A 72,089-nucleotide genomic window follows, 5' to 3' on the forward strand; every position below is an offset into this window, starting at 1 on the left:
GAGTCATCCTGAAATACTACAGTTTCTTTCCACCAACCCAGGAGGATGTTAGCATATGAAGGAGTGCAGGGGCTCTCCATTGCGGTCCCCCTCAGTTCGTGGTAGAACCTGCCATTAAACCAAAAATAATTGTGCAAAAGTTTGAATTCCACTTATTTTAGCAAAAAACGATTATGTTCATATCATTGTGTGGCCCTGGATTTGAGAAAGTAACCCACCTCTAGAACATTTGAGTCATGTGGAATGCTACAGTACAGAGCTTCTAAATCTATAGATGCCAGCATGATATTGCTATCTACAGTTATTTCGTCAGCTTAACCAAATTATCTGATGTTTCTCTTGTTTAAGATGATAGTGATTCCACAAATGGATGTAAGATTTATCCAGGTATATTCCAGCATTTTGACTGATGGAATCTACACCTAATATTATGGGTCTTCCCTTTATTGAGTCAAAACCTTTATAAACTTTTAGTAATGAATAAAAAGTAAGGATAGCGGGTCATTTTTGGACCATAAATTCAAACTCATTTTTAGATTCTAACCGTAAATTCAAGCCCTCCACCAAAAAATCTACCAGAATGTCACTATATCTAGATGTAGGGTCATAGTCTAAAATTTTGTAGATCGCTTTGTCCAGGAGAATGGATTGACACATCGAAATATAGCTTTTCGGTTCAAGATGGACCAAGGTTCCGCCTTTATTTGAAGGCTTAATTATGATGTTGATTCTTTTCTAGTCCAACTAAGGCCTCTTTTTCAGAGTCAGTCAAATTAAAATCATGGTTCAAGTTTCCCACCTGAATCTTTTGAATGTCTTCTTCAACCAGATGAAGAAAAATATCAAAACTACTCAAGTCCCCAACTGGAGGCATTTTAGTTTTCTTTCTTTTTAGGTCAGTAAAAGGTCCATGTCATATATCTCTCACATTATCATCCAAAAGTCCTGCTAATGTCTGGAACCCCACAAGGTCCTCTTCTTCAATATCTAGTTTAACACATTATGATCTTTTGTGATTCATGAAAAATGTGCCATTTTAGTTTACGGCCAAAGAGATTGATGTCCTTGACCCACGGAAATGCATTATATTTTATTGTTGGCACAAAGTTAAGACCCTTCTGTAGAACCTTCACCTCATCCCATAGAATGTAAGTCCGCAAGGATAGGGTCCTCTCCCCTCTGTACCAGTCTGTCACTGTAAACCTGTTTACTGTAAACGATATCTATAACCCTGTATGTAACCCCTTTCTCATGTACAGCACCATGGAATTAATGGTGCAATATAAATAAATAATAATAATCCCTAGTAGGTAAGTATGAGGATAAATAATCTGATTAGATATTGTTCTATTCATGTTTTTTTTCACAGATTGTATCCTGCAGATCTCTTCTGTTATAAAAAAGATATAGATGATGGATAACCAGAAGAAGAGGTTGGTCTTGATGAAGCTGAGGTATCTCCTAGGTTTTCCTTGTTTGAAATTTGCTGCGTATGTCTAGAATCTTGCTCCGAACATCTTGGCCGAAAGAGTATCCCTCTGTGTCTCGATCGTCCCTTAGTATCTATCCTTTCTGTGTCAGAAGTTTCGATATCGGAAGATTAAATAAAAACTGTAAAACTGTTTCTATTGGTAGACAATTGTAGGCTGTATTCATCCTAAATTCCCCAAGGTCTTTTAAAAATTGGGTATGTTTACTTTCCTTAAGTGTGGTTTGATATCTTACCACTGACGTTTGGAGAATAGTTTCTCTCCTTGTTGAAGTCTGAATGATTTAAATTTCAAAGTGTTGTCAATTAATTAATTGAGACTCTTCGAGGAACAATCAAATTATTTTTTTCTTTTCATCAAGGAGAATTTTCATGAATCTTATAGATGAGGCAATTGATTCAGTCTGCTGGATTGCTAATAATTGTGGATTCCTGACTTTACGTGAAGGAGAGATATTAATCGGAAGGCCTTTTGGCACAATATTATTTTTAATGTAATTCTCCAAGACCCTAATTTCCCATTTTTATATTCAATATAGAGGTTTCTAAAAAGAGGTTCTAATGAAGTGATGGTATTCACAATTAACGGATTTTCTTCAGTGAAGAAGACTTGATTTGCATCCTCAAACCAAGATATAGTATTAATTGCACCCTGGAGAAAACTTGCCATACGATTTAAAAAATTAAAACTATTCTTAGAGCGTAAGATAAATGCATCAGAGGATCAAAACCACGGCTAACAAAAATATCCCCTAAAAAATGAATGTTATTAAATATATTAAAATACCCCTGTATAAAAAGCAACGGACATAACAGAACACAGGTAATACCCATCAAACTAAAATAGGTGACTAAAAATACATAGTAGTGTGATAACTTTCTCATAATCAGAATCGTATCTTCCAGTGAGGTTATATTGACTGAATAATCCCTCTGATAAAAAGGTCATGTGTCAGTTCATAGGATATATACCGTATATACTCGAGTATAAGCCGAGATTTTCAGCCCAAATTTTTGGGCTGAAAGTGCCCCTCTCGGCTTATACTCGAGTCATGGTAGCGGTGGGGTCGGCGGGTGAGGGGGTGAGGGCGCTGAGCTATACTTACCTAGTCCCAGCGATCCTCGCGCTGTCCCTGCCGTCCCACGGTCTTCTGTGCTGCAGCTTCTTCCCCTCTTCAGCGGTCACGTGGGACCGCTCATTAGAGAAATGAATAGGCGGCTCCACCTCCCATAGGGGTGGAGCCGCCTATTCATTTCTCTAATCAGCGGTAACGGTGACCGCTGATAGAGAAAGAAGCTGCGGCACCGAAGACAGCTGTGACAGGCGGGGAGCGCCAGGATCGCTGGGACTAGGTAAGTATGTCATATTCACCTGTCCGCGTTCCAGCCGCGGGGCGCCGCTCCATCTTCCCGGCGCCTCCATCTTCCCGGCGTCTCCGCTCTGACTGTTCAGGTCAGAGGGCGCGATGACGCATATAGTGTGCGCGGCGCCCTCTGCCTGATCAGTCAGTGCAGAGACGCCAGGACGAGACGCCGGGACCGGACGCTGGGAGCTGCAAGCAAGAGAGGTGAGTATGGCTTTTTTTTTTTTTTTATTGCAGCAGCAGCGGCCATGGCACAGATTTATGTGGAGCATCTATGGGGATATATGAACGCTGCAGAGCACTATATGGGGCACAGCTATGGGGAGATATGAACGCTGCAGAGCACTATATGGGGCACAGCTATGGGGAGATATGAACGCTGCAGAGCACTATATGGGGCACAGCTATGGGGAGATATGAACGCTGCAGAGCACTATATGGCACAGCCAAGGGGGAATATGAACAGTGCAGAGCACTATATGGGGCACAGCTATGGGGAGATATGAACGGCGCAGAGCACTATATGGCACAGCTATGGGGAAATAATGATCTATTTTTATTTTTGAAATTCACCGGTAGCTGCTGCATTTCCACCTTAGGCTTATACTCGAGTCAATAGGTTTTCCCAGTTTTTTGTGGCAAAATTAGGGGGGTCGGCTTATACTCGGGTCGGCTTATACTCGAGTATATGCGGTAGATAAATGATGTAGATACAAAGTCAAAGAGAGCTATACAGGTACCTATAGCCAGGGGCGGATTATCAGAGGATCAATATGGGCGGTAGCCCAGGGCCCAGTGGTCTGGGGGGGCTCTGGGCTACCACACAGATTGACCCTCCGCTAATCGTCTGTGAATGCCCGCCGGCATTTATGTGCCCCCGGACCCGGTGGGCAGAGAGAGGGGGCCCACATCGGGCCCCTTCTCATCTGCTCACGGGGCCCCTTCCGGTGCTGCGGCGGTATCCTATTGACGTGCGGGCGCGCGCCCGCACGTCAATAGTTAACAACAGCCGCCAGCCAATTGGAGGCTGGCAGCTGAAGTCGGCCGCAGCGCACACGTCGCCGGCGTCTGACGTCATTGTCAGTCGCCGGCGAGTGTGCACTGCTGGAGGGAGCTCGCCGCTTGGAGCGCGGACAGGTGAAGAGACTGTTTGTTTTTTGGTTTTTTTTATAAGCTAACGGTGGACACACTGGGGGCAATGCTGGAGGACACACTGGGGGCAATGCTGGAGACACTGGGGGCAATGCTGGAGACACTTGGGCAGATTGCTGGAGGACACACTGGGGGCAATGCTGGAGACACTGGGGCAGATTGCTGGAGACACTGGGGCAATGCTGGAGACACTGGGGCAATGCTGGAGACACTGGGGCAGGTTGCTGGAGACACTGGGGCAATGCTGGAGACACTGGGGCAATGCTGGAGACACTGGGGCAGATTGCTGGAGACACTGGGGCAATGCTGGAGACACTGGGGCAGATTGCTGGACACACTGGGGCAATGCTGGAGGACACACTAGGGCAGATTGCTGAACACACTAGGACAGATTGCTGGAGACACTGGGGCAATGCTGGAGACACTGGGGCAGGTTGCTGGACACACTGGGGCAATGCTGGACACACTGGGGCAGATGATTGCTGGACACACTGGGGCAGATTGCTGGAGGACACACTGGGGCAGATTGCTGGAGGACACACTGGGGCAGATTGCTGGAGGACACATTGGGGCAGATTGCTGGAGGACACACTGGGGCAATGCTGGAGGACACACTGGGGCAGATTGCTGGAGGACACACTGGGGCAATGCTGGAGACACTGGGGCAGATTGCTGGACACACTGGGGCAGATGATTGCTGGAGACACTGGGGCAGATGATTGCTGAAGACACTGGGGCAGATTGCTGGAGGACACACTGGGGCAGATTGCTGGAGGACACACTGGGGCAATGCTAGAGACACTGGGGCAATGCTGGAGACACTAGTGCAATGTTGGAGAAACTGGGGCAATGCTGGAGACACTGGGGCAGATTGCTGGACACACTGGGGCAATGCTGGAGGACACACTGGGGCAGATTGCTGGAGACACTGGGGTAATGCTGGAGACACTGGGGCAATGCTGGAGACACTGGGGCAGATTGCTGGACACTGGGGCAATGCTGGAGGACACACTGGGGCAGATTACTGGAGACACTGGGGCAATGCTGGAGACACTGGGGCAGACTGCTGGACACACTGGGGCAATGCTGGAGGACACACTGGGGCAGATGATTGCTGGAGACACTGGGACAATGCTGGAGACACTAGGGCAATGCTGGAGACACTGGGGCAAATTGCTGTACACACTGGTGGTAATATGATGGACACACTGGGGCAGATTGCTGGACACACTGGGGGCAATGCTGGACACACTGGGGCAGATTGCTGGACACACTGGGGGCAATATGCTGGAGTCAGACACTGGGGCAGATTGCTGGACACACTGGGGGCAATATGCTGGAGTCAGACACTGGGACAGATTGCTGGAGACACTGTCTGGGGGCAATGCTGGACACACTGGGACAATATGCTGGACATACTGGGGCAGATTGCTGGACACACTGGGGGCAATATGCTGGACACACTGGGGGTAATATGCTGGACACACTGGGGCAGATTGCTGGACACACTGGGGGCAGGACTGGAGGCATGGGCAGAATGTAGACACGGGGCATGATTGGAGACACAGGGCAGAATGAAAGACATGGGGCAGGATTGGATACGATGGAGACAGATGGGGCAGGATGGGGAGATCATATGGTGTAGAATGGATACTCATGAGTGCAGGATGGGAGAACATATGGCTGGAGCCAGGAATGAGACACACGGGGCCAGGGTGGGGAATATTATTACCATAGGGGCTAATTAAGGGATATTATTACTGCAGTGATGTATTTATTTTATTTTTTGAGTATACTGTTTTAAATGGGGGGGGCGGTCCTGTTATTGTGCAGAGTAACACTATATCGCCTTTTTTTCTTCATGTGGTGTAATGTAGAAGTTGTGAAAAATTAAGTAATGTGTTCTGCAAGCGGAGCTTGAGATAACTGTGTTATTTCCTGCAGAAACGAGTCCTGGCTGGAAGAAATGATGGCGGTCTGTGCTGGATGAAAGATGAAGGACTTCACCTAGAGACGTCACTGGTGAGTCAGTGTTACCTATACACTGACACTATACTATATACAGTATACTGTATACTATATACAGAGGTCCTGTGTACAATGTCACCAGTGATCACTGTATAACCTCTACACAGACACTGCATACTAAGTACAGATCTCCTGTGAATACTGGCACTTATGGTGATAGTATTGTTTTTTGTTTTATTACTGATCAGTATTGTAGTATTCAGTCACCAAGTGGTGGTAATATGTAGTCTGGAAATGGTGTTGTGGTATTTGTCCCTTGTATGTGCTATTTGGTCACCAAGTGGTGGTAATATGTGGACTTGACATGGTGCGGTGGTATTTGTTCCTTGTATGTGATATTATTCGATCACTGTGGTTGTAATTTGTGGTCTGGTCATGGTGTGGTGGTATTTGTTCCTTGTATGTGATATTATTGGTCAAAATATACCTAAATTGTATTGCAGATTTTAACAAATATTTAATAGGGTACAGTAGAGTAGGGCCCGGCCATTTTTCTGGAATAATCTGGTTCGTGTACATCATGACCCCCGTCACATGACCCCCGTCACATGACCCGCGTCACATGACCGGGGGGGCCCACAGTGTCTGAACAGCCCGGGGCCCTGGCTACCCTTAATCCACCCCTGCCTATAGCCCTAATATATCTTTGAGCTTTTTACCTGCAACTCCGCTCCCTCCGATCGTTGGGGGCAATTACGCAATTGACCGACGAGTGATTGAGGAGACCATGGCTGCTTCCACTACTAGGCCAGTTATTAAGGAACAGTGAGCGTATAGTATGCATGGAATATATATATATATATATATATATATATATACTAGATTGTGGCCCGATTCTAACGCATCGGGTATTCTAGAATATGCATGTCCCCGTAGTATGTGGACAATGATGATTCCAGAATTCGCGGCAGACTGTGCCCGTCGCTGATTGGTCGAGGCAACCTTTATGACATCATCGTCGCCATGGCAACCATTATGACATCTAGGTCGATACTGTGCCCGTCGCTGAATCAGAGACGCGGGATGTCTACGTCCTTTATGACATCATCGTCGCTGTGCCCGTTGCTGATTGGTCGAGGCCTGGTGGCCTCGACCAATCAGAGACGCGGGATTTCCAGGACAGACAGACAGACAGAAAGACAGACAGACAGAAAGACAGACAGGGTATTCTTGAATATGCATGTCCCCGTAGTATATGGACAATGATGATTCCAGAATTCGCTGCAGACTGTGCCCGTCGCTGATTGGTCGAGGCAACCTTTATGACATCATCGTCGCCATGGCAACCATTATGACATCTACGTCGATACTGTGCCCGTTGCTGATTGGTCGAGGCCTGGGGGCCTCGACCAATCAGACGCGGGATGTCTACGTCCTTTGTGACATCATCGTCGCTGTGCCCGTTGCTGATTGGTCGAGGCCCCCAGGCCTCGACCAATCAGAGAGCCGGGATTTCCAGGACAGACAGACAGAAAGACAGACAGACAGACAGACGGAAAAACCCTTAGACAATTATATATATATAGACTAGATTGTGGCCCGATTCTAACGCATCGGGTATTCTAGAATATGCATGTCCCTGTAATATATGGACAATGATGATTCCAGAATTCGCGGCAGACTGTGCCCGTCGCTGATTGGTCGAGGCAACCTTTATGACATCATCGTCGCCATGGCAACCATTATGACATCATCGTCGCTGTGCCCGTTGCTGATTGGTTGAGGCCTGGCGGCCTCGACCAATCAGAGACGCAGGATGTCTACGTCCTTTATGACATCATCGTCGCTGTGCCCGTTGCTGATTCGACCAATCAGAGCCTGGCGGCCTCGACCAATCAGAGACGCGGGAATTCTACGTCGATGCTGTGCCGGTCTCTGATTGGTCGAGGCCTGGCGGCCTCGACCAATCAGAGAGCAGGGATTTCCAGGACAGACAGACAGACAGACGGAAAAACCCTTAGGCAATTATATATATAGAAGATATATATATATATAGCCCAGTACGGTCACTGCCAACTCCACAAGAACCAGAGAACCACACGCTGTCACCACCAATCGTTTATACAGGCCGATTGGAAACCCATTACAGGAAACATATGGGTTCGGTTTACAGAACAAGAGGAACAGAGCTATTCAATTTTATATTTAATCCAGAAAGGTAGGCCGTGTTTATAAAAAATATACAAGGTGATTCAAAATGAGAACAGAACAATGTGATATATACATATTGATATATGATAATACGATATATACAATTACAAAATATAAAAAGGAATAACGAAAGAAACGTACTAGCCCTGATATCACGAATATGGCTCTGAGCTTGGCAGAGGGAGGTGCTCTGATTGGAAAACAGGCAAGACCTACAGTGAACTGTGCCTTCCAAGTTTTGACAATTGACCCAGATCCAGTTTCTTCTTTTTATTAGCTCCTAATTTACGTCCACATACCTCCCCTTGATAACCTCATGTGGGGCGAATTATGGGACGTGCTGGGTCTGTTAGAATTTTATGAGATCCCAAACTTACAAGATATCTTCGTCTCTGAAGATCCCAGGCATTAGATATTATTGACATAACATTTCTTATTGTGATTTTACCTTTACATAGAGATCAAACATAAACTGGTTAGCCTCTTCCATGGGAACATTATTCAGTTGTAAGTTTAGCCTGGTTGCCATTTTTCCCAAAGAAGACCTTTCCTGTTTAATTACCTGTACACTGCATGGAGTCCTGGCTTCAAAGAGGTTAAAGCATTATCTCTCTCCCTATTTCCCTTGTTTTAATTACTTTCTCTCACTAGCTATAACTAGTTTCCTTTCTTCCCTATATGTTTCATTGTAAGGTCTACTTCCAAGAGTTTAGAGTGTATGCTCTTCTCCCAGATGTTCTATGTAAGATTAACATCCAGAGATGTCTTATGAATTTTACATTTTTCTATGACAATTACTGACATTTTGCTTGTCATAAATCTGCCGCTCAATCTGCCCAGTGGTCCAATCAGAGTCTGGGCCTGCTGGGTTTTCTCCAGGTGTCTCGCTTTCAGGGCGATCGTTTGGCTATTTAGCTGGCTGGCAATGTTCAGATCATTTTCAGTCGAAGCCTTGCTCTGTGAAGTGTCTGTCGTGTGCTTTAACGGTTTGTCTTAATCCGCACTGTTTTGGACTGTTGACTTTGGACTGTGACCTGTTTATTCTTTTGTCTTGCCCTCTGCCTTTGGCATACACTCTTGGTATTTGATCCCAGACTTTTTGACCCCTAGTCCGTGAGAAGTGACGATAGCCAGCGTCACATTAAAACTGACAATATACATGTTTTCGCCAAAATTAATTCCATCCATATGCTTTTTGATCAGGTGGTGAATCTGACTCAAATGATTCAGTATCTTTCCAACGAGCACTGGAACCTTGGATTGTCACAGTCCCATTTGCAGGGTCAGTTGTCTACCGTGATGAATGCTTCCCATAGCTCTTCACTGCGATGTCTGTACCTTCAGACGTGCAGTCTCTTCCGAACTCATAGTTGCCCTTCCTGATAAATTTTCGGGAGACAAAAGCAGTTTACAGTGTTCAGGGAGACCTGTAAGCTATTTTTAAGTCAGCTACCCCATTATTCAGAGGAGCAGCTCCAGCAGGAGGGAATAATCATGTCCCTACTGCGAGGGGCCCTCAGACTTGGGCACATTCTTTGCCGCAACAAGCCCCAGAATGAGTTTCTGTTGACACTTTCTTTGACACCAAATAGTTTTAATTTGTGACAAACCAGACAGTACCCAGGTTGCTGAGGCAAAGATTATGAACCGGACACCGGAGAGCCACAGCTTTGACTTTAATACCGAGTTTCAGCATTGGTCTACTAAAGTTCAATGGAAAGATGTGGCTTTCAGGGGCCAATTCCGTAGAGGCCTTTCCAAAGCTCTTAAGGACACTCTGGCTCTTCATGCTCCGGCTCGCGTGGTGAACAGTCGCATCACTGATGTCACCGCTCACCATCCCATCTGGATGAGGTGGAGTTGGGGATCATCGTGGGACCTCAGCATTATGGACTAACGATGGATTTTGTTATGATTAGGCAACTCAGTACCACAGTGAACATAGAGGTCAGAGCACATACAGTGATCTGACAATAATCCAAAAACATAGAACGAGCTCTGAGACGTGGGAACTCTGTTGACCGCAATCCCTAATCCTATCCAACAACACTAGAGGCAGCCGTGGATTGCGCCTAACGCTACCTATGCAACTCGGCACAGCCTGAGAAACTAGCTAGCCTGAAGATAGAAAATAAGCCTACCTTGCCTCAGAGAAATACCCCAAAGGAAAAGGCAGCCCCCCACATATAATGACTGTGAGTAAGATGAAAAGACAAACGTAGAGATGAAATAGATTTAGCAAAGTGAGGCCCGACTTTCTGAACAGAGCGAGGATAGGAAAGGTAACTTTGCGGTCAACACAAAACCCTAAAAACCACGCAAAGGGGGCAAAAAGACCCTCCGTACCGAACTAACGGCACGGAGGTACACCCTCTGCGTCCCAGAGCTTCCAGCAAACAAATAGATAAGCTGGACAGAAGAAAAGCAAACAAAATAGCAAAGGAAAACTTAGCTATGCAGAGCAGCAGGCCACAGGAACGATCCAGGAGGAAAACAAGTCCAATACTGGAACATTGACAGGAAGCCAGGATCAAAGCACTAGGTGGAGTTAAGTAGAGCAGCACCTAACGACCTCACCACATCACCTGAGGGAGGAAACTCAGAAGCCGCAGTACCACTTCCCTCCACCAACGGAAGCTTACAGAGAGAATCAGCCGAAGTACCACTTGTGACCACAGGATGGAGCTCTGCCACAGAATTCACAACAGTACCCCCCCCTTGAGGAGGGGTCACCGAACCCTCACCAGAGCCCCCAGGCCGACCAGGATGAGCCACATGAAAGGCACGAACAAGATCGGGAGCATGGACATCAGAGGCAAAGACCCAGGAATTATCTTCCTGAGCATAACCCTTCCAATAACCAGATACTGGAGTTTCCGTCTTGAAACACGAGAATCCAAAATCTTCTCCACAATATACTCCAACTCCCCCTCCACCAAAACCGGGGCAGGAGGGTCAACAGAAGGAACCATAGGTGCCACGTATCTCCGCAACAATGACCTATGGAATACGTTATGTATGGAAAAAGAATCTGGAAGGGTCAGACGAAAAGACACAGGAATAAGAACCTCAGAAATCCTATATGGACCAATGAAACGAGGTTTAAACTTAGGAGAAGAAACCTTCATAGGAATATGACGAGAAGATAACCAAACCAGATCCCCAACACGAAGTCGGGGACCCACACAGCGTCTGCGATTAGCAAAACGTTGAGCCTTCTCCTGGGACAAGGTCAAATTGTCCACTACCTGAGTCCAAATCTGCTGCAACCTGTCCACCACAGTATCCACACCAGGACAGTCCGAAGACTCAACCTGTCCTGACGAGAAACGAGGATGGAACCCAGAGTTGCAGAAAAATGGCGAAACCAAGGTAGCCGAGCTAGCCCGATTATTAAGGGCGAACTCAGCCAAAGGCAAAAAGGACACCCAGTCATCCTGATCAGCAGAAACAAAACATCTCAGATATGTTTCCAAGGTCTGATTGGTTCGTTCGGTCTGGCCATTAGTCTGAGGATGGAAAGCCGAGGAAAAAGACAAGTCAATGCCCATCCTACCACAAAAGGCTCGCCAAAACCTCAAAACAAACTGGGAACCTCTGTCAGAAACGATATTCTCTGGAATGCCATGTAAACGAACCACATGCTGGAAGAACAATGGCACCAAATCAGAGGAGGAAGGCAGTTTAGACAAGGGTACCAAATGGACCATCTTAGAAAAGCGATCACAGACCACCCAAATGACTGACATCTTTTGAGAAACGGGAAGATCTGAAATAAAATCCATAGAGATATGTGTCCAAGGCCTCTTCGGGACTGGCAAGGGCAAAAGCAACCCACTGGCACGAGAACAGCAGGGCTTAGCCCGAGCACAAATCCCACAGGACTGCACAAAAGTACGCACATCCCGCGACAGAGACAGCCACCAAAAGGATCTAGCCACTAACTCTCTGGTACCAAAGATTCCAGGATGACCAGCCAAGACCGAACAATGAACCTCAGAGATAACTTTATTCGTCCACCTATCAGGGACAAACAGTTTCTCCGCTGGACAACGATCAGGTTTATTAGCCTGAAATTTTTGCAGCACTCGCCGCAAATCAGGGGAGATGGCAGACACAATTGCTCCCTCTTTGAGGATACCCGCCGGCTCAGATACACCCAGAGAGTCGGGCACAAAACTCCTAGACAGAGCATCCGCCTTCACATTTTTAGAGCCCGGAAGGTATGAAATCACAAAGTCAAAACGGGCAAAAAACAACGACCAACGAGCTTGTCTAGGATTCAACCGCTTGGCGGACTCGAGATAAGTCAAGTGCTTATGATCAGTCAAGACCACCACGCGATGCTTAGCTCCTTCAAGCCAATGACGCCACTCCTCGAATGCCCACTTCATGGCCAGCAACTCTCGGTTGCCCACATCATAATTTCGCTCAGCAGGCGAAAACTTCCTGGAAAAGAAGGCGCACGGTTTCATCACTGAGCAATCAGAACCTCTCTGCGACAAAACAGCCCCTGCTCCAATCTCAGAAGCATCAACCTCGACCTGGAATGGAAGCGAAACATCTGGTTGACACAACACAGGGGCAGAAGAAAAACGACGCTTCAACTCTTGAAAAGCTTCCACAGCAGCAGAAGACCAATTGACCACATCAGCACCCTTCTTGGTCAAATCGGTCAATGGTTTAGCAATACTAGAAAAATTGCAGATGAAGCGACGACAAAAATTAGCAAAGCCCAGGAACTTTTGCAGACTTTTCAGAGATGTCGCTGAGTCCAATCATGGATGGCTTGGACCTTAACAGGATCCATCTCGATAGTAGAAGGGGAAAAGATGAACCCCAAAAATGAAACCTTCTGCACACCAAAGAGACACTTTGATCCCTTCACAAACAAAGAATTAGCACGCAGGACCTGAAAAACCGTTCTGACCTGCTTCACATGAGACTCCCAATCATCCGAGAAGATCAAAATGTCATCCAAGTACACAATCAGGAATTTATCCAGGTACTCTCGGAAGATGTCATGCATAAAGGACTGAAACACTGATGGAGCATTGGCAAGTCCGAATGGCATTACTAGATACTCAAAATGACCCTCGGGCGTATTAAATGCAGTTTTCCATTCATCGCCTCGCTTAATTCGCACAAGATTATACGCACCACGAAGATCTATCTTGGTGAACCAACTAGCCCCCTTAATCCGAGCAAACAAATCAGATAACAACGGCAAGGGGTACTGAAATTTAACCGTGATCTTATTTAGAAGGCGGTAATCTATACAAGGTCTCAGCGAACCATCCTTCTTGGCTACAAAAAAGAACCCTGCTCCCAATGGCGACGATGACGGGCGAATATGCTCCTTCTCCAGGGACTCCTTCACATAACTGCGCATAGCGGCGTGCTCAGGCACAGATAAATTAAACAATCGGCCTTTTGGGAACTTACTACCAGGAATCAAATTGATAGCACAATCACAATCCCTATGCGGAGGTAGGGCATCGGACTTGGGCTCATCAAATACATCCCGGTAATCAGACAAGAACTCTGGAACCTCAGAAGGGGTGGATGACGAAATTGACAGAAATGGAACATCACCATGTACCCCCTGACAACCCCAGCTGGACACCGACATTGATTTCCAATCTAATACTGGATTATGGACTTGTAGCCATCGCAACCCCAACACGACCACATCATGCAGATTATGCAACACCAGAAAGCGAATAACCTCCTGATGTGCAGGAGCCATGCACATGGTCAGCTGGGTCCAGTACTGAGGCTTATTCTTGGCCAAAGGCGTAGCATCAATTCCTCTCAATGGAATAGGACACTGCAAGGGCTCCAAGAAAAACCCACAATGATTAGCATACTCCAAGTCCATCAAATTCAGGGCAGCACCTGAATCCACAAATGCCATGACAGAATACGATGACAAAGAGCAGATCAAGGTAACGGACAGAAGAAATTTTGACTGTACTGTACCAATGGTGGCAGACCTAGCGAACCGCTTAGTGCGCTTAGGACAATCAGAGACAGCATGAGTGGAATCACCACAGTAGAAACACAGCCCATTCAGACGTCTGTGTTCTTGCCGTTCAACTCTGGTCAAAGTCCTATCGCACTGCATAGGCTCAGGTTTAAGCTCAGGTCATACCGCCAAATGGTGCACAGATTTACGCTCACGCAAGCGTCGACCAATCTGAATGGCCAAAGACATAGACTCATTCAAACCAGCAGGCATAGGAAATCCCACCATGACATCCTTAAGGACTTCAGAGAGACCCTTTCTGAACATAGCTGCCAGTGCAGATTCATTCCATTGAGTGAGCACGGACCACTTTCTAAATTTCTGACAATATAACTCTATCTCATCCTGACCCTGAGAAAGAGCCAGCAAATTTTTTTCTGCCTGATCCACAGAATTAGACTCATCGTACAGCAATCCGAGCGCCAGGAAAAACGCATCGATATTACTTAATGCAGGATCTCCTGGCGCAAGAGAAAATGCCCAGTCCTGAGGGTCGCCACGCAAAAAAGAAATAATGATCAAAACCTGTTGAACTGGATCACCAGAGAAGCGAGGTTTCAAGGCCAGAAATAGTTTACAATTATTTTTGAAACTCAGAAACTTAGTTCTATCACCAAAAAACAAATCAGGAATAGGATTTCTTGGTTCTAACATAGATTTCTGATCAATAGTGTCTTGACTCTTTTGTACTCTTGCCGAGAGCTGATCCACACATGAAGACAGACTTCTAATGTCCATTGCTACACCTGTGTCCTGAACCACCCAAATGTCTAGGGGAAAAAAAAGGCAAAACACAGTGCAGAGAAAAAAAAATGGTCTCACAACTTCTTTTTTCCCTCTATTGAGAATCATTAGTACTTTGGCTTCCTGTACTGTTATGATTAGGCAACTCAGTACCACAGTGAACATAGAGGTCAGAGCACATACAGTGATCTGACAATAACCCAAAAACATAGAACGAGCTCTGAGACGTGGGAACTCTGTTGACCGCAATCCCTAATCCTATCCAACAACACTAGAGGCAGCCGTGGATTGCGCCTAACGCTACCTATGCAACTCGGCACAGCCTGAGAAACTAGCTAGCCTGAAGATAGAAAATAAGCCTACCTTGCCTCAGAGAAATACCCCAAAGGAAAAGGCAGCCCCCCACATATAAAGTAGAGTAAAACTAATCCCAAACTGTTCTTCAACTATATCAATAGTAAAAGAATAAAAACTGAAAATGTAGGCCCCTTAAAAAATAGTGAGGAAAGAATGGTTGTAGATGACGAGGAAAAAGCTAACATATTAAACACCTTCTTCTCCACGGTATTCACGGTGGAAAATGAAATGCTAGGTGAAATCCCAAGAAACAATGAAAACCCTATATTAAGGGTCACCAATCTAACCCAAGAAGAGGTGCGAAACCAGCTAAATAAGATTAAAATAGATAAATCTCCGGGTCCGGATGGCATACACCCACGAGTACTAAGAGAACTAAGTAATGTAATAGATAAACCATTATTTCTTATTTTTAGTGACTCTATAGCGACAGGGTCTGTTCCGCAGGACTGGCGCATAGCAAATGTGGTGCCAATATTCAAAAAGGGCTCTAAAAGTGAACCTGGAAATTATAGGCCAGTAAGTCTAACCTCTATTGTTGGTAAAATATTTGAAGGGTTTCTGAGGGATGTTATTCTGGATTATCTCAATGAGAATAACTGTTTAACTCCATATCAGCATGGGTTTATGAGAAATCGCTCCTGTCAAACCAATCTAATCAGTTTTTATGAAGAGGTAAGCTATAGGCTGGACCACGGTGAGTCATTGGACGTGGTATATCTCGATTTTTCCAAAGCGTTTGATACCGTGCCGCACAAGAGGTTGGTACACAAAATGAGAATGCTTGGTCTGGGGGAAAATGTGTGTAAATGGGTTAGTAACTGGCTTAGTGATAGAAAGCAGAGGGTGGTTATAAATGGTATAGTCTCTAACTGGGTCGCTGTGACCAGTGGGGTACCGCAGGGGTCAGTATTGGGACCTGTTCTCTTCAACATATTCATTAATGATCTGGTAGAAGGTTTACACAGTAAAATATCGATATTTGCAGATGATACAAAACTATGTAAAGCAGTTAATACAAGAGAAGATAGTATTCTGCTACAGATGGATCTGGATAAGTTGGAAACTTGGGCTGAAAGGTGGCAGATGAGGTTTAACAATGATAAATGTAAGGTTATACACATGGGAAGAGGGAATCAATATCACCATTACACACTGAACGGGAAACCACTGGGTAAATCTGACAGGGAGAAGGACTTGGGGATCCTAGTTAATGATAAACTTACCTGGAGCAGCCAGTGCCAGGCAGCAGCTGCCAAGGCAAACAGGATCATGGGGTGCATTAAAAGAGGTCTGGATACACATGATGAGAGCATTATACTGCCTCTGTACAAATCCCTAGTTAGACCGCACATGGAGTACTGTGTCCAGTTTTGGGCACCGGTGCTCAGGAAGGATATAATGGAACTAGATAGAGTACAAAGGAGGGCAACAAAATTAATAAAGGGGATGAGAGAACTACAATACCCAGATAGATTAGCGAAATTAGGATTATTTAGTCTAGAAAAAAGACGACTGAGGGGCGATCTAATAACCATGTATAAGTATATAAGGGGACAATACAAATATCTCGCTGAGGATCTGTTTATACCAAGGAAGGTGACGGGCACAAGGGGGCATTCTTTGCGTCTGGAGGAGAGAAGGTTTTTCCACCAACATAGAAGAGGATTCTTTACTGTTAGGGCAGTGAGAATCTGGAATTGCTTGCCTGAGGAGGTGGTGATGGCGAACTCAGTCGAGGGGTTCAAGAGAGGCCTGGATGTCTTCCTGGAGCAGAACAATATTGTATCATACAATTATTAGGTTCTGTAGAAGGACGTAGATCTGGGGATTTATTATGATGGAATATAGGCTGAACTGGATGGACAAATGTCTTTTTTCGGCCTTACTAACTATGTTACTATGTATGTTACTATAATGACTGTGAGTAAGATGAAAAGACAAACGTAGAGATGAAATAGATTTAGCAAAGTGAGGCCCGACTTTCTGAACAGAGCGAGGATAGGAAAGGTAACTTTGCGGTCAACACAAAACCCTAAAAACCACGCAAAGGGGGCAAAAAGACCCTCCGTACTAAACTAACGGCACGGAGGTACACCCTCTGCGTCCCAGAGCTTCCAGCAAACAAATAGATAAGCTGGACAGAAGAAAAGCAAACAAAATAGCAAAGGAAAACTTAGCTATGCAGAGCAGCAGGCCACAGGAACGATCCAGGAAGGAAAACAAGTCCAATACTGGAACATTGACAGGAAGCCAGGATCAAAGCACTAGGTGGAGTTAAGTAGAGCAGCACCTAACGACCTCACCACATCACCTGATGGAGGAAACTCAGAAGCCGCAGTACCACTTCCCTCCACCAACGGAAGCTTACAGAGAGAATCAGCCGAAGTACCACTTGTGACCACAGGAGGGAGCTCTGCCACAGAATTCACAACAGGATTTATGAGGATTACTTTAATTTTTTATTTTTATTTTGATGTTAATAAATGGGTAAAAGAGGCTCAGAGAGTGTTTATTTCAATTAAAGGACTTTTCTGTGTGCCTTTATTAATTTTGACTATGGGGTTAGTCATGGGGGGTGTCTGATAGACGCCTTTCCATTACTAACCCTTGGGCTTGATGTCAGCGGACATAAAACAACTGTAATCAACCCCAAAAATATTACCCCACTTTCCAACGCACCAGGGCAAGTGGGAGAGTCGAGGCTAAGCGCCAGAATGGGCACATCAAATAGATGCGCCATTTCTGCGGTGGATGAGGGCTGATGTTCTTAGTTTGGGAGGGGGCCAATATCCATGACCCCTTCCCAGACTATTAATATCAGCCTGCAGCTGTCTGTTTATCCTTTACTGGTTAGTAAAATTAGGAGGGACCTCACTACATTTTTTTTTTGGTCCACTCTTTTGACTAACCAGTAAAGGCTAACAAACAGCTGTGAGCTGTTATTAATAGGATGGGAACCTTTATGTGTAATTGTGTAATGACCCCATGCCGGTTTATTTAATATGCGCTATACACAGACGGTATCTTTAATCAGAGGGAGACCAGGCGATAATGATGAGAGTTATATTCATCCCCTGGCACCTGGGTACCCCACTAACTGTACTGCTTTTTCTCAGACGCCAGTACAAGTCACACTGATGCTGCACATGGACGTGACACACAGACATGGGTAGCATCGGTAATGGTTTGAAAGTGGCCTAAAAGTGACTTTGCTGGACATTGTTTTGCCTGCTCTGAAACAAAGTTTACTTTCCTTTGCTTCTGGCATGGTTTATGAAGCACCAATAAACCAGCATGGACATTTAAATTGAAACGGTTCCTGCGTAACCTCACCATGCACCCAAATGAGTAGCATTCCCACATATTTTATACGTCTCCGAGCCTGGCTAATAATATTTGAAATGGGACGACCCAGAGTAGGTCTCGACTGCACATAGAGCAACTAAGGACTCTGAGACGGTGTTCATAGGAGATACTGTATTGATTTCTGCTACACATAGGAGGGCTGAAGCCATGCTATGTGCAGTACAGGCGATCGGATGATCGCAGCTTCAAGTCTCCTAATATTGATGCAAGTTAAAAGTAAAAAAAAAAATTCAAATATTGAAAAAATGAATTTATATAGCACCATTTATTGTATTTATTAGTTATATAGCACCATTTATTTTATTACATTTATCGTTATTATTTATATAGCTCGATTTATTTTATTATATTTATTATTTATTTATATAGCACCATTTATTTTATTATTTTATTATATTTATTTATTAATTATTATTAGTATTTATATAGCACTATTTATTTTATTATATTTATTTATTATTTATTCATATAGCTACCCATAGTAGGGAAACAAAAAAATGTGTTGATATTAGTTGCTGACTTTCAGGAGGAGTTGTAATCTCAGGACAGAGGTAGCCCGCAATCCACAGAGACGGCAGCCTCAGCGATTCCCCCTCTTATCTCGGCACCAGCTTCTTCAGCCTCCACCTTATCTGGATACATTTGATAACTAGTTTTTAGATAGTTGTGGAATATCAGGAGAAGTTCTGATAAGGGTAATAAATCATCTGCAAATTTGTGCCTTGTAGATTTTTTTCTTCTCTCGGCGCCATGTAAATCCTTGTTCATGTGCATTGTATTGTAATAAGTAAGTCATCTCCATTGTCAACTGATACTGACCAGTCTGGAGTGGGCACAGAAAGCGCAGACAGTGCTGTCAATCACCTAGTGAGAGAGGCGGGGCATACAAAGCCAATGGAGCCTCTTGGCCACACCCAGGGTGCACCAATCTCTTATTTAGCATATCTGATTAAACTTCAGTTTCTGCAGAACGGAGGCAGTGATCAAATCATTAAAGATACAATATTTATAGGGGATAAATCTCCAACAGGGCACTGTGCTTAGTTTATACTGTAAGTGTGGGCTAAGAATCTCCCTTTAAATGGTGTCTACAAACTTTATATAATTCAGTATGACAAGAAAAAATAATTATATATATATGTATGTAATATACTTTATGAGAGAAAACTGCTTCTTTCTCCATTAATGAGCCACTTCTCTTATCCTCACACACTGAACTTTCATTCATGTTAATCACTTTTAGAAACGACTGCAACAGAGCGATTAGATTACAGCTGCCTATTGAAGTCAATGGAAAGAGGAAGAGGAGCAGGACAAGGCAGACACAGACGGACGGTGCTGCAGCTTTCTAGTAGGTGTCTTATCTCAGCCCTGAAGAAGGATTCACAGCTGCTGTGTAATATTCCCCCAGCTGCGGCTTCTCTGCGCACAAGTAAAAGCCTTTATATCTTGTGCTTACATTTAATAAAAGAATTGTTGTTTATCAATGTGATCCCATCTCTTGTGTACTGTAGGGGTTAGTAATCGGGATTCTGAACATGTTCTTCCTAGAGACAGGAGAGCAGGAATTCATCTTTCCTGTGTACGGGAGACATCCTAGCAGCTGGTCTCCACTCACTAACTCATAGGCAAGTGAAAAAATTGTGAAAAATATAGGATTAAAGTCTTACAGTGACCAGAAATAGTGGTAGCACTCATGTACAAACAAAACCCAACTGCTTCCTAGTAAGCATTTTTTTCCCCTACTTTCAGAGCTGGATTCACAGCTACACTTCTCAGAACTACTGCTGCACATGTTCTATATGGTGTCAGGATAGCAGGAATCCCTCATCGCTGTGTGTGCTGTGTATGGGAGACATCATAGCAGCTGGTGTCCACTCACTGGAAATTAAAAACAGCGCCTGCACAGTAATGGTCATGTAATGGCCAGGAATAGTCTTATTTAGGGAATGAAAGGGCAATAGCTCAGCAGACAAGAGAACCAACCACGGAGCAAGAGGTAACCGGATCCGAATTCCAAAAACCGAGCCCTGACAGTCGATCAGCCAGATCCCTGGACTTTGCCCGCACCCTATGCATTGTTTATCTGGATTTTAGGTCACAAACTACGAAGTATCAGCGCCACACGATGCGGATTTGTTATATGGGCTTATCTTAGATTCCTGCCTGAACTCCGATGTTTGCAGATATAATAGGTACAAAAAGAAAAACATTTAACTGCACAGAATCCTTATCACCATGTAACGATCAGTCCATAGAAAGAGTAAAAAGTATCGGCCAACAGGTTCCCTTTACGTGCGTGTTCACACCCGTGGGTCAGGGATACAGCTATGGGTACAATAAGTAATTGAGTAGGAGGAACGCTCCTCTGCTGGCTCCAAAGATTTTTGACAAGTTTTCCTGTTACTCGTCCAGTATGGAGATATATACAATTTACATACATTTATTTTGCTCCAGTTTCCATTTAATTCTCCATGAGCTCAATGATTAATGTGAGCACTCGCAGGATTTTACATTCAGATTTTTGTGGGTTTGAACGTTTTATTGCATCGAGCAAAGTTCATCTACAAGAGTCTCCAATAGTGAAGGGTCCAAAGTACATGAGAGGGTGTCCTGGAGCGTCCCTAGCTGACCCCCACCTGACTGATATGTGGAAAACTACGATGTCTAGGCCACGGCTTCTTAGTCTTTTTCTTATAGGTCTCGTCTGGTAACCCAAGGTTATCCCAGGACCTCACCATTAGTAGTTAAAGACAAGTCCATGCCAATATGAAAAAATCATCCTCAATTTACCTTCTGTTTGTCTCCTGGACTCTGCACAGCAGCAAGAAAAGGACAAAGTGAGTCAATTATTTGGTGAAAGTCATATAAAGAACTGTGAACACCTCTGTGGACTCAGAGACACCTAGGGGGCACCTCATAGATGGAGAAGCACGGGTCCAGAAGATCTTGGGTGTTCCAGAGGAACTCGTTATGGGGTCATGGATGACAAATGACCTCTGTCAGTAGGATAATGGAAAAATCGTCCAGGAAAGTCTGAGAAATACGATAAAAAGATCTGAAAAATTCCATCTCTCAATCAGATCTATAATCTGCAGGATCCTCCGACCTATGGAGGCCCCACTGAGAAGCGTCCAACACACAGAGGACGTGCTGCTGCCAATGTTCACACTGAGGTTTTCTTTATTGGCCCCTCTCCAAGTCGCTTTGACATTTCTGTACTTAGGTTCATTTCATTGGCGATTTTTTTTTCCAGGTGGAATCTGCCAGAAAGAGATGTGTGTGCACTTACCCTCATAACTGCTTAAAAAAAAACTCCTGGTAAAATCCTTAATTTCTGTGGGCAATCCACGTTGCTGTTTAACTTTTTTTTTCTCAAGAGCTTTTAAAAACTCTTTAGGGGGAAAATAAAGTAACACGTCTTTAAATTGGTTTCTGAAGTAAACCTCTCCAATCTTTACATTGTCCAATGAAAAGGCTGCAAAAATCTACTTAGGAAAAATACTCTTCCAAAACTTCTTAAAAAAAAAAAGCTTCAGGAAAAGAAAAACTCCTCCAAAAACTCCTTAGGCTACGTTCCCACGCTCAATAATCGGCAGCGCTTTGGACATAGCACATGTCCACTGCGTCCAAAACGCTGCCGACTTTTGAACGTAGGTGATTCCGTATGGGATCACTGAACCGTGCAGAATCACCTCATCCCAATACATTGTACGGGTGACATTTATCTTGTGGAGGCTCGCGTCTCCGCAAGATAAATTGACATGCTGCGGTCTGGAAAGACGCGCCGTATGTCTGTCTCCACGGGTGACCTGCGGGTGTCTGTGCACGCATAGTGGGCATTGGATTTCTTGAAATCCCATCCACTATGCTGTACCATCTGGATGCTGCGGGTTGGAAGCTGTGAATGTATGCAGCATCCTACCTGCAGCGTTTATTGACCGTTTGAACATACCCGTACAAATACTGATGTAAAATACTGAATGTAGCCTTAAGCTTTGTGCACAAAGAGACAAAAAACGTTACAGTAGACGTTTTTACCAGACGCCGGAATTGAGTGTACGCTGAATCCGGCATCAAACGGGAAGGAACGCTGGGCCATCCGGCGCAATCCGGCACTAATACAAGTCAATGGGGGAAAAACCGGATCCAGTTTTTATTTTTTCCGGTTCCGGTTTTTTTCCCGAGAGCCGGATTTAGCCTGAAACAAAAAAACCTGATGTGTGAAAGCAGCCTTAGGTGTTAATGGTGACACTAACTCGTGCCCCAGTGATGGCTCCTGATCTCTGCTCCCGGCTGTACCCCATGGACCAGTAAGTCCAAAACTACAATAAAAATTCTTCCAAACCCTTAGGGTATGTGCACATGATGCGGATTTTGCTGCAGGTCCGCAGCGTTTCCGCAGCTGTGGGTCTGCAGCAGTTTCCCACGAGTTTACAGTTCAATGTAGACCTATGGGAAACCAAAAACGCTGTGCACATGCTGCAGAAAAAACTGTGCGGAAACGCAGCGGTTTACATTCCGCAGCATGTCACTTCTTTCTGCAGATTCTGCAGCGGTTTTACAGCTGTCCCTATGGAAAACCGCAGTGAAAACCGCAGAAAATCCGCAGTAAATCCGCGATAAATCTGCAGCAAAAACGCAGCATTTTTGCCCTGCAGATTTATCAAATCTGCTGCGGAAAAATCCGCAGTGGCCAAGAATACATGTGCACATACCCTTAGGCTATGTGCACACGTTGCAGATTGGGGTGCAGAATTTTCCTCACAAAATCTGCTTCTCCTGGCAGAAAACTCAGGTGCAGATTTGCCGCGAATTTAATGCGGATTTTGTGTGGTTTTGTTGCGGAATTGATGTGGATTTTGTGCGGATTTTCTGCGTTTTTTACCCCTGCGGATTTCTATAATGGAAGGGGTCAGAAACGCTGCAGTTCCGCACAAAAGAAGTGACATGCTACTTCTTTTGATCCGCAGCGGTTTTCATGCGGATTTTTCTGCACCATTAGCACAGTATTTTTTTTTCTATTGATTTACATTGTACTGTAAATCACTTTGCGGAACTGCAGCGTTTCTGCGCGGAAAAATCCGCTGCGGATCCGCACTAATTCCGCATTGTCTTTTCTGAACATAGTGACCCCGTTGCACATGGCGATGATACAGTCATCTCTGCTCTCTGTTCTGTCCAGCCTCTTGTATAGGAGCAGGAGAACTCCAGGCGGCTTCATATAAGGGAAGCGGCTCTACCGGTCAGACTGCATACTGATACGCGGATGAGACGTCGCATCTCCTGTCATCATTGCTGTTTGCTAACGCTATTTATGGATCTGTAAACCGTTTTCTGGCCAGCGCTTTGGATCACAAAGATGGGAACCAGTCCTTCCAGTTTATTCCAAAGCCTCCACCGATCCCTGGGTAAGACTTGTGTGACATGCCATTGCCACAACTCACCGGCATTTCTGCTAATTCCCAACAGGTCAGACAAGGATATAATAGCGGATAATTACAGCCCGAACACTGTAACCCCGCGCGTGGCCTCATTACTCCAGGAGCACATTTATGTAATCAACGGATGTGCACAAGCAAAAAAACTGCAGCATTTCAGACAATTTTTCGTCTAATTTTTCCAGTTTTAAAGCTGTTTTTATTTTTTAAAGTTTCAAGTAAAATTTTTATTTTAAGTTGAACCTATTTTGTGACGTATATTTTCTACTTCTTGCTTCCTGTTTTCTCTTTTCGCCATCGTGGGCACATTTTTGGTAATCCAGATATTTACAGCAGATTCATTCATTGTAATTTAAAAAAAAATCAAGAAAAAAAAAAAAAACAACAACAAAAAAAAACAGATACTGTTTTTTTCAATTTTTGATTTTTTTGTTCACAATTTTTCTACAAGAAAAAAATAGAAAAAGCAACTTGTCAATTGTTAAGGCATTACTTACAGAAAATAAAATAACACACTTTACATTTAGCTGTTGAATCATCTAAAGCAGAGAAAGCGCCTCATTCACAAAAAACAGCATGAAAGAATGCGCCAACCAAAAACCAAAAAAAAAAAACTCCCCTATGTCCGTGCTGATTTTAGGCAGGAAAACCTGATGAGAAATCTAACTCGGGAATCCAGTAATTTTTTAATGAGATTTTCAGATCGGACGCCCAACGTATAAGAAAAATGCATTAAAAAAAACTCTCCAAGGAATGATGTGCACTCTCCATTTTTCCACCAAGCAATTTTCAAAACCTGGAAAAATGAAGGGAGAGGACAATCCTTGTAGGATTACAAACTGATGTCGGCTATCTTCTACAAGTCGTCTGGTATTGCAGCTCTGCGCCATTGAAGATAAAATGAATGTGCTGCTGTCAGCAGGTTGCGGGATGCAGCAAAGGGCAGGAGACCGAGCAATAATATGCAAAGTCAATGAAGAACAACAAAGGATATTGTGATAGTAGTTCTAGCTGAATCCACTTAGCCTGTCAGATGCCCCGCAGGCTGCGGAAGTTCCAGGGCAGGCAATGGCGCCAACAACGGCTGGCACGGTACTTGTCCGATGTGAGCTTGAGGCTAACGATGATCTGTCTTCTGGTGGCAGCGGTCGGTGTCCGGTACCTTCCGTTGAGCCTCCAGTCCATATACTGATGTGGCTGAGAGAGAGGGAGCAATTGGCAGCTTTGTCTGAGCCCAACGTGGCCTGGCAGATATACAGCAGGGGGTCGGGGCACAAATCATGGTCCTGCGCGTTACTTGCAGACCTGGAGTGCTGGGCGCCTGGGTTCGTGGTGGTCAACGGTCACGCTGTACGTCTCTCCTCACGGACTCAGCTGTCGGCGGCCGGGAAGTTCAGGCGCGGGCCTGCGCTGCATCGATGCCCGGAGACCCGAGCACACACTTCTCCTCGCTGTGCGCTGTCTTTTTCCGCCAAGTCTGACCAATTCCGCCTGTGCTCCGACTGCCCAACTCTAGCCACACTTCCTGCTCCCGAATTATCGGTCCGGTCCCTTAGACATTGCCCCGGACAACAGCCGTGACAGCCCCGACAGTTCCGGACCTGGCACAGAACACAGAAAATGTACCCGCGGTCTGGTCCTTCTTCATACATTGCAATATCAAACATATACCGTGTAGAGTGTGCTGCTGCTTTTTCAGAAAAGCGTTCATGTTATTCTAATCATATAAAATCCGTTGATGAGGGGAGACGCTGCAGGTCGGGGCAATCACTGATGATGGGAGACGCTGCAGGTCGGGGTAATCACTGATGACGCTGCAGGTCGGGGCAATCACTGATGAAGGGAGATGCTGCAGGTCGGGGCAATCACTGATGACGGGAGACGCTGCAGGTCGGGGTAATCACTGATGAAGGGAGATGCTGCAGGTCGGGGAAATCACTGATGAGGGGAGACGCTGCAGGTCAGGGTAATCACTGATGAGGGGAGACGCTGCAGGTCGGGGTAATCACTGATGAGGGGAGACGCTGCAGGTCGGGGCAATCACTGATGAGGGGAGACGCTGCAGGTCGGGGTAATCATTGATGAGGGGAGAAGCTGCAGGTCGGGGCAATCACTGATGAGGAGAGACGCTGCAGGTCGGGGTAATCACTGATGAGGAGAGACGCTGCAGGTCGGGGTAATCACTGATGATGGGAGACGCTGCAGGTCGGGGCAATCACTGATGAGGGGAGACGCTGCAGGTCGGGGCAATCACTGATGATGGGAGACGCTGCAGGTCGGGGCAATCACTGATGAGGGGAGACGCTGCAGGTCGGGGCAATCACTGATGAGGGGAGACGCTGCAGGTCGGGGCAATCACTGATGATGGGAGACGCTGCAGGTCGGGGCAATCACTGATGATGGGAGACGCTGCAGGTCGGGGCAATCACTGATGAGGGGAGACGCTGCAGGTCGGGGCAATCACTGATGAGGGGAGAGGCTGCAGGTCGGGGCAATCACTGATGACGGGAGACGCTGCAGGTCGGGGTAATCACTGATGAGGGGAGACGCTGCAGGTCGGGGTAATCACTGATGAGGGGAGACGCTGCAGGTCGGGGCAATCACTGATGAGGGGAGACGCTGCAGGTCGGGGTAATCACTGATGAGGGGAGACGCTGCAGGTCGGGGCAATCACTGATGAGGGGAGACGCTGCAGGTCGGGGCAATCACTGATGATGGGAGACGCTGCAGGTCGGGGCAATCACTGATGATGGGAGACGCTGCAGGTCGGGACACTGAGGATGGGAGACGCTGCAGGTCGGGGCAATCACTGATGAGGGGAGACGCTGCAGGTCGGGGCAATCACTGATGAGGAGAGACGCTGCAGGTCGGGGCAATCATTGATGAGGGGAGATGCTGCAGGTCGGGGCAATCACTGATGATGGGAGACGCTGCAGGTCGGGGCAATCACTGATGAGGGGAGACGCTGCAGGTCGGGGCAATCACTGATGAGGGGAGACGCTGCAGGTCGGGGTAATCACTGATGAGGGGAGACGCTGCAGGTCGGGGCAATCACTGATGAGGGGAGACGCTGCAGGTCGGGGTAATCACTGATGAGGGGAGACGCTGCAGGTCGGGGCAATCACTGATGAGGGGAGACGCTGCAGGTCGGGGCAATCACTGATGAGGGGAGACGCTGCAGGTCGGGGCAATCACTGATGAGGGGAGACGCTGCAGGTCGGGGTAATCACTGATGAGGGGAGACGCTGCAGGTCGGGGCAATCACTGATGAGGGGAGAGGCTGCAGGTCGGGGCAATCACTGATGACGGGAGACGCTGCAGGTCGGGGCAATCACTGACGAGGGGAGACGCTGCAGGTCGGGGCAATCACTGATGAGGGGAAACGCTGCAGGTCGGGGCAATCACTGATGAGGGGAGACGCTGCAGGTCGGGGCAATCACTGATGATGGGAGACGCTGCAGGTCGGGGCAATCACTGATGAGGGGAGACGCTGCAGGTCGGGGCAATCACTGATGATGGGAGACGCTGCAGGTCGGGGCAATCACTGATGATGGGAGACGCTGCAGGTCGGGGCAATCATTGATGAGGGGAGATGCTGCAGGTCGGGGCAATCATTGATGAGGGGAGATGCTGCAGGTCAGGGCAATCACTGATGATGGGAGACGCTGCAGGTCAGGGCAATCACTGATGATGGGAGACGCTGCAGGTCGGGGCAATCACTGATGAGGAGAGACGCTGCAGGTCGGGGCAATCATTGATGAGGGGAGACGCTGCAGGTCGGGGCAATCACTGATGAGGGGAGACGCTGCAGGTCGGGGTAATCACTGATGAGGGGAGACGCTGCAGGTCGGGGCAATCACTGATGAGGGGAGACGCTGCAGGTCGGGGTAATCACTGATGAGGGGAGACGCTGCAGGTCGGGGCAATCACTGATGAGGGGAGACGCTGCAGGTCGGGGCAATCATTGATGAGGGGAGACGCTGCAGGTCGGGGTAATCACTGATGAGGGGAGACGCTGCAGGTCGGGGCAATCATTGATGAGGGGAGACGCTGCAGGTCGGGGCAATCACTGATGAGGGGAGACGCTGCAGGTCGGGGCAATCACTGATGAGGAGAGACGCTGCAGGTCGGGGCAATCACTGATGAGGGGAGACGCTGCAGGTCGGGGCAATCACTGATGAGGGGAGACGCTGCAGGTCGGGGTAATCACTGATGAGGGGAGACGCTGCAGGTCGGGGCAATCACTGATGAGGAGAGACGCTGCAGGTCGGGGCAATCACTGATGAGGGGAGACGCTGCAGGTCGGGGTAATCACTGATGAGGGGAGACGCTGCAGGTCGGGGCAATCACTGATGAGGGGAGACGCTGCAGGTCGGGGCAATCACTGATGAGGGGAGACGCTGCAGATCGGGGCAATCACTGATGAGGGGAGACGCTGCAGATCGGGGCAATCAAAACCTCATTACAACGCTCTGTTACTGAGGAGCCACAGATGCATTTTACCTGGAATATGCAAATTAGCCTCCTGAAGCTTGAATCCCTGGTTTGGTGATGCTTTCGAAGCAGCTGGTCCCGGCTGTACCCAACGATCTTCTAGCTTAGGGAGACTTCGCTTCTCCCAGAAGGCACCTGGAATATGCAAATTAGCCTCCTGAAGCTTGAATCCCTGGTTTAGGACACTTTTCAAGTGTAGTTGAAAAGTGACCCATTATATCAGGTGATTGTGTTATACGAGATTTTCCTTTTTCATCTGATGATCTCTATTACAAATAATTATTAATGTTACAATTTTCACCGTGAATTGTTTATCATTGTACTTCAGTAACCATAGAAACAGAGGCCGACAAGCCCCGGTACCCGCATTCTCCGCCGTCCGCCCTCACACTCACTACGACCTCCCGGCTTCAGCTCTCAGCTGTTCTAGGGCAGCTCACGTGACCTGATACGTCATTTGCGTCATGACGTGACGTAGCGTTTGATGAATCGGATGACGTCACCCGCTGGGAAGTCCCGGGAGCCCCCGCTGACGGCCTCCGTACGCATTTTAACCTGTTCGCCCCCAGATGGCGCCTCCTGATGGTTCCAAGCTGGAAAGTTTCTCTCACAGCTCGTGATCCGGTGGCCTCAGAAGCAGGTGACTAGAGCGGAGGAGAAACCGGGGTGCTGCGGCCGCCCGTAACCGAACTGTGAGGGCCGCCTGCCTACTGTAAGAGTCAGGCATTGGTAGGGCAGCTCATTCTGGGGGCCTCGGGAGGCGGAACTGTGTGTAATCTAGCGCCGCACTTTAGTGGGAAAGCCCCAAACGTAGGTGTCGTGTCGGAACGCCTGTTGGGTTATTTGCATGTGGATTTCTTTGGTGGCGGAAACGTTCACGGTGTCCCCGGTGACGATTGTCCGCCCCCTGCGTGGGACTGAAGCCTCGCTGCCGTCAGTGCAGTGTGGAGGCTGGAGCAATGTGTGAGTACAGGCGGGCGCTCACTGACACACTGCACCGACACTGCTGCGCTCTACGGACCGCTGCAAAAAGTTTCTATAAGTTTCTAGCACTGACACCGCGACCCCCTGACCCCGCTGTGCAGTGTCCTGTGACCTGCCTGTCACCCCTCCAGGAGCAGCGCAGTTTTCCTCTGAACACTAAAATATTTTTTTATTTATTTTCTATTTTAGAGCCTTCGGTTTCACAGAGGCAGATTTTTTTTTGTTTTTCGCCTTTTAAGCCTTATTATATGATTGATCTTTGTCCCTTGCATATACACATGATTGATTGATTTTTTTTGACGAGTTGCCATTTCTTTGTTTTGTTTTTTTAAGTTTTAACTTTTTTTGTGTGGATCTGGCATAGGTTTTCATATGTCTTGTAGATTATTGACTAATCATGGGGGAAACGCGACATTCTGCCGGTATTTAATATATATATATGTATATATTTACCATTTTATAAGATCCTTGGGAAATGTGTAGTGTTTCACGCAGTCTCATGTTAATTCACCTAGTTTGATGTGTGTACACACACACACACACACACACACACACCAAAAGTTTGGACACACCTTCTCATTTAAAGATTTTTCTGTATTTTCATGACTATGGAAATTGTACATTCACACTGAAGGCATCAAAACTATGAATTAACACATGTGGAATTATATACTTAACAAAAAAGTGTGAAACAACTGAAATTATGTCTTATATTCTAGGTTCTTCAAAGTAGCCACCTTTTGCTTTGATGACTGCTTTGCACACTCTTGGCATTCTCTTGATGAGATTCAAGAGGTAGTCACTGGGAATGGTTTTCACTTCACAGGTGTGCCCTGTCAGGTTTAATAAGTGGGATTTCTTGCCTTATAAATGGTGATGGGACCATCAGTTGTGTTGTGCAGAAGTCTGGTGGATACATAGCTGATAGTGCTACTGAACAGACTTAGAATTTGTATTATGGCAAGAAAAAAGCAGCTAAGTAAAGAAAAATGAGTGGCCATCATTACTTTAAGAAATGAAGGTCAGTCAGTCCGAAAAATTGGGAAAACTTTGAAAGTGTCCCCAAGTGCAGTGGCAAAAACCATCAAGCGCTACAAAGAAACTGGCTCACATGAGGACCGCCCCAGGAAAGGAAGACCAAGAGTCACCTCTGCTTCTGAGGATAAGTTTATCCGAGTCACCAACCTCAGAAATCGCAGGTTAACAGCAGCTCAGATTAGAGACCAGGTCAATGCCACACAGAGTTCTAGCAGCAGATACATCTCTACAACAACTGTTCAGAGGAGACTTTGTGAAGCAGGCCTTCATGGTAAAATAGCTGCTAGGAAACCACTGCTAAGGACAGGCAACAAGTAGAAGAGACTTGTTTGGGCTAAAGAACACAAGGAGTGGACATTAGACCAGTGGAAATCTGTGCTTTGGTCTGATGAGTCCAAATTTGAGATCTTTGGTTCCAAACACCGTGTCTTTGTGCGACGCAGAAAAGGTGAACGGATGGACTCTACATGCCTGGTTCCCACCGTGAAGCATGGAGGAGGAGGTGTGATGGTGTGGGGGGGGCTTTGCTGGTGACACTGTTGGGGATTTATTCAAAACTAGATGGTGGCCCGATTCTAACGCATCGGGTATTCTAGAATATGCATGCCCATGTAGTATATTGCCCAGCCACGTAGGTAACAGGTTAAAAAATAAACATACCATCCGAGGGCTCCTTGTAGTCCTGGCGCCTGTGTGCGGTGCATGCGGCAGCTTCCGGTCCCAGGGTTGGTATGAGCGCAGGACCTGTGATGACATCACGGTCACATGACCATGACGTCATGGCAGGTCCTTCTCGCATAGCATCCTTAGCACCGGAACCTGCCGCTTGCACTGCCGAGGACAGGACGCGACGGCGGAGGGTGAGAATAATTTTTAATTATAGTAATAGAACAACACGGCACTCATAGTAGTGTATAGAGTAGGTGCTCACGTAGGGTATCCAGCCCATCAAATCCAAATCCGAAAAAACTTGGCACTCTAGATGAATAATTATATGCAAAAAAGGTTTATTGATGTGCATCTATAAAGGCCAGTCGAACGTTTTCGGTCCACATACGCAGCATCAATAGTAAAAAGTTGGTTACACAGGGTTAATATCTGCGTAACCGGAGTGCGTTACACCGTGGTCTGGTAACGCTGGCATTAACCCTGTGTGAGGGCTGACAGGAAGACTGGAGGGGAGTATGTAGCGGGCACTGACTGCGGGGAGGAAAGAGCAGCCATATTGCCGCCGGACTGTGGCCGTTGCTGATTGGTCGTGGCAAAACGCCCACAACCAATCAGTGACTTGGATTCCATGACAGACAGAGGCCGCGACCAATGAATATCTGTGACACAGACAGAAGGACAGACGGAAGTGACCCTTAGACAATTATATAGTAGATTGAAGGCATACTGACCCAGCATGGCTACCACAGCATCTTGCAGCGGCATGCTGTTCCATCCGGTTTGCGTTTAGTTTAGTTTTTCAACAGGACAATGACCCCAAACACACCTCCAGGCTGTGTAAGGGCTATCTGACCAAGAAGGAGAGTGATGGGGGGCTACGCCAGATGACCTGGCCTCCACAGTCACCAGACCTGAACCCAATCGAGATGGTTTGGGGTGAGCTGGACCGCAGAGTGAAGGCAAAAGGGCCAACAAGTGCTAAGCATCTCTGGGAACTCCTTCAAGATTGTTGGAAGACCATTCCCGGTGACTACCACTTGAAGCTCATCAAGAGAATGCCAAGAGTGTGCAAAGCAGTCATCAAAGCAAAAGGTGGCTAATTCGAAGAACCTAGAATATAAGACATAATTTCAGTTGTTTCACACTTTTTTGTTAAGTATATAATTCCACATGTGTTAATTCACAGTTTTGACGCCTTCAGTGTGAATTTACAATTTTCATGGTCATGAAAATACAGAAAAGTCTTTAAATGGGAAGGTGTGTTCAAACTTTGGGCCGTACTGTGTGCGTGTATATATAATTTTTTTATTTATTTTCATAGTTTGCGGCTGCTCATGTGCAGTGTTACAAGCTCTTTCCAGTAGAGCTTGTCAGCGCTGCACTGAAGCCGCCATGGCCAGGTTCTGAGCTCCTCCGAGGCACAGCTTCCTTCTATCGGGCGCAGAGGCCGGCAGTGAGGAGGCCCGTCATCTCTAACCACCTCCATGCCGTATCTGAAAAAAATTTGGCACTCTAGATGAATAATTATCATATGCAAAAGGTTTATTGCTGTGCATCCATAAAGGCAAGTCGAAAGTTTTCGGTCCACATCCGGACCTTCATCAGAACAAATATAAGAGATCCGGTGCAGGGAGAAACATTAATCCTGTCTCTATAAATTCCAATGTTGGTAGGATAGCCTGGATGCAGCAAGAATGGCGCCATTTACCCAGCAACTCCGGTCGCATCACACGTGCGCCTACGTGGACAGGACTTCTTGCTGCATCCAGGCTATCCTACCAATATTGGAATTTATAGAGACAGGATTAACGTTTCTCCCTGCAGCAGATCTCTTATATTTGTTCTGATGAAGGTCCGGATGTGGACCGAAAACGTTCGACTTGCCTTTATGGATGCACAGCAATAAACCTTTTGCATATGATAATTCATCTAGAGTGCCAAGTTTTTTTGGATTTATTGGGCTGGCTATCCTACTTGAGCACCTACTCTATACATTACTACGAGTGCCGTGTTGTTCTATTATTACACCTCCATGCCGTGGTCACTTTTGACCTTGGTACCAGTGGGTGAAACGTTTAGAATCCACGGTTTCTCAGATCCTGGCCATTTCCTGAGCTTCTGCAATAATCACCTTGGTATATGCCGCGCTCGGCTCCTCACCGTCCTTCTCCACACTGCTGCCTCTGAAATCTCACCAAACTGCGTGGATTTGCCTTTGCTGATTTTTCCTGTGGGTTATGCAAAAAAAAAAATCCAGAAAAATACAATAGGTGCAGATTGAGACTTTCCCGTTGAAGTCAGTGGTAAAATCTGCAAATATTGAGCTTTCTGAGATTCTCTAAATTCTCTCCACGAGGCTGATCGCTCCTCAGATCCACCACACCTGAACCTCCCGTCAAAAAGGGGGAAACAGATCCCTGTGTCCCTCTGAGTGCTGGTTGTCAAGAAGTGTCTGTATTGGGGCATTTTTTTGGAAACTTCTCATTAAAAGCCTTAAGTTTGGATTCAAACGGGTGTATCTCACGGTCCATAAACGACCTGAAAGGACGAACCGACCGCAGGACGCCCACCCTGAGCTTCCAGTCTTCCCGGCATATACGAGGATGTAAGTTTTGGGGTGGGAGACCAGCAGGTCTTCTGAGCCTTGTGGACCGTATAGAGACCATGAGATCCACTTGTCCGAGCCTTGTGGTCCATATAGAGACCGTGAGATCCGCTCATCTGAGCCTTGTGATCAGTCTAGAGACCATGAGATCTGCTCGTCTGAACCTTGTGGTCCGTCTAGAGACCATGAGATCTGCTCGTCCGAGCCTTGTGGTCCGTCTAGAGACCATGAGATCCGCTCGTCCGAGCCTTGTGATCCGTATAGAGACCATGAGATCTGCTCGTCTGAGCCTTGTGATCAGTCTAGAGACCATGAGATCCGCTCGTCTGAGCCTTGTGGTCTGTATAGAGACCATGAGATCCGCTCGTCTGAGCCTTGTGGTCCGTATAGAGACCATGAGATCTGCTCGTCTGAGCCTTGTGGTCTGTATAGAGACCATGAGATCCGCTCGTCTGAGCCTTGTGGTCCGTATAGAGACCATGAGATCTGCTCGTCTGAGCCTTGTGGTCTGTATAGAGACCATGAGATCCGCTCGTCCGAGCCTTGTGATCCGTATAGAGACCATGAGATCCGCTCGTCTGAGCCTTGTGGTCCGTATAGAGACCATGAGATCTGCTCGTCTGAGCCTTGTGGTCTGTATAGAGACCATGAGATCCGCTTGTCTGAGCCTTGTGGTCTGTATAGAGACCATGAGATCCGCTCGTCTGAGCCTTGTGGTCCGTATAGAGACCATGAGATCTGCTCGTCTGAGCCTTGTGATCCGTATAGAGACCATGAGATCTGCTCGTCTGAGCCTTGTGGTCCGTATAGAGACCATGAGATCCGCTCGTCTGGGCCTTGTGGTCTGTATAGAGACCATGAGATCCGCTTGTCTGAGCCTTGTGGTCTGTATAGAGACCATGAGATCCGCTCGTCTGAGCCTTGTGGTCCGTATAGAGACCATGAGATCCGCTCGTCTGAGCCTTGTGGTCCGTATAGAGACCATGAGATCTGCTCGTCTGAGCCTTGTGGTCCGTATAGAGACCATGAGATCCGCTCGTCTGGGCCTTGTGGTCTGTATAGAGACCATGAGATCCGCTTGTCTGAGCCTTGTGGTCTGTATAGAGACCATGAGATCCGCTCGTCTGAGCCTTGTGGTCCGTATAGAGACCATGAGATCTGCTCGTCTGAGCCTTGTGATCCGTATAGAGACCATGAGATCTGCTCGTCTGAGCCTTGTGGTCCGTATAGAGACCATGAGATCCGCTCGTCTGGGCCTTGTGGTCTGTATAGAGACCATGAGATCCGCTTGTCTGAGCCTTGTGGTCTGTATAGAGACCATGAGATCCGCTCGTCTGAGCCTTGTGGTCCGTATAGAGACCATGAGATCTGCTCGTCTGAGCCTTGTGATCCGTATAGAGACCATGAGATCTGCTCGTCTGAGCCTTGTGGTCCGTATAGAGACCATGAGATCCGCTCGTCTGGGCCTTGTGGTCTGTATAGAGACCATGAGATCCGCTTGTCTGAGCCTTGTGGTCTGTATAGAGACCATGAGATCCGCTCGTCTGAGCCTTGTGGTCCGTATAGAGACCATGAGATCCGCTCGTCTGAGCCTTGTGGTCCGTATAGAGACCATGAGATCTGCTCGTCTGAGCCTTGTGGTCCGTATAGAGACCATGAGATCCGCTCGTCTGGGCCTTGTGGTCCGTATAGAGACCATGAGATCCGCTCGTCTGAGCCTTGTGATCCGTATAGAGACCATGAGATCTGCTCGTCTGAGCCTTGTGGTCCGTATAGAGACCATGAGATCTGCTCGTCTGAGCCTTGTGGTCCGTATAGAGACCATGAGTTGCCCAAGAGTGAACTTACTGATCTGCAGCAGAAACATCATGGATTTTCCCTCTCATCTGAACAGCCCCATAAGCTGCTGAAAATTCTCTTTTCATTTGTGGAATTTCTTAAAGAAATCTTGCGTGACTCCATCTCTACATAAATTTTAAGCAGATCTGTCACCTGATTTCACGATACAAAGTTCGTCTGTAAAAATAGATCTCAGACCTGATGAAGCTGCTGTACTTACTGGGTGGCTGGTAACCTTTTTAAAATATATGCATTCATTTTTACATTGATTTTCACTGTAAGTACATCAATGTCATCAAGACGAACAGTTTATATTAGGAAATATGGTGACTGATCCACTTTAAACAGAGAGGTGGGGCCTTTTTCTTTTTTTTCTTATAGCAAGAATATATAAAAAAGAGAACTTTTTTTTTTGTCTTGCTCTTCCCCTGCACAGGAGCGGACGGCGGCGCGGTTTCCCTTCAGGGGCCGATATTCGCCTTATTCCTGGTGACTTTCTCAGCGTCTTCTCACCAGAACTTACAATGAGGAGCTAGAACCTCGTCTTGCGTCATCCGAGTGACTTGACCTAAATGGCGCAGCATGACTTTGCTCCAGCCTGGCTTAGTTTCCCTACACCGGCCTCCTCCACAAAGGTAAGTGTGTGCCCGGGGTCCTCCGTGTGGGGGTCCTCGATACTTTGCTGTCGTCCCTCCATTGTTCTGCGTTGCTTTGTGACGCTCTCGGCGCTCTGCTTCACATGTAGCTGCTCCGCTGGCTCTGGGATCGGCGTGGGACCACTTTAATTTTTGGTCCCTTTTATCGGCACATGGGCCGCTGCATCGGGTGGGATTCGTTTTCTCTGCATTTCCCACTTGGATCCCTGTACTCGATGAGCTGCGGAGGTCCACGGTTATGAATGGCTGTGTTGTAAAACGCTCTGTGCTGCTGCGGAGCAGTGTAACATATGGACGTAGAGCTGCAGCGCCCGTATCTCTGAACATGTGGTGGGGCACAGACGATTGGGAGGAGGGGGTATGCAGAGATGATGGGGGGTGGGGGCACAAGCGATGGGGAGGAGTGGGTTTGCGGAGATGATGGGGGGCACATGCGATGGGGAGGAGGGGGTTTGCGGAGATGATGGGGGGTGGGGGGCACATGCGATGGGGAGGAGGGGGTTTGCGGAGATGGTGGGGGGTGGGGGGCACATGCGATGGGGAGGAGGGGGTTTGCGGAGATGATGGGGGGTGGGTGCAGAGATGATGGAGGCCCTATAAATTCTAGATTTACTTTTGCAGGCCTCTCTGAACTCCGAGAAGCATCCGGAAGGTTTATTGCGCCTGGACAGCCGATGCAACGTGATCCGCAGACGCCACAATTCCTCAGAGGCGTTTGACGCCGCTCACGGTCGCTCCGGCGGTGGTAGGTTTCTTCTAAACACTGGGTATGAGTAGGATTTTTGGATAAAGGGGACACTTGACCCTGTTACATGGTGCAGTCAGGATGTTGGCTCCATGCTGACGGGTTCCATTCAGAGTCTGGTAGATCCGTTGCGCCCCACAAGTGAAAATGACTGTAGGAAGTGGGCAGGACTTTGCATAGTCTCAGGCTATGTGCACACGTTCAGGATTTTTCACCTTTTTTAATTTTTCACTATAAAAACACGATAAAACCGCAAAAAAACCGCATACATTAAGCATCCTATTATTAGAATGCAATCGCAATTTTTGTGCGTTTTTTTTTTTCCTCGGCACAATCGCATTCTGGAAAAAAAACGCAGCATGTTCATTCTTTGGGGGATTCCGCACACATAGGAATGCATTGATCCGCTTATTTCCTGCATGGGGCTATGCCCACCATGCACAAAGTAAACGGATAATGCGTGGATGGTACCCAGGGTGGAGGAGAGGAGACTCCTCCAGGCCCTGGGAACCATATAATTGTTAAAAAAAAAAAAAAAAAATTAGAATAATAAATCGTGATAGTTTCACCTTCCAGCGGCCCCGACATTCTTCCCGCTCCCCGCGATGCTCCCATTCCCAGTGATTCTTTGCGGGTCATTGCCGCGAGGCATTATTGGGAACAGGAGCATCGCGAGGAGCGGGAAAGGCTGCCGGGGCCGCCGGAAGGTGAGAATATCACGTTTTTTATTTTTTTAATTATTTTTAACATTACATCTCTTAATATTGATGCTGAATAGGCAGCATCAATAGTAAAAAGTTGGTCACACTTGTTAAACACTATGTTTGACAAGTGTGACCAACCTGTCAGTTTTCCAAGCAATGCAACAGATCGCTTGGAAAACGCTAGCATTCTGCAAGCTAATTACGCTTGTAAAACGCTAGTGTTTAGCGGGAAAACGCATGCCAATTCCGCATGCGTTTTACCCACGGCACAGTTGCGAAATTGCAGCAGAAATTTCTGCGGCAATTCCGGACGTGTGCATATAGACTCACTGTCTCCACCATCGTTTTACTCTCTTTATTCGGACTTGACGGCTGCCCACCGACATGGACTCCTGGGATCAGAGAAAAGTCTGATCTTGTCTGCTCAACCCCTAATGCACGCTGATCATTGCTGATCACCGCTCCTTCAGACTAGATACTTAGTCATGGCACCCGTATTAACCCTCTCATGTTTTTCCATAAAAATTTTTGGGCGGAAATTAAGGGCAGCCATAAAACCTCTTTCACCAACATTTATCAGGAAAACTACAGGACACTAAATCCTGTCTAAATTAGGGATAATATCCCCGGCCCTTTAAGAAAGATAGACTGGAGTTGGGGCTCTCTGCAGTCTCACTATTGTGACTGCTGCGTGAGGCTTCCTGCATCGTGTGGGAGGTTGGGAGTGTGCAGCATGGACACAAGGGAGATATGTGCCACTTTAAAAAAAAAAATAAAATAAACAAAAAAGAAATCTCTTGGGAAAACTGTTTATTTTTGCAGAAGAGAAGAAAAAAGTGGATGTTGCTTCAATTCTCTCCAAACTAAGCACTTTCAAATGCAAAGGCTGCAAAGAAAAGGCCAGGAAATATATTTTTCTAAAACTGCTTCAGGAAAAGAAAACCTCCCTCCCTTTAAAAAGTGGTTTCAGCTTGAAAAACTTGTTGTTGAATGCCTCAGTGTGCACACAGCCTTAGATGGGCTCCTGTGTATTGCGGAGCAGCAGGAGGAGGCGAATGCTGGCACCGCCTGCGTATAATTTGTAGTGGAAACTCTGATTAACCTTTTTCCAGGCAGTTGAAACCTCTTGCAGCTTTACCCTTTTGAAGCTGCTGTGTCCTCCTTCTTTATCCGGCCTGCATATTACACAGGGGCATAGTATATAACCATATTCTGCATAAAGTCAAAATTTAGGCTCCTGGTTGAGGGGAGGAGAAGTAAAGATTCACGGGCTGAGGGGCAGGAGACCCCATGACATCATCTTCTCCTTTTATTTTCTTGGTTTATGGATCTAGGTAATTTTGGAAGAAAAGAAAACAATGGCTGGCGCTCGCAAGGCCGGACTGTGTCCGAGAACATAAATCACAGCGGTACACTGAACGGCATGGGCTACCGCTCCCGTAGCGGCACGGGCCACACTGGAAAAAGCCACAGCCCTCGAGACGGGAGCGTCTCTGAGAGCGACGCAACTTGGCAAGATGATGGAGAAGGCAGCAAGAAACTCGGGGCTGAAGACTTCGTACGTGCACAGGATTCCCTTTCTGTACATCCCGTTTCTGGCTTTAGTGCGTTTGCTCGGGTTTTGTCCTATCCACAGCGTGACGGGTCTGTTGCTGATTTCTGCTCAGTTAGATGGGAGGAATCTGCACACAAATCCATAAAAAAATATCTATATGAAAGACCAGCAGATGAGGCTGGTGTACTTACTGTGATCCATGTCAGGATGACTGAATAATGCTAACATTAGGATTTTCTGAGTTGAATATATTTAGTCTCTGCCTACAAAAACAGACTGCCATCTGCAGCTTGTACTGCGCAGTGTGGCAGCATGGAGGAGGGACACTAAGGAGCAATCATTCAGGCTAAATTGGCAGAATCTCCATGAAGGAGCAGCCATTCTGACCTGGATTTTCACAGTAAGTACACCAGACTTGTCAGATCTGCTTAATAATGTATTCAGTTTATATTGTAGAAACTGGTAACTTTGAGCCACAAGAGTTTCCTTACTTAGTGTCTGGCCTCCGTACGCTGCTAAAACCTGCGTTCCAGTGTGGTAATGTCAGGGGCAGATGTGCGCTGCTGGATGGCGTCATTGCCTGTGTCCGTTCACATGTATGGGGTGAGCACCGCCGTGAAGCCGCGCTCTGTCGCTACATGTCCGGAGATGGCGGCCGGTAGCCTGGTGATATTCGCTTCTCTGGGGGTTTTTTATTCTGTCCTCTCGACTGTCCCATCGGGTCTGGTTGTGATACTTCGCTCAATATTCGCACTCTGGTTTTGAGATATTATATGTTATTTTGCAGCCTTCTCTGAACCCAGAGCATGAAAATGAGTTTAACCAAAACAAGTCTGCAGCCTCAGGAGTTTGGGGTGAGTCTGGTGACTGATGGGTTTCTAATGACTTTGTGGGGTGAGTCCGGGTCCTCTCGGCCCTCCGGTGAGTCTGTGGTCCCTGTTCTCTGGCGCCTCTCTCCCTTCCCTTGACCCTGCAGGCCCCATTCTCCTCTTGGCCCCTGTCTCCCCTTTTTCCTTCTCCCCATCTCTCCCCTCCAGTGACGGTGCAGGACCCGTTCTCTTGTTGGTTCCCTCTCTCCCCTCCAGTGACACTGCGGGCCTCGTTCTCCTCTTAGCCCCTCTCTCCCCTCCGGTAACGCTGCGGGCCTCGTTCTCCTCTTAGCCCCTCTCTCCCCTCCGGTAACGCTGCGGGCCTCGTTCTCCTCTTGGCCCCTCTCTCCCCTCCGGTAACGCTGCGGGCCTTGTTCTCCTCTTGGCCCCTTTCTCCCCTCCAGTGACGCTGCGGGCCCCGTTCTCCTCTCGGCGCCTCTCTTCCCCCTCCGGTGATGCTGCGGGCCCCGTTCTCCTCTCGGCGCCTCTCTTCCCCCTCCGGTGATGCTGCGGGCCCCGTTCTCCTCTCAGCGCCTCTCTTCCCCCTCTGGTGACGCTGCGGGCCCCGTTCTCCTCTCGGCGCCTCTCTTCCCCCTCCGGTGATGCTGCGGGCCCCGTTCTCCTCTCGGCGCCTCTCTTCCCCCTCCGGTGACGCTGCGGGCCCCGTTCTCCTTTCAGCCCATCTCTCCCCTCCGGTGACAGTGCGGGACCTGTTCTCCTCTTTGTCCCATCTCTCCCCTCCGGTGACGCTGCGGACCCCGTTCTCCTCTCGGCACCTCTCTTTCCCCCTCCGGTGATGCTGCGGGCCCTGTTCTCCTCTCGGCGCCTCTCTTCCCCCTCCGGTGACACTGCGGGCCCCGTTCTCCTCTCGGCGCCTCTCTTCCCCCTCCGGTGATGCTGCGGGACCTGTTCTCCTCTTTGTCCCATCTCTCCCCTCCGGTGACGCTGCGGACCCCGTTCTCCTCTCGGCGCCTCTCTTCCCCCTCCGGTGATGCTGCGGGCCCCGTTCTCCTCTCGGCGCCTCTCTTCCCCCTCCGGTGACGCTGCGGGCCCCGTTCTTTTCTCGGCGCCTCTCTTCCCCCTCCGGTGACGCTGCGGACCCCGTTCTCCTCTCGGCACCTCTCTTCCCCCTCCGGTGATGCTGCGGGCCCCGTTCTCCTCTCGGCGCCTCTCTTCCCCCTCCGGTGATGCTGCGGGCCCCGTTCTCCTCTCGGCGCCTCTCTTCCCCCTCCGGTGAAGCTGCGGGCCCCGTTCTCCTCTCGGCGCCTCTCTTCCCCCTCCGGTGACGCTGCGGGCTCCGTTCTCCTCTCGGCGCCTCTCTTCCCCCTCCGGTGATGCTGCGGGCCCCGTTCTCCTCTCGGCGCCTCTCTTCCCCCTCCGGTGATGCTGCGGGCCCCGTTCTCCTCTCATAGTAACATAGTAAGGCCGAAAAAAGACATTTGTCCATCCAGTTCAGCCTACATTCCATCATAATAAATCCCCAGATCTACGTCCTTCTACAGAACCTAATAATTGTATGATACAATATTGTTCTGCTCCAGGAAGACATCCAGGCCTCTCTTGAACCCCGCGACTGAGTTCGCCATCACCACCTCCTCAGGCAAGCAATTCCAGATTCTCACTGCCCTAACAGTAAAGAATCCTCTTCTATGTTGGTGGAAAAACCTTCTCTCCTCCAGACGCAAAGAATGCCCCCTTGTGCCCGTCACCTTCCTTGGTATAAACAGATCCTCAGCGAGATATTTGTATTGTCCCCTTATATACTTATACATGGTTATTAGATCGCCCCTCAGTCGTCTTTTTTCTAGACTAAATAATCCTAATTTCGCTAATCTATCTGGGTATTGTAGTTCTCCCATCCCCTTTATTAAGTTTGTTGCCCTCCTTTGTACTCTCTCTAGTTCCATTATATCCTTCCTGAGCACCGGTGCCCAAAACTGGACACAGTACTCCATGTGCGGTCTAACTAGGGATTTGTACAGAGGCAGTATAATGCTCTCATGTGTATCCAGACCTCTTTTAATGCACCCCATGATCCTGTTTGCCTTGGCAGCTGCTGCCTGGCACTGGCTGCTCCAGGTAAGTTTATCATTAACTAGGATCCCCAAGTCCTTCTCCCTGTCAGATTTACCCAGTGGTTTCCCGTTCAGTGTGTAATGGTGATATTGATTCCTTCTTCCCATGTGTATAACCTTACATTTATCATTGTTAAACCTCATCTGCCACCTTTCAGCCCAAGTTTCCAACTTATCCAGATCCATCTGTAGCAGAATACTATCTTCTCTTGTATTAACTGCTTTACATAGTTTTGTATCATCTGCAAATATCGATATTTTACTGTGTAAACCTTCTACCAGATCATTAATGAATATGTTGAAGAGAACAGGTCCCAATACTGACCCCTGCGGTACCCCACTGGTCACAGCGACCCAGTTAGAGACTATACCATTTATAACCACCCTCTGCTTTCTATCACTAAGCCAGTTACTAACCCATTTACACACATTTTCCCCAGACCAAGCATTCTCATTTTGTGTACCAACCTCTTGTGCGGCACGGTATCAAACGCTTTGGAAAAATCGAGATATACCACGTCCAATGACTCACCGTGGTCCAGCCTATAGCTTACCTCTTCATAAAAACTGATTAGATTGGTTTGTCAGGAGCGATTTCTCATAAACCCATGCTGATATGGAGTTAAACAGTTATTCTCATTGAGATAATCCAGAATAACATCCCTCAGAAACCCTTCAAATATTTTACCAACAATAGAGGTTAGACTTACTGGCCTATAATTTCCAGGTTCACTTTTAGAGCCCTTTTTGAATATTGGCACCACATTTGCTATGCGCCAATCCTGCGGAACAGACCCTGTCGCTATAGAGTCCCTAAAAATAAGAAATAATGGTTTATCTATTACATTACTTAGTTCTCTTAGTACTCGTGGGTGTATGCCATCCGGACCCGGAGATTTATCTATTTTAATCTTATTTAGCCGGTTTCGCACCTCTTCTTGGGTTAGATTGGTGACCCTTAATATAGGGTTTTCATTGTTTCTTGGGATTTCACCTAGCATTTCATTTTCCACCGTGAATACCGTGGAGAAGAAGGTGTTTAATATGTTAGCTTTTTCCTCGTCATCTACAACCATTCTTTCCTCACTATTTTTTAAGGGGCCTACATTTTCAGTTTTTATTCTTTTACTATTGATATAGTTGAAGAACAGTTTGGGATTACTCTCCTTAGCAATGTGCTTCTCTGTTTCCTTTTTGGCAGCTTTAATTAGTTTTTTAGATAAAGTATTTTTCTCCCTATAGTTTTTTAGAGCTTCAATGGTGCCATCCTGCTTTAGTAGTGCAAATGCTTTCTTTTTACTGTTAATTGCCTGTCTTACTTCTTTGTTTAGCCACATTGGGTTTTTCCTATTTCTAGTCCTTTTATTCCCACAAGGTATAAACCGCTTACACTGCCTATTTAGGATGTTCTTAAACATTTCCCATTTATTATCTGTATTCTCATTTCTGAGGATATTGTCCCAGTCTACCAGATTAAGGGCATCTCTAAGCTGGTCAAACTTTGCCTTCCTAAAGTTCAGTGTTTTTGTGACTCCCTGACAAGTCCCCCTAGTGAAAGACAGGTGAAACTGTACAATATTGTGGTCGCTATTTCCTAAATGCCCGACCACCTGCAGATTTGTTATTCTGTCAGGTCTATTAGATAGTATTAGGTCTAAAAGTGCTGCTCCTCTGGTTGGATTCTGCACCAATTGTGAAAGATAATTTTTCTTGGTTATTAGCAGAAACCTGTTGCCTTTATGGGTTTCACAGGTTTCTGTTTCCCAGTTAATATCCGGGTAGTTAAAGTCCCCCATAACCAGGACCTCATTATGGGTTGCAGCTTCATCTATCTGCTTTAGAAGTAGACTTTCCATGGTTTCTGTTATATTTGGGGGTTTGTAACATACCCCAATGAGAATTTTGTTACCATTTTTCCCTCCATGAATTTCGACCCATATGGACTCGACATCCTCATTTCCTTCGCTAATATCCTCCCTTAAAGTGGACTTTAGACAAGACTTTACATAGAGACAAACCCCTCCTCCTCTCCGATTTTTACGATCCTTTCTAAACAGACTGTAACCCTGTAAGTTAACTGCCCAGTCATAGCTTTCATCTAACCATGTCTCGGTTATTCCCACTATGTCAAAGTTACCTGTAGATATTTCTGCTTCTAGTTCTTCCATCTTGTTTGTCAGGCTTCTGGCGTTTGCGAGCATGCAGTTTAGAGGATTTTGTTTTGTTCCAATCTCCTCGCTGTGGATTGTTTTAGAAATGTTCTTACCTCCCTTCTGAGTGTTTTCCTGGGTCGTCTTTGTTCCAGTCTAATGTTTTTCTTCCCGTCCCCTCTTCTTCTAGTCTCTCGGCGCCTCTCTTCCCCCTCTGGTGACGCTGCGGGCCCCGTTCGCCTCTCTTCCCCCTCCAATGACGCTGCGGTCCACGTTCTCCTTTCAGCCCATCTCTCCCCTCCGGTGACAGTGCGGGACCTGTTCTCCTCTTTGTCCCATCTCTCCCCTCCGGTGACGCTGCGGGCCCCGTTCTCCTCTCGGCGCCTCTCTTCCCCCTCCGGTGATGCTGCGGGCCCCGTTCTCCTCTCGGCGCGCCTCTTCCCCACTCCGGTGACGCTGCGGGCACCGTTCTCATCCTCTCGGCGCCTCTTCCCCCTCCGGTGACGCTGCGGGCCCTGTTCTCCTCTCTGCGCCTCTCTTCCCCCTCTGATGACCCTGTGAGGTGGTGGCAGTGAGCTGCGGCTTCACTTCCAGGTCATTCACTCTCTAAGATGTGCTGCGTTGGGGACTGACTACCAGCTGGCCGTTACCTCTGGGGATCCCGCCTTGTCGGGGGACTAATACTACTATCCTTCTTGGACAGAATATCCTTTGAATAGTAAATCCAGACCTTCACGAATGCTGGTCATCAGGAAAGGGATGAAGGACGACTTCTCACTCTCTGGATTTCCAATTGCTACAAGTTCTCGCTCTCCTGCTGGTAAGAGTGGAACCGATGCCCCCCAGAGCCTAGAATCCAAAGAATCCAGCCCCCCTCAGGTAAGTGTGGCGATCGCTGTCTGCCACGTGCTCACACGGCTTATCCCCATCAGGGTGGAGATATTTTGTGTGCTGACGATGCAGCAGGTTTATTCCATTCTTTTCCACCACTGTAGTCTGAGCGTTATAACTTTCTGTTCTGGTGGCAGAGGACGGCCATTGTCCTGTAAACCACAGAAACTAAATGACCATTGTATATAAGGGAGTGAACAGCAGGAACCGAACTTATCTCTGATCCCGGCCTTAACAGCTGAATATTGCAGCTGGCATCTGCTGCTGTTGGCACGAGGTCATGTCAGAGGATCCTCCGTCTCTGAGCTCAGACCTTCCCTGCACATTTTCGGAATCCACAAGGGACTTCTCGGATGTGTGGAGCTTTGCATTTCTCGCTGGGATCCCGTTTGTGTAGCCGCTGTGGGTTCTTCTCCGGAGCGGTGAGGCCGGACGTGGCTTCTAACGATTGTTCTGTCTTGTAGGAACAGCGTTGTCTGCAGATGGAAGAAGACAATCTGGACTCTTCTAACGAAAGCTTTGGATCCAATCCGTGTGCACATCCGGACTCCCTGGACGCCTCTCCGACCTCCGTGGACGAGGTAATGGCCGTGCGCTGGGCTCTGTCTGGTGTCTTCTCTCCACCTTTCGGCCATCACACACATGCACCAAATAAAAGCGCCAGGATTCTGTACGCAGGTTGCAAACTTTATTCTTGATGCCCGTCTCTCAGTTCTCACACGACTTCTCTCCCTGCAGGACGACTCCGCTCTGCAGAACAGAACCTCTCATCACCGGGACATAAACCTGAACTTTGATCCAGGTGAAGCCCCCCAAGGGAACGGCAATTCCTTCACCCCCAGACCAGTCACGCGATCTTCTACCTTTCCTCAGGAGGATGTTCTGTCGAGTTCACTGGAAGCAGAGCACAGGTATTCACGCTGACAGGGAGCGGAGGTAGTGCCCATGAGTGTCCAGGAGCGGCTCTCTGGCCTACACGGTGCATTGTGTGCTGATCTGGATTTACAAGCCGCCATAATAATAATTATGGAGCTGTATTCTCAAATAATTGTGTTTGAAAGGGGTAAGAAAACATGGCAGCACATCACCACTCTAATCTGCACCAAGATCCACAAATACCCGTGTGCGCGTAGCAGAATTCATTGTGGATTTTGATGCAGATTTACTTCTGGTAAATTGACTTGTTGCGTGATCTCGCCCTATTAATTAGACTTGGTGACCCTTGCGGAAGTTGGAGGTCTTCTGTGCCGTCCGGCATTCTTGGGGTTTGATGTGATGGTGATTTAGGGTTACCCTGTGTATGGCGTATCTAAGCTCTGTCCATATCCAGATCCCCAAAAATAAGGAAATCCTCTGACTTGTAGGTTGTTGAAGGCCATGGGCTGGCAGGAGGACGGCGAGAACGAGACCTATGCACCGCTCACCGAGGACGAGATGAGGGAGGTCCAGGCCATTAGTGAGCAGGTAATCGTGGAGCCGTTGGAATCCCTGGAGGCCATATCAAGTGCTTCAGAAGCAATATTTCCATAATGGGTGTCCCAGCTCGGGATCAGGCTGCTTGGTTACCAGCATGTCTGATCCTTTGCTGTCACAGAAAAAAAGACTGAGTGAGGGGAAAAAAGAGAGGTCTGGGGTGTCAGTTTTAGAGTAGACAAGGAAGCCTAAAAGTGATCCAGGGGTCCGGCGTGGACTCGTTCTGTTCTCCCTAATGTGAACACGTGTATGCGAAGTATGGAATGATAGCCGTTCAGCCAGTTATTTTTGTAATGTCAGATTGTGTCTCATGATTTTTAAGACCAAGATGTGAGTGGATCCTATAGTGAGAAGGTTGAAGTAATCCACTCTTATTTCTGCTCCTTTTGGTGGCTGATAAAAGGTGTAAAAAAAAAACCAAAACACATTGTGTGATCCTGGACGTATATGCACGTCATCGTTTTTCTACCCCCCTTTATTCTGATCAGCTGTCATGTGCCTCTAACAGTCGCGGGTGGAATCGCAATCTGTTAACATGTTAAATGCTGCTGTCAATCACCGACTGCGGCATTTAACTCAAGCATGCCTGGAGAGTGTCAGTCTCTGGTTCTTTGGATCCCTTGTTACAGAGGCATATCCCCTTTTATATAGTTCACAACTGTTGTCCTTCGCGCCATCATCCAGAGGAAGGCTTTATGACATTAACCCGCATTGTTTGAGCATTTAATCAATTTGCGTAGTTCTTACTCCTCTGTTTTGCAAGTTAACAATCACACAATGGTCAAACACCGACTGTTCAATGACCCTGCATCCCTGTCTTGCAGACAATGAGCTGTGTTATGGCTGGCAATCAGGCAACACAGCGTGCAGTAATCAGCGCACATACAGAGATCTGGCAATAACCAAAAACAATAGGACAAGCTCTGAGACGTGGAATCTCTGTAGACTGCAGTACCTGATCTATCCTCGCACAACTATAAGCAGCAGTGGATTGCGCCTATAACTACCTATGCAACTCGGCACTGCCTGAGGAGCTGACTAGCCTGAAGATAGAAATACAAGCCTGACTTACCTCAGAGAAATACCCCAAAGGAATAGGCAGCCCCCCACATATAATGACTGTTAGCAAGATGAAAAGACAAACGTAGGAATGAAATAGATTCAGCAAAGTGAGGCCCGATATTCTAGACAGAGCGAGGATAGCAAAGAGAACTATGCAGTCTACAAAAAACCCTAAAACGAAAACCACGCAAAGGGGCAAAAAGACCCACCGTGCCGAACTAACAGCACGGCGGTGCACCCCTTTGCTTCTCAGAGCTTCCAGCAAAAGTTAATAGCAAGCTGGACAGAAAAAACAGAAAACAAACTAGAAGCACTTATCTAGCAGAGCAGCAGGCCCAAGGAAAGATGCAGTAGCTCAGATCCAACACTGGAACATTGACAAGGAGCAAGGAAGACAGACTCAGGTGGAGCTAAATAGCAAGGCAGCCAACGAGCTCACCAAAACACCTGAGGGAGGAAGCCCAGAGACTGCAATACCACTTGTGACCACAGAAGTGAACTCAGCCACAGAATTCACAACAGAGCTGTAGGAATGGATATAAGAGGCAAACATTCAGAAATCAATGTTTACCCCTTAATGACCGCCAATACGTCTTTTAACTGACCTGAGATATAAGAGAATAGCGTGCCCATACAGGTGACAATCCAGCAGCTGTCGGCTGTCCACTATAGCTGACAACTTTCTGCATCAGCCACAATCAGTGTTGTCACCGTCCATATGTTTAACCCCTTAGATGCTGCTGTCAATAGTGACTGCATCATTATAAATGGCTAACAGAGTGTGGGGGCTTGCGCTTTATTAAAATTGGTGCCCTCAGATTATTTTATGGTCCTGATGTTTGCCATGGCAATTCACGACCAAATAGCGGCCTTAGAGTCTGACGGCTGTTGTAACCTGTTCAGAAGTTACAGACATTTAGGTCGTAAAAATGCACATTTTCATTTCTGTCATGCCACTTTGCATTAATTCCTGTAAAGCATCTGAAGGGTTAATAAACTACCTGAATGCAGTTTTCAATACGTCAGGGGGTGCTGTTTTTAAAATGGTATCACCTTTGGGGGTTTCCCAATATATGAGATCCCTAAAGTCACTTCAAACGTGGATAGGTCCCTAAAAAAAAAAAAAAAAAAAATAATAATAATAATTTTGTAAATTTCCTTGAAAAACGGAAAAATTGCTGCTACATTTTTAATCCTCTTAAAATTCTAACAAAATAAAATAACATTTTACAAATGGTGCTGATGTAAAGCCGACGTGTGGGAGATTTATTAATGGTTTGCTGTGGTATGATCATCTGGATTAAAGGGATAATCATTCAAATTTTGAAAATTGCAAATTTTTTAACATTTTTCTCAAATTTTTGATATTTTTTTTCTAAATAAACACAAAAAATATTGACCTAAATTTACCATTATCATAAAGTATAATGTGTCACGAAAAAACAATCTCAAAATAACTGGGATATGTTGAAGCATTTCAGAGTTATTACCACATAAAGTGACACTGGTCAGATTTCAGAAATTTGGCTCCGTCACTAAGGGGTTAATAGACTTCTGAATAATTAAGATGAAATGCTGTCATCACAGGGGTCTGGCAGCACTTGTCTGGGTATAGGACCCTCACTTATCAGCGGGCGACACTTCAGTCACGAGCCACGCTCCCGTGTGTCCAGCACATAGCCTTTTAGGTTTATGGTACCTATCACAGCAAGCAGAGATCTTGGGAACGAAGCCTCAAGATGTGGCTTTTGCTTCCTTTTAGGCTGGATTCATATATTATGTGCTCCTGTATCTATTGAGGTCAGGATAGGAGCCCTGCAGCCGGTCTCTACGCCATGGATGTGTGTGAATTTGGTTCTTTACTCCTATGACCCCTTCGTCTATTGTAGTTACAGAAGAATGGACGGAAGAACGAGCTCCTGAAAAATGGCCTTTCCTTAGAGTTCAGGTTGGATCCTTGGAGATGCAGCACCTTCAGAACTACATACGAGGACGATGATACGGATACCAGCAGCAGCGACACGTCAGACGACGACTACTTGTGAGCTGGACGCTGCCGCTCCTGTTCGGCGTTATGTAGAAATGCCGACCTCGATTCCTCCTCTTCTTTGTACATGGACACTGTAGACTTGGATTTGTTATACAGTTCTTGGCTCCTTGTGGCCACATCCAGGTTTGTTCGTTACTACAGAATCATTTTGCCAAGGTTTCTGTTAAGTTTCCGGAAAAAAAAGCAAAAAAAAAAGCACTTTAGTTCTTCTTCCTCCACCGCAGGTTCCCCCCTGATGTAGCATGTCTCATGTTTCGTTTCCTCGAGGCCTTGAAACAGGAAGACTTTATTTTATTTTTTTCTTTGTAATGTGCACAGATTAAAGCCTCGTTGCTGTTGTTGTTTTTCAGTGTTTCACTATAAGTTTTATTGGTTTTCTGGATCGGGCGTTTGTGAAGTGACACGGACCTAGCTGTGTAGAATAAACCTATTTTGATATAAAATCCTGGATGTGTCTGTGTCCAAGTAATGCTAAATATCAAGTTCGTCTGCGTCAGTCGCACTGATTGCAGCAGGCATTGATAGCGGGGCGGGTCGTAGCGCCGAGACTGGTAGCAGCGCGGGTCATAGCAGCGCGGGTCGTAGCGCCGAGACTGGTAGCAGCGTGGGTCGTAGCGCCGAGACTGGTAGCAGCGCGGGTCGTAGTGCCGAGACTGGTAGCAGCGCGGGTCGTAGCGCCGAGACTGGTAGCAGCGTGGGTCGTAGTGCCGAGACTGGTAGCAGCGTGGGTCGTAGTGCCGAGACTGGTAGCAGCGCGGGTCGTAGCGCCGAGACTGGTAGCAGCGTGGGTCGTAGCGCCGAGACTGGTAGCAGCACAGGGGGCCGAGCACTGGGACTGCAAAGGTACTGATTTCTACCCCAGTTAATATTATACAAGTGGGAAGTGGAAGTATCTAACATCTCCACAAACTTCAAGAGGAGATTCCAAGTTCAGGGCATGTAAAACATCACGTATCTAGCGTCATGGTTTAGAGCTTCATGAAATGGGTGTCCATGGTGGAGCGACAGCACAATATCAGACAGCTGCTGGAATGGTGTAAAGCATCACGTCATTGCTGGTCTATAGAGCTGCTGCACACAAGGATAAGATCAGAGCCAAGTGTCAGCTGGAGGGGGTGTAAGGCTGGAGTCACACTTAGCGTGTAAAAAAATTGGTCCGATTTTTTTCTCTTCGCCACGACAGCACCCACTTGAGAGAGGGGATCCGCCCCTAGGAACAGGAAACCCTATGGAGAGAATAAAAGGGGCGGTCCCCCTCGCTCCCACAGTTGGTTTCCTGTTCCTACGGGAGACCTGGAGAGAAGAGGATGCCCAGCCTGGATGCCGCTTGCGCAGTTTACCTGTATAGGGACGGCAAGGGCTCCAGAGCTGGAAGCAGCGTCGGGGGTCCTATGGCAGCTTCCCCCCTCTGCTGGCAGGTACCGTGAGGCCAGGATCGGGGAGTCGCCTGGCTCACGGAGGTCCATCCAGCTGACCTGCAGGGACCGGACCGCTGGGGTAAGAGAACCTGTGACGCCATCTTCGGTGGCGTACAGGCAGCGTGTGGCCCAGTGTTATGTCCCCCGGAAGTATTACTACAACTTCCGGGGTGATGCAGGTGGAGGACGGCGCCTGCGCGATCGCTGGATGGAGGCGCAGGCGCGTACAGCAAAGCCGCAACCCGGATGTAGTGGTCACTTCCGGGTGCGGCAGGAAGAAGATGGCGGCCCCCATTACAAAAGGACGCCGGCGCTGATACCCGGAGTCCATCATGGCATCTCCCCAGGACACAGCGTTGCCTTCATCTGAAGTCACCGCTATTACACCTGGTAGCCGGACTAGCAGCAGCCGCAGATCGTCTTCTAAGAACGCCAGAGAAAAGAGATCGGACCGGTCGGCTCCTCCATCTGTGCCTCCGTCTCCTCTTCAGCCGGTATTATGACAACAGCTTCAGGGGTGAGTGTTTGTCTACCCTATTAGGCTGATTATACTTCCCTCTTTTATCTAATTCCCTAGGTTAAAAGAACAGGGAAATCCAAACATAAGCAATGTGCCTTATGCTCTCAGCAGCTCCTGGATACTTATTTAAAGAAGCTGTGCCAGTCATGCATCGAATCCACCTTACGTGAGGAGTCTTCAGTAAGGTCGGAAGATATAAGAAGCATGATTAGAGAAGAATTACGAGCCTTTTCCCTGAGAGTAGGAAGAAATATAGCTCTCCTAGATCTGAACAATCCTCTGATGTTGAGGATAAGGATTCGGACGGTTCCCAAGAGTTTATATCCTCAGAGGGTGAGCAGGATACATGCTTTCCTACAGACAGTATTGACAATCTAGTCAAATCAGTACGTAACACCATGGGTATGGAAGATACTAAAACCCTTAAAACACCACAGGACGTGATGTTTGCTGGCCTGTCCGAAAGAAAGAGACCTTCTTTTCCTGTTATTCCAGCAATAAAGGATTTAGTCAAAAAAGAGTGGGAAAGCTAGGGGCAAAGAGGGTTGCCGTCTTCGTCAAAACAACGCTATCCCTTTAATGACGAGGATTTCTCCAAATGGTCAAAGCCCCGAAAGTAGATGCGGCAGTGGCATCCACTTCTAGGAAATCTTTACTGCCTGTAGAAGATTTGGGATCTTTGCAAGACCCGCTTGACCGGAAAGCTGATTCCCTTTTAAAAAGAGCTTGGGAATCCTGTACAGGAGCTTTCAGACCGGCTATTTCGGCTACATGCACTGCTAGGTCCATGCTAGTCTGGTTGAATGATCTAGAAGAAGGTTTGAAAGGTGGCCTTTCCCGCAATAAACTCATGTCCTCCCATTCCATTGATCAGAGGAGCTACTGCCTTTTTGGCCGATTCTTCAGCTGATTCCATCCGATTAGCAGCCATATCGGCAGGTCTGACCAACGCGGCTCGCCGTGCCTTGTGGCTAAAAGGGTGGAAAGGAAGATCCCCAAACGAAATCTAAGTTATGTGGTTTGCCATGCCAGGGTGAGTACCTATTTGGTACTCAGATGAAATTATTACCAAAGCGGGTGAGAGGAAGAAGGGGTTTCCCAATAACACTTATCTTCCATCCTATAGGAGAGAGCGTTCCGAAAGCCCATGTTCAACAGAAGACAAGACTATAAAAACCAGGACCGTTGGGCTAATAAACACTTTAAGCAAAAAGGAGTCTTTTTTGGAAAACGCCCTTTCAAACCTGAGGATAAATCCCGTTAGGACAGATCTACCTGTTGGTGGTAGGTTGTCCTCCTTCTCTACGCAATAGCTGGCAATAACTTCTAATCCATAGGCAACTAGCCTTATAACTACAGGTCTAAAATTAAAATTTACCCGAGTCCCTCCGGACTCATCTTTATTGACTTCCTTAAGGTCTCAGTCACAACAAGAGGCCTTGGAGCAGGAAATAATAACTCTCCTGTCCAAAGGAGTATTAATGGAAGTCTCTTTTCATCAAAAAGGAAGGGGGTTTTATTCCCCTTTATTTTTGATTTCGAAACCAGACGGATCATATAGAACAATAATTAACCTTAAGAGACTAAACGTCTTCTTAGAGAACCAAACTTTTAAAATGGAATCTATTCGGTCAACTATTAAGCTTCTGTTTCCCCATTGCTTCATGGCAGTTCTTGACCTTAAAGATACATACTATCATCTTCCAATCTTCAGGGAGCATCAACAATACCTACGAGTGGCAGTTATGATCAAAGGTCAGATTCGGCATTATCAATACACAGCAATGCCCTTTGGACTATCAATATCCCCTAGAGTTTTTACAAAACTAATGTCAGAGGTAATGTCATATTTGAGGTTAAAAGACACCCTCATAATACCCTATTTAGATGACCTATTGATAGTCGGGAACTCCCTTTCTCAATGTCATCAACGCTTATCTGATTCAATTTCGTCCCTACAGGGATTAGGGTGGTTAGTAAATTGGGAAAAATCTAGATTGTCCCCCACAACTAATCCAAAAAATTTTAGGCATTATTCTAGACTCTATAAATCAGATGTGCTTTCTTCCCCAGTCTAAACAAATATCAACATGACAGCAGTTGCATATATAAACCACCAAGGAGGAACAAGATCAGAAGCTCTCATGTCTATAGCCGACGACATTCTAGCCATAGCAGAGGAGCACCTTCTATCCCTATCAGTGCTACATGTGAGAGGAATTGACAATTCGAGAGCAGATTTCCTCAGTCGCCACACTCTCCACCAAGGAGAATGGGTTCTAAGTCGTCGTATCTTTTGCATGATAGTAAAAAAATGGGGCACTCCCGAGATAGATCTCTTTGCGACAAAACGAAACAGGCAAGTCAAAAAGTTCGCATCATTGTTCCGATCCGACAATCCAGATATCTTCGACGCCCTACAAGTGCCATGGGTATTCAAGAAGGCATATGCCTTTCCCCCGCTGATACTACTTCCGACAGTAATCAGGAAGATAAGGGAGGACAGAGCAAACGTGATCTTAATAGCTCTGTTTTGGCCCAAGAGGCCATGGTTTTCCTGGCTGAGGGCCATGTCAATCTCAGACCCATGGATCCTCCCGGAGGATCAGGATCTTCTCTTCCAGGGCCCCTTCAACCACCCTCATGTGAAGGGTCTACGGTTAACAGCCTGGAATTTGAGAGGCAGCTGCTAAAGATGAGAGGGTTTTCAAACAAAGTGATTGACACTCTGCTACTAAGTAGGAAAAAATCTACTACCTCCATCTATGCAAGAGTGTGGAAAAAATTTCTAAACCTCTACCCAACGGCCCTGTCAAACGAAATTCATATTCCTATGATTTTAGAATTTCTTCAAAAAGGGCGCGATTTAGGCCTGGCGGTCAGTACCTTAAAAGTACACATTGCTGCACTGGGGGCTTTATATGGTCACGATATCGCAGGTAATAAGTGGGTAGCCAGGTTTGTTGCAGCATGCCAGAGGTCAGAGACAGTTCACATTCCCCATGTACCACCTTGGGATGTTAATTTAGTTCTTGAAGCTCTAACAGACCACCCTTTTGAGCCACTACATTCAGCTCACATAAAATGTCTCCCTCAAGACAGCTCTTCTTGTCGCCTTAGTATCAGCGAGAAGAGTAAGTGACATACAGGCACTATCGATAGATCCTCCCTTTATGTCAGTCTTCCCAGACAGAGTTGTCCTAAAGACAGACCCTTCATACTTACCCAAAGTATGCACTAAATTTCACAGATCGCAAGAAATTTTCCTTCCTTCCTTCTATGATAACCCTTCAAGTCAGGAAGAACAAAAATACCACACATTAGATGTGAGGAGAGCCATATTAGCCTATTTAGATAGGACTAGTGCCTGGAGGAAGAGCAGGGCTCTTTGTTTCCTTCCAGGGTCATAGAAAAGGAGCTGGAATAACAAAGGGTACTTTCTCGGTGGATTCGAGATGCAATATGTCTGGCCTATTCATCCAAAGGGGAGAATCCGCCTGAGACCGTAAAAGCACATTCCACCTGGGCGATTGCATCATCCTGGGCTGAACGAGCGGAGGTTCCGATAGAGCTGATATGTAAGGCTGCAACCTGGTCTTCGCCTACTACCTTCTATAATCACTATAGATTAGACTTATCTTCCTCATCTGACTTGTCCTTTGGTAGATCAGTCCTTAACACGGTAATCCCTCCCAAATGACTCTCTCTGAAAGTCTCTCAAGTGGGTGCTGTCGTGGCGAAGAGAAAACACCGGATTACGTACCGGTAATGCTCTTTTATAGAGCCACGACAGCACCCCTTCACTTCCCACCCTTATAGGTTTTTTATTTAGAAGCACGGTTAAGGGTGTTTGGTTCTTGTAGTTAGCCATACTTAAGTTAACTAGTTATAAACGATAATATTGAATGACCTACTAAAACTGGTGGGCGGTTCCTCGCAATCTCTGTAAACCCAACTGTGGGAGCGAGGGGGACCGCCCCTTTTATCTCTCCATAGGGTTTCCTGTTCCTAGGGGCGGATCCCCTCTCTCAAGTGGGTGCTGTCGTGGCTCTATAAAAGAGCATTACCGGTACGTAATCCGGTGTTTTGATGGCCGAGAATCGCACCAATGTTCTCCGTATGGTGATCCGTTTGCAATGCGATTTCCTTGCATCTATGTATCGGTGTGACATCCATATGCAATGTGATTTTTTTTTTTTTAACATGAGCTTTTACATACAGCAGATCTGTCATTGACACATCGTTTTAAAGCTAAATATTCTTAAGCAAACACACACACACACACACACACACACACACACACACACACACACACACACCAAAAATTAAGAGACCACAACATCAAAACCCTGTCATGGGCAGCCTAATCTCCAGACCTAAACCCCATTGAAAACCTCTGGAATGTAATCAAGAGGAAGATGGATAATCACAAGTCGTGATGAGCGAGTATACTCGTTGCTCGGGTTTTCCAGAGCATGCTCAGGTGGTCTCCGAGTATTTGTTAGTGCTCGGAGATTTAGTTTTTACCCTTCGCCACGACAGCACCCTATAGGAGAGAGGGATCCGCCCCACAGGAACAGGAAACCTAGAGAAAGATAAAGGGGGGCGGTCCGCCTTTCCTCCTCAGTTTAGGTTTCCTGTTCCTACGGGAACGACAGGATTCTAGAGAAGACTACAGAAATACCTGGGCTTGCACGCCGCCTGTGCAGTCTCTTTGGAACGGCAGGGGCTGCAGCCTGGAAGCAGCGTCGGGGTAGTTCCGCTAGACTGCTCCCTCCTCGTCTGGGAGGCATACAGATGGCCGGGTCCGGAGAAAGCCGCCCGGCATCTGCATTATGCGGCAGCATCAGCGCTGAAGTTCCTTGCCCGACAGGACCTGGGTAAATGGAAGGAGCTTTCCAATGGCGGTCCGGAGCTGAAAGAGGCCGCACCGCGCATGCGCTGACCGCCAGAAATCGGTTCACCCCGGAAGTAGATACTAAACTCCCGGGGTATGCAGACCGAGATCAGCGGTGGGGGAAGCGCGAGTTTGCGCATGCGCAGTACCGCTTAAAAAAAATAATAATAAAAAAATAGCGCTCTATATAAACCAGCTAACCACTGTTACCTGCGATGCAAGATGTTATCTCCAGGTGCCATGGACCCTACAGCAGGAGACCCAGTACCCACCAGGGATTGCTCCAGCAGAGGATCATCAGATACCGGTCGAAAGAGCGACACGGTGGACAAATCCAAAGGATCTCGGCCGTCTGATCTGGTAATAATAGCTTCACTGGGTGAGTTTATAACTCTGCCTATTAAGCTGACGCCATCTCCCCTCCGTTCTCTCTTTCTCCTCCTCTCGCTATGTCTTATTTTGATCAGGCCAAAAAACTAAACATAAGGAATGCGCCTTATGTAGCCAGCCCCTACCAGACTAATACCCCAAAAAACTCTGCAAGGATTGTATAGCAGAAACCACACAAGGAGCGGCGGTGTCTATTACGGATTTATGCGCCATTATTAGAGAGGAGTTAAAGGCTAAACCACACAAAAGTAAATCCAAAAGGCCAACGCCTTCGTCAGATTCTGATAGTGAACAAGCTGTACTCTCAGATATCTCTATATCCTCTTCATCATCTTCAGAAATCGAGGGACGTTCATGTTTCCCCTTAGATAGTGTGGATAATCTAGTGAAATCGATAAGAGACACTATGGGGTGTGAGGTGTGAGGAAACAAAGGGCACACAAACCACGCAAGATATAATGTTTGCGGGTTTAGCAGAGAGAAAAAGGAAATGTTTTCCAGTCATCCCGGCAGTGAAAGCATTAATAAAAAGAGAGTGGGAGAAACAGGATCAGAGAAGTTTTTTACCCTCTGCGTCAAAACGGAAATACCCTTTTAGTGACGATGAGTTACTTACGCGGACCAAAATCCCTAAGGTTGACGCAGCCGTTGCCTCTACCTCTAAGCCGTCCACATTGCCTTTTGAAGACGCGGGATTGCTCTCCGACCCTCTAGTTCGCAAAGCCGAGTCGTCCCTTAAAAGATCCTGGGAGGCAACTACAGGCATATTCAAGCCAGCAATAGCGAGCACTTGTATCGCCAGAAAGGGAGAAGAAAGACGCTGCTACAAAAATTGCACACCACCCAGTATATGAACATGCAAAAAACACTTTATTGGCATAGACAATAAAAACAATTAAAAACATAGAACCACTGTAAACCACCTGGACATAAATACATGTGTATATACATAGCAATAATTATACAGCCTATCAATATGTCCATAGGGAATATACACCCTATATGGACCTGTATGCTGGTAAACACCTACCTAATGGCTCATGAGGACTCTGAATACAAGCCTATTATAAAAGGGATATATATCCCGCAGAACCCACAGGCAAGTGTGTCAAATAATGACCACCCACCTGCCCATATGAAGGGAAAAAAAAAAAAAAAAAAAAAGAGCCTAAGCAGTGAGGGCAAGATATCCCCAACCCAAACCTGTACCAACCTATGTCCGATAAGCTGAGGTGTCCAGGGGGAGAGACAGTGGACCCTAACCCCACGCGTATCGCCTCCTTAATGAGGCTTCGTCAGGGGAAATATGCAGTAGCCAAATAAACCAGTGTTTATATGTCCCAGATAATTGTTTTAAGCTCTCACTGGTGTGTCCGGAGTCCTACCATAGGAGCGTGATAAACATCCATGCCCCTCACCCGGAAGTGACGCCCATCCAAGTGTCATAAGACCAGGGCTGCATAGCACCTGCGCACATAGTCAGATAGCTCATGCGCGTGCGCAAATCTGACCCCAGGACACTACGCAGGAGCCGCACCACATCCTCCAAGGGCGCATGTGCCCCTACCAAAACACTTGTGTCTCCAAGAGACAGTGCGCATACACAGATCAATCATCATGATCACCCAGGGCGCACACTATACCACATCTGACAAGAGCAAAATGCGCCCCCTCAGGACTAAAAAGTGGTCACCACCAAACTATGACCGCGCAAATATATGCTATAATACCAGAGGCCACGTACATAAGGAGAGCAGCCTGAACCAGCGCGCGTCCGCAACTGGACTACAGGAGCACAATGATATCAAACACAATATAGAAAACCACCGTTCTGCGCAGGTCCGGGAAATAATCCCGGACAGCCACAGTTCGGGGGTTGAAGCAAACTGTGTACACATAGAGCCAAACAGAAAAAAATTGCAAAATGCAGGCCAGGGGAGGATAGGCAGGGGGAGAAAAGAGCAGGAAAACAGGAGGAAAAAAAAAAAAATTATTATTATTTTTTTTTTTTTTTTTTTTTTTATTTTTTTTTTTTTTATTTTTTTTTTTTTATATTAAGGAGTAATGTAGACATAGGTCAAGAGGGTCGCAAAATACATATGCATTGAAGCAATATATAGATGCATCTATACCATAGCAAATGGATCCTAGTAAAAGTCCACCCATCATACAGTTATACCGCTACATCCAACCTAATATACCCATCCAATATAACATACACTCCTAATACAATAAAACACCCATATACCATACCCATACATAGTCACCCATAAACCACTGTATATATATAACCAACACACATACATCCCCCATATCACATACAAGACCACAAACCACAACTTGACTTATACACACACAACCATACACAATACCACATATATACATATGTGCACCAAGGGGCTACATCCCCCAAACATCCCGCACCAATCAAACAATGAACTAACAACCAACATCATAAGTCCATTCATTTATTGTAATAAATCATAACACAAAAGGATGATTTAAAAGTATCAACCACAGAAAAGAGTATCAACAGCAGAAAAGGAAAAATATAGAGGACACAATTGGTCCATATGATACAGTAAGGGGGTAACCTATCCCTTTAGAACATAAATATTCTCCAAAAGCCCCACCAAAACAAGATCCCCGACGGGGAACGGTAAGAGGCCCCAAATGACCTGCCTGCCCCATGAGCCAAGCTGATTAAATGGAATACCCCCCAAGGTCCGCAATAGATGTCAGACCGAATCCATCACATAGGGGCCAAGAACCATTGGACTCCCAAATATCCTACCTACCCCATGAGCCACCTAATATAAGGGATATCCCCATAGATCCACAGCTGATATAGATCCAAGTGTTCCACACAGAAACCCAAAATTATGAGACCGTACCAAATATAGGACCCATATACAAATAGAAATACTGGATAGTCCCAGATTCCAATGTTCCTCCAATGGAGCAAGATCCAAGAACAGCGTTCATCCATACTGCTCTTTCCATATTGAGCCTGGGTCCCACAGAATGGTCCATAATTGCTCCAGTTCCAATGGGGAGAGTGTAGTCCAACAGTCCACATATTCAACCAAGGAAGCCGGTGAACAGTAACTCTTCATTCAGACCTGTAGGGGTGACAGATCCGAGATTAAAAATCCACCGAGACTCTACTTGAAGTAACCGGTTTTTGGGGGATCCCCCCCTCTCTGACATTGTAATTTTCTCCAATCCCACTATCCGTGTCTTCAATGTACTGCCAGAGTGATGTGATAAGAAATGGGCCGCTACCGGGGTTAATGCTCTCCCCTTCTCCATGTCACTTCTTGCCAGATTGATTGTGGAGAAGTGTTTTTGGATTCTCCGTCGCAACTCTTGTGAGGTCTGACCCACATAGACCATCTTGCAAGGACAGATGAGAGCATAAATGACGCATCTAGTCCTGCAATTGATGTAACCTCCAAGTCTATGCCTAGATCCATCAATGGGGTTTTGAAAGGTTTCCCTGGTTGGACCCATGTGGGGACAAATGTTACAGTCTCCACAGGGGAACGACCCCCTAAGCCTCACTCCACGATTCAACCGGGTAGTCTGTCTTCTATAGTGACTTTGGACTAGGAGATCCCTCAAATTGGGTGCTCTCCTAGCTACCAAAAGGGGCTGTTCACCCACAATGTTAGAAGTGTTCAAATCCGTAGCCAAAATGCCCCAATGTCTACACAAGATACCCCTCAATTGCGACCAGTGTGTATTATAGTTTGTAATGAATCTGGGCATATTATCCCGTACCTTGCGTTCTGTATTTAGCAAGGACTCTTGTGTATGTGTCCTCGCCCTCTGAAATGCCATTGAAATACATCTCTGCGGATAGTTTCTTTCTTTAAAACGGGACGTCAATGTCAAGGCCTCTGATCTGAAGTCGTCATCGCGTGTGCAGTTCCTCCTTGTTCTGAGAAATTGTCCGGTAGGGACTCCGCGCTTTGTATGGTGGGGATGGAAACTTCTGAAGTCCAGGAGACTATTTGTAGCCGTGGGTTTACGATATAGCTTGGTGACAATAGTATTATTCTCCATCATGACTTCCAAATCCAAGAAGGTAGCTGAGGAGGAAGATGTTGAATAAGTCAAAAAAATGTTATATGGATTCTCGTTCAACCCATCCATAAATACCCTACACTTGTATCGCCAGGTCAACCCTCATCTGGATTGACCAACAGATTGAAAATAAAATTTCGAGGGAAAAATTACGAGCTGCTATTCCCTTAATACGAGGTGCAGCAGCCTTTATGGCGGACGCATCAGCGGATTCTCTCCGCCTGGCAGCAAGATCTGCAGGGTCTGGTAAACAATGCAAGGCGGGCGTTATGGATGAAAAGCTGGAAAGGGGATGCACAATCAAAATCTAAGATATGCGCAATCCCATGTGAGGGTGAGTTCCTCTTTGGTAAAACCTTAGATGAGATACTCAAGAAGGCAAAAGACAGGAAAAAAAGCTTTTCCTGATACTTCTATTCCCTTTTATAGGAGAGCCTTTAAGAGAAGGCCAATCGGCAAGAGAAGGCAGACGGACAGGTCGGCAACATGGTTCCCTAAAGAAGATAAACAAAGAGGTACCATGTTCAGAAGACCCAACCCCCTCAAAAGAAAACAAGTACTGAGGATATAACCATTCCAGTAGGGGGCAGATTAAAATCTTTCGCCACCCAGTGGGAAAAAATAACCAGTTCGTGGATTTTAAATATAATCAGAGATGGAATAAAATTACAATTCTCTCGCTTTCCCCACGAATCATCTATATATATAATTGCCTAAGGGTTTTTCCGTCTGTCTTTCTGTCTGTCTGTCTGTCTGTCCTGGAAATCCCGGCTCTCTGATTGGTCGAGGCCGCCAGGCCTCGACCAATCAGAGACCGGCACAGCATCGACGTAGAAATCCCGCGTCTCTGATTGGTCGAGGCCGCCAGGCCTCGACCAATCAGCAACGGGCACAGCGACGATGATGTCATAATGGTTGCCATGGCAACGATGATGTCATAAAGGTTGCCTCGATCAATCAGCGATGGACACAGTCTGCCGCGAATTCTGGAATCATCATTGTCCATATATTACAGGGACATGCATATTCTAGAATACCCGATGCGTTAGAATCGGGCCACAGTCTAGTACATTATAACATCCCTCAGCTTGCCTATACAACAAGAGGCCCTTGAGATTGAAATTCAAACTCTATTATCAAAACGGGTTTTGGTCCAAGTTCCGGAAGGACAGGAAACTAGAGGATTCTATTCTCCTCTATTCTTAATTTCCAAACCCGATGGTTCATTCAGAACAATCATAAACCTCAAAAAGCTTAATTCATTTATTAAAAATAATACATTTAAAATGGAGTCTATAAGATCCACCATAAAGCTACTCTTTCCAGACTGTATGATGGGAGGTATTGATCTAAAAGATGCTTATTACCATCTCCCTATTCATGACAGATACCAGAAATTCTTCAGGGTAGCGGTGACAATCAAAGGCGAGATTCGTCATTTCCAGTACGCATCCATGCCCTTTGGCCTCTTTACAAAGCCAAGTATCTTGACCAAAGTGATTCTAGAGGTGATGGCTTATCTTCGCCAAAAAGAGACATTAATTGTGCCCTACTTAGATGACTTTTTAGTCATCGGAAATTCAGTTTCTCAGTGTGCTGACCGTTTAGCTCATGCAATTTCATCTCTACAGGATCTAGGTTGGATCATCAATATCGACAAATCCAGACTGGTTCCACTGTCACTCCAAGCGTTTCTGGGGTTCCATCTAGACTCTATAACCCAAAAATGTCTGCTCCCTCAGGTAAAAATCTCACTCATCAGACATAAAGTCACGGCAGCAATGAATAACCCACACATGACCCTAAGGAGAGCCATGTCGTTACTAGGATCTCTTATTTCATGTACCCCTGCAGTCCAATGGGCACAATACTATACCCGGACACTGCAGCACCAAATCCTCCAAGAGGAAAGATGGCTACTTGGCCTAAATTTAACGTTAAAGATAACGTTGTCCCAGGAAGTTTTTTCTTCTTTAACGTGGTGGCTAGATTCTAACCATTTGATGAGTGGTGTTCCATGGGTAATAACACCATCTCATACTATAACCACTGATGCCAGTCCTCATGGATGGGGCGCTCATATGGGAAATGATTTTTGCCAAGGGTTATGGGACATGGAAGAACGCCTTATGTCATTTTCTCCCACAGCTCCGGTGAAAAGACGTCAGAATCCTTTCCGACAACACCACCACAGTGGCTTATATAAACAGACAAGGAGGAACTCAATCAGAGACTCTGATGTCTTCCGCTGGGAAAATTCTGGATTTGGCAGAAAAACATTTATTATCCCTCACTGCAGTTCACATAAAGGGGGGAAAACAACCAGCAGGCAGACTTCTTAAGTCAACATACCTTAAGGCAGGGGGAATGGTGCCTAAACCATCATATCTTTCAACAGATAGTATCCCTATGGGGTCGTCCTCAAATAGATCTCCGCCACGAGAAGAAACAGGCAAGTCCAGAAATTTGCCTCCCTATCGTTAACAGATCATCCGGACATTCTAGATGCTCTCCAAACCCCTTGGCAATACAGTCTAGGACACGCCTTCCCTCCGATAATATTGTTACCACAGGTGATTCGGAAGATCAGGGAGGATGGAGCAAGAGTTATACTGATAGCTCCGTTCTGGCCCAAAAGGCCATGGTTCTCATGCCTACAAGCCATGTCGGTTTCAGACCCTTGGGTCCTCCCCTCGACACCCAACCTTCTCTTCCAGGGTCCGTTTTTTCCACCCCCAGATGGACAATCTCCATCTGAAGGCCTGGAATTTGAAAGGCAGATGCTAAAACTAAGGGGATTCTCTGAGGGATAGATTGACACACTCCTCCAAAGTAGAAAACATTCTACCACAAAAATTTATACAAAAATTTGGAAAAAAATTCTTACAGTTCCATACATCTCCCAACATATCAGAAATTCCGATACCATCTATATTGGAATTCCTTCAAAAAGGGAGGGAACTAGGTTTGGCTGTAAATACGTTAAAAGTTCACGTATCCGCACTAGGAGCCCTCTATGGCCATAACATTGCGGGAAATAGATGGGTATCCCGATTTATCACAGCCTGCGAACGGATAAATCCCGATTAATATACCTAGGATTCCACCCTGGGATCTAAATTTAGTTTTACAAGCCCTAACAGACTCTCCATTTGAACCAATAGATTCAATATCCATTAAATACCTATCACTAAAAACGGTAGCACTGACTTCTGCCAGGACAATCGGTGACATCCAAGCTCTTTCTATAGATCCACCTTTCCTACTGACTTTTCAGGATAAGTTGATTCTTAAACCTGACCCTTCCTACTTTCCCAACGTAGCGAAGAAATTCCGTAGATCACAAGAAATACTCCTGCCCACCTTTTTCAGTAATCCCTCCACTCCTGAGGAACAGAAGTACCACACTCTAGATGTTAAAAGAGTAGTTTTAAAATACATTGAAAGGACCAGTAGCTGGCGACAGTGTAGGGCTCTGTTTATATCCTTCCAAGGTCACAAGAAGGGTCATGGAGTAACAAAAAGCACCTTATCCCGGTGGATCAGGGAGTCTATTACACTGGCTTACTCCGAGAAAAGAAAACCCTCCGGAAGGCATAACGGCGCACTCTACCAGAGCTATGGCATCCTCCTGGGCCGAACGAGGAGACGTCCCAATAGAAACTATATGTAAGGCGGCAACTTGGTCAGATCCTTCTACTTTCTATAACCACTATAGGCTTGACCTATCATCTACTTCTGACCTAGACTTTGGCAGGACTGTCCTCAGCACGGTGGTCCCTCCCTAGGTGATGGTCTCTGGAAAATCTGTAGGGTGCTGTCGTGACGAAGGGTAAAAAGCCGGATTACTCACCGGTAATGCTCTTTTAGTGAGTCCACGACAGCACCCTATCACATCCCTTCCTAGGTTAATATAGTATATACTAATAAAGTAAAAAGTTCCTCTTACTGAATATAGTGCAAATAAGTTTAAATTTAAATAATGATATTTTGCCTAAATACTGGCGGTCCTCCGGGTACTCTGAAATCAAAACTGAGGAGGAAAGGCGGACCGCCCCCCTTTATCTTTCTGTAGGTTTCCTGTTCCTATGGGGCGGATCCCTCTCTCCTGTAGGGTGCTGTTGTGGACTCACTAAAAGAGCATTACCGGTGAGTAATCCGGCTTTTCATCGCCGCAGCTGAATGATTTACAGCTACTAGCCTGCTTGATTACATGTGGGGATTCCCTAGTAACCAGGCAACCCCCACATTTTACTCAAAAATATACTTAATGAAGAGAAAAATCAGACAAACTGAACATTTTGCAGCTGTCTCTTAATTTTTGCCAGAGCTGTACATGTATGTATGTACAGTTAGGTCCATATATATTTGGACAGAGACAACATTTTTCTAATTTTGGTTATAGATGTTACCACAATGAATTTTAAACAAAACAATTCAGATGCAGTTGAAGTTCAGACTTTCAGCTTTCATTTGAGGGTATCCACATTAAAATTGGATGACGGCTTTAGGCTATGTGCACACGATGCGGATTTAGTGCAGATCCGCAGCGGATTTTTCCGTGCAGAAACGCTGCAGTTCCGCACTGTGATTTACAGTACAATGTAAATCAATGGTAAAAAAAACAAACAAAAAAAAAGCTGTGCAGATGGTGCGGAAACGCTGCGGATTTAAAAGAATTGCATGTCACTTCTTTTGTGCGGATCTGCAGCGTTTCTGCACCCTTCCATTTATAGAAATCCACAGTGGTGAAAATCCGCACAAAATCCGCATCAATTCTGCATAAAAACTGCACAAAATCCGCGGAAAATCTGCACCTGCGGTTTCTCCCAGGAGATGCAGATTTTGTGCAGAAAATTCTGCACCCCAATCCGCAACGTGTGCACATAGCCTTAGGAGTGTCATCTCCTTAACATGTGCCACCCTGTTTTTAAAGGGACCAAAAGTAATTGGACAACTGACTCCAAGGCTATTTCATGGACAGGTGTGGGCAATCCTTTCGTTATGTCATTCTCAATTAAGCAGATAAAAGGCCTGGAGTTGATTTGAGGTGTGGTGCTTGCATTTGGAAGGTTTTGCTGTGAAGTAAACATGCAGTCAAAGGAGCTCTCCATGCAGGTGAAACAAGCCATCCTTAAGCTGCGGAAACAGAAAAAACCCATCCAAGAAATTGCTACAATATTAGGAGTGGCAAAATCTACAGTTTGGTCCATCCTGAGAAAGAAAGAAAGCACTGGTGAACTCATCAATGCAAAAAGACCTGGGCGCCCACGGAAGACAACAGTGGTGGATGATCGCAGAATAATCTCCATGGTGAAGAGAAACCCCTTCACAACAGCCGACCAAGTGACCAACACTCTCCATGAGGTCGGCGTATCAATATCCAAATCTACCATAGAGAGAAGACTGCATGAAAGTAAATACAGAGGGTTCACTGCACGGTGCAGCCACTCATAAGCATCAAGAATAAAAAGGCTAAAAAACATCTAAAAAAGCCGCACAGTTCTGGAAGAACATTCTATGGACAGATGAAGCCAAGATCAACCTCTACCAGAATGATGGAAAGAGAAAAGTATGGTGAAGATGTGGTCCAGCTCACGATCCAAAGCATACCACATCATCTGTAAGACCCGGCGGAGGCAGAGTGATGGCGCGGGCATGCATGGCTGCCAGTGGCACTGGGTCACTAGTGTTTATGGATGATGTGACACAGGAATGAATTCTGAGGTCTTCAGAGCCGCCATACTGTGTGCTCAGATCCAGCCAAATGCAGCCAAACTGATTGGTCGTCGTTTCATACCACAGATGGACAATGACCCAAAACATAAAACCAAAGCAACCCAGGAGTTTATTAAAGCAAAGAAGTGGAATATTCCTGAATGGCCAAGTCAGTCACCTGATCTCAACCCAACTGAGCAGCATTTCACTTGTTAAAGACTAAACTTCAGACAGAAAGGCCGACAAACAAACAGCAGCTGAAAACCACCGCAGTGAGGGCCTGGCAGAGCATGAAAAAGGAGTAAACACAGCGTCTGGTGATGTCCATGAGTTCAAGACTTCAGGCAGTCATTGCTAACAAAGGGTTTTCAACCAAGTACTAGAAATGAACATTTTATTTACAATTATTGAATCTGTCCAATTACTTTGGTCCCTTTAAAAACAGGGTGGCACATGTTAAGGAGCTGAAACTCCTAAACCCTTCATCCAATTTTAATGTGGATACCCTCAAATGAAGCTGAAAGTCTGAACTTCAACTGCATCTGAATTATTTTGTCTAAAATTCATTGTGGTAATGTCTATAACCAAAATTAGAAAAATGTTGTCTCTGTCCAAATATATATGGACCTAACTGTATGTATGTGTGTGTGTGTATAGATAGATTAATTAAAAGCCGGCAAATGATCTGCCGCGTACAGTATAATCAGAGTGACAGGTTAGAATAGATATATACACATAGAATACATACATATATATATACATGCCAGTAACATAATAATAATAAAAAAATTAAATTATAAATATATAAAAGTTTGGACACTTCCTCATTTAAAGATTTTTCTGTATTTTCATGACTATGAAATTTGTACATTCACACTGAAGGCATCAAAACTATGAATTAACACATGTGGAATTATATACTTAACAAAAAAGTATGAAACTGAAATTATTTCTTATATTCTAGGTTCTTCAAAGTAGCCACCTATTGCTTTGATGACTGCTTTGCACACTCTTGGCATTCTCTTGATGAGCTTCAAGAGGTAGTCACCGGGAATGGTCTTCCAACAATCTTGAAGGAGTTCCCAGAGATGCTTAGCACTTGTTGGCCCTTTTGCCTTCACTCTGCGGTCCAGCTCACCCTAAACCATCTCGATTGGGTTCAGGTCTGGTGACTGTGGAGGCCAGGTCATCTGGCGTAGCACCCCATCACTCTCCTTCTTGGTCAAATAGCCCTTACACAGCCTCGAGGTGTGTTTGGGGTCATTGTCCTGTTGAAAAATAAATGATGGTCCAACTAAACGCAAATCGGATGGAACAGCATGCCGCTGCAAGATGCTGTGGTAGCCATGCTAGTTCAGTATGCCTTCAATTTTTGAATAAATCCCCAACAGTGTCACCAGCAAAGCACCCCCACACCATCACACCTCCTCCTCCATGCTTCTCGGTGGGAAGGCCTGTAGACTCCATTCGTTCACCTTTTCTGCGTCGCACAAAGACACGGTGGTTGGAGCCAAAGATCTCAAATTTGGACTCATCAGACCAAAGCATAGATTTCCACTGGTCTAATGTCCATTCCATGTGTTCTTTAGCCCAAACAAGTCTCTTCTGCTTGTTGCCTGTCCTTAGCAGTGGTTTCCTAGCAGCTATTTTACCATGAAGGCCTGCTGCACAAAGTCTCCTCTTAACAGTTGTTGTAGAGATGTGTCTGCTGCTAGAACTCTGTGTGGCATTGACCTGGTCTCTAATCTGAGCTGCTGTTAACCTGCAATTTCTGAGCCTTGTGACTCGGATAAATTTATTGTCAGAAGCAGAGGTGACTCTTGGTCTTCCTTTCCTGGGGCGGTCCTCATGTGAGCCGGTTTCTTTGTAGCGCTTGATGGTTTTTGCCACTGCATTTGGGGACACTTTCAAAGTTTTCTTAATTTTTCGGACTGACTGACCTTCATTTCTTTAAAGTAATGATGGCCACTCATTTTTCTTTACTTAGCTGCTTTTTCCTTGCCATAATACAAATTCTAACAGTCTATTCAGTAGGACTATCAGCTGTTTATCCACCAGACTTCTGCCCAACACAACTGATGGTCCCAACCCCATTTATAAGGCAAGAAATCCCACTTATTAAACCTGACAGGGCACACCTGTGAAGTGAAAACCATTCCCAGTGACTACCTCTTGAAGCTCATCAAGAGAATGCCAAGAGTGTGCAAAGCAATCCTCAAAGCAAAAGGTGGCTACTTTGAAGAACCTAGAATATAAGACATAATTTCAGTTGTTTCACACTTTTTTGTTAAGTATATAATTCCACATTGTGGTGAAATATGTGTATATATATCTATATGTGTGTAGTGACATATGTCTAGGGTTATATGTGTGACTAGTGATAATGTAACATCTGTCCTGAAGGCAAGCCGCACCTAGGTCTTAATAGGTACTTCCTTGGGACTAGTAGAAATTGTGTCTCCATATCTCACCAGGAGGTCTAGCTAGGGCCAAGAAGAAAAGTAACATTTGGCACCTCCTAGGTCTTGGAGGGGAGATGCTAATTGCGGCCTGAGGGTATCTATTCCTGAGAACCTTTTCACAAGAGAAAATAATATATTCATTAGTAGCGCGGCTGTGGCCAATCAAAAAGCCAGCAATTATGATATTAACCTGAGGGTCTGGTCTAGAAACCTGACCTCCAGACCAAACTTGTAAATTTAGGCTGCAGACAGAGAATTGTGTTCACATGATGGGGGCAGCCTGAGAAGCTGGTGTGATCCAATATAAATTCGTCCTACCCTCAGGGAGCAGAAAGCAACTACCAGTTAGATAATTTCTGTAAGTTTCTCCTCTTTATTTTAATACTGTTTTGCATAAGTTGTATGTCTTTTTATTATCATATTTTATACCTTTTTCTTATTGTAAGCATTGAACTTTTTGTTATTTAACCCCTTAGCGACCGCCGATACGCCTTTTAACGGCGGCCGCTAAGGGTACTTAAACCACAGCGCCGTTAATTAACGGCGCTGTGGAAAAAGTGTATAGCGCCCCCCACAGGCCGATTTTCTCCGGGGTCTCGGCTGCCGAGGGTAGCCGAGACCCCAGAGAACATGATTCGGGGGGTTTTTAACCCTCCCCGCATTTGCGATCGCCGGTAATTAACCGTTTACCGGCGATCGCAAAAAAAAAAAAAAAAAAAAAAAAGCGATCTCTTTTTAATTTCTCTGTCCTCCGATGTGATCGCACATCGGAGGACAGAGAAAAGGGGTCCCAGGTGGCCCCCCAATACTCACCTAGCTCCCCCGATGCTCCTCGTGTCTCCCGGTGGGCGCCGCCATCTTCAAAATGGCGGGCGCATGCGCAGTGCGCCCGCCGGCCGGCACCGGGAGAATCTTTGGGGTCTCGGCTGCCTGGGGTAGCCGAGACCCCAAAGAGCATGATCGGGGGTCGGTTTTAGCGACCCCTGTTTTGCGATCGCCGGTAATTAACTGTTTACCGGCGACCGCAAAAAAAAAAAAAAAAAAAAAAAGTAAAGTGTAATTCTCTGTCCTCTGATGTGATCGCACATCAGAGGACAGAGAAATAGGGGGATTCGGGGACCCTAGCATACTCACCTAGGTCCCTGGATCCTCTTGCTGCTCCTCCTGGCCGCCGGCAGAAGAACATGGCGGACGCATGCCCAGTGCGCCCGCCATCTGTCTCCATCTGCCGGCCGGCAGGAGAACAGCGGTTAGGGCTAAAATTAGGGGTAGGGTTAGGGTTAGGGGTAGGGTTAGGGGTAGGGTAGGGTTAGGGTTAGGGGTAGGGTTAGGGGTAGGGTTAGGGTTAGGGGTAGGGTTAGGGGTAGGGTTAGGGTAGGGGTTAGGTTAGGGGTAGGGTTACGGCTAGGGTTAGGTTAGGGGTAGGGTTAGGTTAGGGGTAGGGTTACGGCTAGGGTTAGGTTAGGGGTAGGGTTAGGTTAGGGGTAGGGTTAGGTTAGGGGTAGGGTTGGGGCTAAATTTAGGGTTAGGGTTGGGGCTAAATTTAGGGTTAGGGTTGGGGCTAAATTTAGGGTTAGGCTTCTTTCACACTTACGTCGGTACGGGGCCGTCGCAATGCGTCTGCCCGACATACCGACGCACGTTGTGAAAATTGTGCACAACGTGGGCAGCAGCTGTAGTTTTTCAACGCATCCGCTGCCCAATCTATGTCCTGGGGAGGAGGGGGCGGAGTTACGGCCACGCATGCGCGGTCAGAAATGGCGGATGCGACGTACAAAAAAACGTTTCATTGAACGTTTTTTTGTGCCGACGCTCCGCCAAAACACAACTGATCCAGTGCACGACGGACGCGACGTGTGGCCATCCGTCACGATCCGTCGGCAATACTATGGGCAAAAAACGCATCCTGCGGGCACATTTGCAGGATCCGTTTCTTGTCCAAAACGACGGATTGCGACGGAATGCCAAACAACGCAAGTGTGAAAGTAGCCTTAGGGCTAGGGTTAGGGTTGGGGCTAAAGTTAGGGCTAGGGTTGGGGCTAAAGTTAGGGTTAGAGCTGGGATTAGGTTTAGGGTTTGGATTAGGGTTGGTATTAGGGTTAGGGTTGGCATTAGGGTTACGCTTGGGATTAGGGTTAGGTTTGGGATTAGGGTTAAGGTTAGGGTTGTGATTAGGGGTGTATTGGGATTAGGGTTAGGTTTGAGGTTAGGGTTGAGATTAGGATTAGGGGTGTGTTGGATTTAGGGTTTTGATTAGGGTTATGGTTAGGGTTGACATTAGGGTTGTTTTGGGGTAAGGGTTGTGATTATGGTTAGGGTTAGTGATTAGGATTATGGATCAGGTTGGGATTAGGGTTAGGGGTTGGAGCTAGAATTGGGGGGTTTCCACTGTTTAGGTACATCAGGGGGTCTCCAAACACGACAGCCAATTTTGCGCTCAAAAAGTCAAATGGTGCTCCCTCCCTTCTGAGCTCTGCCGTGCACCCAAACAGTGGGTTACCCCCACATATGGGGCATCAGCGTACTCGGGATAAATTGGACAACAACTTCTGGGGTCCAATTTCTCTTGTTACCCTTGTGAAAATAAAAACTTGGGGGCTACAAAATCTTTTT

At 46.6% G+C, this 72,089-nt stretch overlaps 1 protein-coding gene across 2 annotated transcripts; it reads left to right on the forward strand.

The window, feature by feature from the left end:
* The first annotated feature begins 29,100 nt into the window (after positions 1-29,100).
* Positions 29,101-50,425, forward strand: GPBP1 (GC-rich promoter binding protein 1). Of its 2 annotated transcripts, none has more exons than XM_069745904.1 (10): positions 29,101-29,257; positions 36,189-36,387; positions 37,030-37,153; positions 39,192-39,415; positions 40,200-40,266; positions 45,210-45,385; positions 45,862-45,978; positions 46,136-46,308; positions 46,762-46,861; positions 49,822-50,425. In XM_069745904.1, exons 2-10 carry the CDS (start codon positions 36,325-36,327, stop codon positions 49,975-49,977), a joined length of 1,200 nt encoding a protein of 399 aa, XP_069602005.1. In that variant the 5' UTR covers positions 29,101-29,257; positions 36,189-36,324; the 3' UTR covers positions 49,978-50,425. The 2 variants fall into 2 exon arrangements, with proteins under 2 accessions (XP_069602005.1, XP_069602004.1); XM_069745903.1 differs by lacking the exon at positions 29,101-29,257 and adding an exon at positions 29,437-29,580.
* The last annotated feature ends 21,664 nt before the right edge of the window (positions 50,426-72,089 follow it).

This window comes from Ranitomeya imitator, chromosome 1 (genome assembly GCF_032444005.1).
Source record: "Ranitomeya imitator isolate aRanImi1 chromosome 1, aRanImi1.pri, whole genome shotgun sequence".
Classification (NCBI taxonomy): domain Eukaryota; kingdom Metazoa; phylum Chordata; class Amphibia; order Anura; family Dendrobatidae; genus Ranitomeya; species Ranitomeya imitator.

Excerpts from the sequence above, each read along its gene's own strand:
- GPBP1 (XM_069745904.1), top strand. The coding sequence starts at position 36,325 with ATGGCGCAGCATGACTTTGCTCCAGCCTGGCTTAGTTTCCCTACACCG. Across the intron at positions 46,309-46,761 it reads TCACTGGAAGCAGAGCACAG|GTTGTTGAAGGCCATGGGCT; the intron begins GTATTCACGCTG and ends TCTGACTTGTAG. Across the intron at positions 46,862-49,821 it reads TCCAGGCCATTAGTGAGCAG|TTACAGAAGAATGGACGGAA; the intron begins GTAATCGTGGAG and ends CGTCTATTGTAG.